The sequence below is a fragment of the Phaenicophaeus curvirostris genome, chromosome 5, assembly GCF_032191515.1.
Source record: "Phaenicophaeus curvirostris isolate KB17595 chromosome 5, BPBGC_Pcur_1.0, whole genome shotgun sequence".
Lineage (NCBI taxonomy): Eukaryota > Metazoa > Chordata > Aves > Cuculiformes > Cuculidae > Phaenicophaeus > Phaenicophaeus curvirostris.
Genome location: NC_091396.1, coordinates 29,081,963 through 29,152,696, shown reverse-complemented (window position 1 = coordinate 29,152,696; position 70,734 = coordinate 29,081,963). Strand labels below are relative to the sequence as shown.

Sequence of the window (70,734 nt, the reverse complement as noted above, 5' to 3'; positions counted from 1 at the left end):
CCCAGGAAGGTGGTGAATTCACCATCCCTAAGGTATTCCAAAAAAAGTGTAGCCGTGGCCCTTCAGGACATGGCTTAGGAGGCACCTTTAGAAAAAGTATTCTTTTAAATGCCTGTAAAGATATAAGCCAGAATGTTTTAATTTTTAAGCTGATGAACAAATAATTTGTCAAAATATTTGTGCTGACAATGGTGCTATTTCCTAAGGGAATTAATTTGCCTATGTATTTTGCTTTGTAATACCGAACCTCCTGCTCACAGGGATATCCCATGTTGCATCCCAGTCCAACGCTCACAGCCCCACATCTGCAGGAGGAAAATGCTGCATCTTTGGAAATTCTGGGTGAAATTTTAAGTGGCACAGCAGGAGTATAACCCAAAACCTTTGTAAGGATAAGTGGTATAAAATTGCCATTCTGTCTGGGAGGACGTTAGATGCATTTGCTCTCACTGTGTCTTGATGTGTGTGGCCGTATAGAAGTGTTGAAGTGACTCCTCTGATCTCTGTGACCTTCCAGTATGTGAGAGGCACTACAAGAAAGCTGGGGAAGGACTTTTTACAAAGGCTTGTAGTGGTAGGACTAAGAGCAATGGCTATGAACTGGAAAGGGACAGATTTAAAGTAGTCATAAGGAAGAAATTTTTCACTGTGAGAGTGGTGAGGCATTGGCACAGGTTGCCCAGGGAAGCTGTGGCTGACCAGTCCCTGGAGGTGTTCAAGGCAAGGGTGGATGGGGCCTTGGGCAGCCTGATCTAGTGGGATGTGTCCTTGTCCATGGCAGGGGGATAGGAACTAGGTGATCTTTGAGGTCCCTTCCAACCCAAACTATTCTATGATTCTGTGATTCTATGATTTTCAGCCTATTGTTGCAGTGGAAAAAAAATAACGCAGAAATATCATGTAACTGTTAAAAAAAAAAAAAGAGTGTGTTTTAAAAAAAAAAGTGTGGGTGTTTTTTTTCTTTTTTTTTAAAAGGCCTCCTGTTTCTCCTGTCACTGGTTGCAGTCCAGGAAACTTTGTGTTTATTAAGTAAGTGCTGTGTAAATTTGCAGCTCTCTATAAATGTAAAATCAATAGCAATGATAACAGCAGCAAAGTACTTAGCCCAGCTCTGCATTTTAGCAAGACTGCTAACTTCTTGATAAGGTCACTTGCTTTACACAGGCACCTCCTCACCATGTGAGAACATATGAGCAGAAGGTACTTGTGTTCCCTGGCAAGAAAGGAAACACTTAAAACGTGTAGTTTCCAGCAGGTGATGATGGCAGACACATACCTGAAGAACTCCCTTAAAATCTGTTGGGGGGACCTTAGCCCCTCCACTGAGGGCTGCAAACATGCACTTCCACATCTAGGAAATTAAAAACTTCACAAACCTCTCCTCATTAATGGTATCCTTTTTTTAATCTCTTCTCACAAGTACATGAGAAAGGGGGATCCCCAGTAACCTGGGAGTAAACTTGCATTTCTGGAAGATGAACAGAAGAGCAGTGAGCCAAAGGCTTGTGTGACTGACCCCTCTGAGCTCTGGCTTCCACCAGTGATGCCACCACTCAGGTGCTTTTAGCAGGGCACAGCCTGGGCAGTTTCTGGAGTTCACAGCAGGGGTCACGGAGTATGTGTTGGGACCATGCTTCCACCTCTGCCCAGGTATCCTGCAGCTTTACTCCCCGCTCTATCTTCCACTATGGCGATTCCCTTAAGGGTGGAATCACTACAGGCATCTGTGGTTGGCTCCATGCAGTCTGCTCCTCTTCCATCAGCTCCCCTTTAACCCTAGTTTAGGGTTCCCAGATGGTTTACTGCCATCTATCTGGCTGCTGTCATGACATTCTCAAGCAGTTCACTGATAGATGTGAGATCCCAGAAGTAATCAAGTCCCTCCTCCCTGCCCACCTTTGGAGGTAAGCCTGGCCTTGTCTTGCTCCCTGGTAGGTCCACGGTCACCGTTGGTCTTTTTCCTTACCATCTTCCTGTGGTAAATCATCTGAGCATCAGTTCCCTTCTGTTTTCTTCTTCCCTGACCTTTGCCTGCTAACCTGTCCCTGGATCTTCAGAACAGGAAGAATCCTCCTTAAGTGCCTGTCCCAAAGGCGGCACTCCCACTGTTTAATAATAATCATACAGTAATAATCACCAGAGGGCTGGCAGGGACTTCAGGAAGTCTCTGAAGCCACCACCCTCCCTCTCAGGTGGAGTCTCCCAAGAGAAGTGCCCGACGCATGCATGAAATGCTTCTAGTGACTGGGATGCCGCGGAGTCCCCAGCAGTCCTCTGCAGCCCGGGACACCATCCTGGGAAGAAAGCACTTTCTTGAGTGTGGCCCAAACCTTTCCTCCTGCAAATCAGGCTGATTATTTCTTATCCTTCTTCTGGTGGATCTGGAGAACTGATCACAGTATGTCTTATAGCAGCCTTTTATATAACAGCAAGATAGCTTTTAGAGTAACCAAAAAAGAGGCGTTTTCTCACTTGCAAAGTCAGGAAATTCCCTGCCAATGGACATTCTTTGTCAGGGATCCTTTGCCAGCATAGGCTGAATGCTAAGCCTCACAATCTGCATTTTCCTTTTGAATGACTCCCACAAAATAAACCAAATATCACATCCAAGGAGATTTATTACATGCCTTCCAAGGGCGAAACATTCCTCAGCTACATTCCACTTCTGTCTTTTGTGCTTAGGAAAGTGGAAAAAAATCTCTGTGATGCTTCTGGATCCCACCCCTGAGGGCTGCTGTCGTTAATAAGCCGAGCAGCTGAAGCCAGATTCGTCAGACTAGTCCTGAATGGCTGGCTCGCTCCTGCTGCAAGAGCAGCACCATCAAAGCAGCCCTAGGATTCCTGCCTCTGTTAGAAGATTAATAACTCGTGGCACCACGTTTTCTCAGTAAAAACCCCTTTTGTTGTTCCCAGTGACACCCTATCCCCGTGGCAGCAGCTGCCAAAGTGGATCTTCTCACTTCCTAGCCGCTCTGACTTCTCCTGCCTCTGCATGATGCAACAGTTTGCAATGCTTTTTGGGAGCTCAAACGTGCTCTTGGGGACTCTCTGCTTGAAGCAATTGCTCCCTCCAGGCTTTGCAGCAAAGCTTTTATCCAGATGTATAAAGGAGAATGTGTACAGAGGGATGGCAAGGGGTTGAAACCTGTGTTGTGGTATCTGAGCTTAATTAAGCTTCTCCCTAGGCAGCCGTTAATTGATTGACACCAGGACTGCAAAACAGAGCAAATTTACCAGACCTCATTAAAAGACCAGAGCTTGGAATCTGACTTTTTGTATTTCATAGATTAGTACCTTTGACTGATGTCTTGCTGACTGACACCAGTGAAACAAACACCACTGAGCAAGTGCTGGTAGGTGGATTTTGCTTTTTAAATCCAAATGAGAGAAGTGCTGAGTCCTCACATGCCTGCTTATCACCTGCGCCTTGCCACCATTTATAGATGTCACTGAATGGGACCACTGATGTTACTTTCTGCCTCAGCCTAGGTTGTGCTAACCAGCCTATGGTCTCTTCTGGTGAGTATCAAATCCATTTCAGTTTCACAGGCTTCAAAAGCACGTCACAAAATCGAATTAAAAACACTCCCCAAAACAAAAATCATTTCACCCACTGTAAAATGCAGCCACTGCAGGCATGGGTGAAGCCAGGTCTGCCACAGCACAGGGCAACACCCCAACACAACTGTGTAGAACATGGAGAAGGTGCTGTGTCCGTGGGGAGCTGCAGGAATGAAGGGAAGAGGACCATCCCCTCCCAGACACCTGGGACATTGACTTTACCAAAATGCAGAGATGATTTCCAGTCTGATAGTGTTCAGATCTGTCATACACAATTCAACCCCCACCCAGAGCCACATACAGCAGCAGAACAGGGGTTCAGGCTCATGCTGAGTGACAGGTACTGCCTTCTCCAATGCCTGCAGCTTGGGGCAATGTTTGCAGGTCTCCTGTGCAAGTACTGCTCTTGGTGACATTTGACATGATGAAAGCTCACCCTATCAGGACTGAGATATAGCCAGTATGCAGAAGAGGCTACTGGAAGCTAAAGTGTGCAGAACAGCATGGAAGATGAAGGAAACTGTCACAAGGACAAGGTGGCTGGAAGAGCAGCCCCTGACCAGGTGAGAAAAGGCTACTAAAGGGCCAGCTTTTACAACAAGCCCAGCCAAAGCTCTTTTTATCACATGGAGCTAATTCACTGTGGCTCCAATCCTTAAAGGCTCCAAGGCTTTAAAAAGGCTTAAAGGCTTAAGGCTCCAAGCCTTAAAACCATTTTGGCTGGACTTTAAAGTTATGTAGAGAAAGCCCTAGTGTGTAGCAAACTGACAAAATTGTGAGAACACCCTGAGTGTGAGATGTTGCAACACGTTTGAAGTTCTCCTGTCAGCCTGTGAGTTGCTTCCCTCTTTTTCCTTGCTAGGACAGACTGGTGTCCTGTTCCCTTCTATGCTCCATCCTTGAAGAAGATGCTCATCTCTTCTCTTCTGAAGAGGTTTCTGTGCATTCTGTGATATTTTGCAGGGATTTGCAGCAACACAGACAGGTGACACCTGTCCTACATGGTTTTCACTGTGAATGCATCTCTGCATTCATGTCTGTCTATTGCTGTCCTAGGCCTGTTCATCTTTAGACCCTTCAGAGCACTTCAGAGTTTCTTTTTTTGCCTCTTCTGTTTAGAAAGTGTTTAACAACAGGGAGCTTTTACAGGGAAGTCCTAATTTTCACACCATGTTTGAAGGACACTGGCTTGTTACATCTCTGGGTTTAGCTAGTGGATACGTGGATAAATCCATAGGTGTAGCTATGATGAAGAGGGACTGCCACTGTCACTGTGCTGGAATTTGAAGGCATTTGTCAGCAAGGAGAATTGAGCTTCCAGGAGAAGATGCTGCTGAGGAAAGAGGAAGCCAAGTGCCAGACCATATGGACTTCCCTGTCCTGAGGAGGACACTCCTGACCCTCACAACCCTCCCCCGTGCTGCTTGCTCTGTCTGCTTCTTTCTTTCTTCTTTTCCTCTCTCCTCAACCACACCCACTATTTAACCATTTAGGTATAAAAATAAAAAAAAAACCAAAAACACCCAACCCACTAGACAGAGGGTTTGCTGAAGAAGGGTAATTTTAGAAACAAGTCTTTGAGGTCAGCATGTAATTGTAACATTGGGACTATGTGAGCCAAGACAAAAATAATCCACTGGGTATCTGGTCAAGGAGAAGAGGATGGCAGCCTGCAGTGAAGGAAGAGTGACTAGATGAGATTGATCAGGCAGTAAGAGACAAGGCAAAACTACTTACTGGCACTGGGACTAATATTTGTGTAGGACAGTGCAAGATTTTATGTCTTGATGGGATCATAACAGAGCTGTTCAGGGTCACAGCCTCCCTTGGACAATAGTCCTGCCAATGCCAGGAGCCGGTGTTGGGCACTTCCTGGAAATTTAATGGTCTTCCAGAGAAATACAGGTACAATGTGAAATAGAGTTACACATTAACATGCTCACGAGGAACACTTCTGGTTTGGTCTGGAGTTTAGAGCGTTGAGGTTTCTTAATGTTTCTCCACTTTCAATCCCCTGCTTTGGATACTTTACGAAAACCTGTGTTCTTCAAAGGCTTCAGGGGACTACAAGCCATGCTGTTCCCTTGGGTAGTATAGTGGAGGTTGTTTTCCCCCTTGTAAAAGTCAGATCCTTTCCTCACAGTTCCTTCTCTGTTATGACTGATAGTAGTAAGTTATTTGGGGCAATCATACAATGTATTTTACCAGTAGTTACTCCAGCGCATTTTAAATGAAGAAGTGAGCCCAAATAAGTGCCCAAATATCTCTTCTGTTTGCTAGCCCTGAGAGTGCAATACAGAACGTACAAGGACCCATGGTGCTGGTTTTGTCTATCACTCTGGTGAGAGGCAGTGGCAGTCCCCATCACTTGGAAATAACACTGCTAATTCTTGTGCTGGAGCAAAGCACAAACTGTCCACAGAGGACCGTGATTTTCCTGGCTCCAGAGGTTGCATGGATTTGCTCATAGATGAAAGCACTATGAAAATTAGTTTTTCTGGGAAAGAGGTTAAATCTAAGTGGAGGGAGCATGCTTGCACATTGAGTGCAATGGCTGGAGATATAGAGCTGTACCCTAGTTGATGCCACTTGTGTTTCTATTCCAAGTGCCCAGCCATCAACTCTCCAAGCTTTCACCACAGTTCAGTTATTTCCCCTTCTCAAACCACTGTCTGCACATGAAAGGGATTTATATTTAATCAGAGGCCAGCACTGGTTGCAGGGGTCTTTACTTTGTGACCTTCAATTCTGTTTCTAGGAGGAGACAGTGGGTTTCAGCACCTTCTTGCTGTGGCTGTCTCTGGGTCAGCCCTTCTCAGAACAGATGCCACTGACTCAGGAGGGCTTTCTGCTGCCCATTTATTTAAGTACTGGTTACACAACTTAGCCAGGATCCATTGCAGTTGTAAACCATGCTCAAGGGATGAGCAATTTAGGGTTTGGAGTCATTATGGACTAGCCCTGGAGACCTCATGCAATTGTTTTTCATCTCTCTTACACTCACAGTTTTGCTAGATTAGAGTTACTGCAGAACCCAGAGCATTTCTGACTTGAATTTGAGTTGGGAAAAACACATGAAAGAAATAAATTTGTGTTGTAAATTAGATTTCTCAGATTTTATTGATTTGTCATGGAAATGTGGCTCAATCAAGGCAGTCATAAAAACATTTCACGTGTTCAAAATCTCTTCATGCTTTTAAGCTTCCTGATGTGACAGAGTAAAGTGACTATAGGAGGAAAGGTTAACTTCAAATCAGCTGTGATAGAAAAATTACTTATCACCCCAGCTGCGAAGCATTAAACCTACAAAATGAGGATTAACCTAGAAACCATTACCCAGTCCTAGTGATCTATGTGAGAAGTCTGGTTTCTTGGCTCAAGTTTTTTTCTGCCTCTTCCAAAGTGTCCTCTTGGTACAGCTCAGGTCCGTGGGAGAGCACCCAAGTACCTCCCTGCATGCCTTGTTCTCCCCCATGATCCAAAATGAAAACTGTAATTCAGAGCTCAGTCAATGGGGGTGGTCTAGAAATAATAGGATTGGTTTCTTAGGTTTGCCCGCTTGTGTCATAGCAATGGAGCATATTTGCAGCCCATTCCCTGCAACGATCAGAAGTCACCTAAGAAAAGAGCACAGAAGGTGATAATATTTCACATTCCCAGGGCTTCAGGTGCTCAGGCTTTTAGAAAACCACTAACTGCCCTGAGATTCCTAGAGAGAAAGATCTGGCAATGCTGTCAGCCCATTTGCCACAGAAACCAGAACCTCTAATTTCTTTGTACATCAGTGGATGTTAGAAATGTGCAGGCACAGTGCCATAGGTGGTGTGCACTTCAAAGAGCCTTTTCCTCAGTGCTGCTGCCTTTGGGCATATTTCGTGCTTCACCCTTTGGGCTGCTGCCATACTCAAGCTCTGGATGAATCAAAAGCTGTACCAGGACATGGCAGGATCAAAGAGACCATGCTCAGTAGGCCAAGAAAACAGGTACTATGGGACAGAGGAGCCAGGGACTCTACTGCCCTGTCTGACTTTGCCTGACTTACCTACTCCCGTGTAAACTGGAGAAACCACATATCTCTGCATCTATGCTACCCAGGAGGTCATTCTCTTCCCTTTTGCAGATCGAAAAAACCGCACCAAGGATTTTCAACCTGGAAATGCAGGTCAGGCAGGGAGATCTGCAAATGCTGCTTGCCAGGGCTTCCCCCTAAGCTGTTCTTTCTCAGCAAGAGGGCAGCTGGCTGGCTCAGATGAGCTCTCCTGAGGCTGGGAGAGCGGCAAGGCCAGCACCAGGCTGCTCCCAAAACCAGCTGCGTGGCCAAGCAGCATGGATAGTGCAAGCTCGATGCTTCCTTCCTGCTGCTGGCTCCAGCCGCATGCATCGCTTGGGCAGAGAGAGACGGGCAGTCGAGTTTGCTGTCGAGAGTGACATCGCTGTGTGTGCGCCTGACAGCAGCTGTTGCCATGGCAACATATACTTGAGCCTGAGCCAAGCTGCATCTTCCCCAAAGTTGTGAATTCAACTTAGCTTTATTTATTTAAAACTAACCCTAATGAGTGATAGAAACAGAAGAGGTACATCACAAATCCCCTTGCATAGGCCGTAGCCAAGTGAGTCAGAGGCACTGCAGGCTTTAATCAGCCCACCTGACGTCAAACCTCTCCATCAGAGGAAAGTGCCACCTGGAAAGGTCAACATGCCTAAATGGAAAGGCCAGAAGGTAAATCTTTTCCTGTGCTCACTCACTGAGTAGGAAAAAACAATTAAAATTCAGCCAGTTCCCCAGAAACATCTTAATAGCCATCTGATTGAATGAACACTTTCTTTCTCCCTGTCCTCTCCCATCCCTGTCATTAGCTGCCCGAGGACAAGGCCTCTAGGTTTACAGGATCTTTGTCTTTTAAAACATAGCATCAAACCCCAGATCCTGCAAGAACAAGGTGTTACCACCAGCAACATAAATGGGCCATGCAGGAAAACTCTCTGTCACTGCAATAATCTCTTCCACAAACAGTCCATTAACTGTGCCATAGCAGTTCCCAGATTCATGTGTGTGAATGCCCAAGGGTAAGAAGAGTAACTTAGCTTGGACCCATGTCGCTTGCCAACAGAAAGTAGGGATGAGGAAGAAAGCATTGGGAATGAGACTGCATTTGCCAGAGAAGGTGTCAGCCACCAGTAGGCAGGTCAAGGCCAACCCTAAGAGCTGGCCCCAGCAATGGGAAATGGGCATGTGTTGTAACAGAGGAGTGCCCTACTGGAAAGAAAAGCCCTCCTGCATCGTTCTTGCATCCTTTCTAAAAGAGCTCAAACTTTGGGCCCTGTGATGCCTATAAGGTGAGAAGGAGCTCACAGCTTTGGGTACAAGAAGCCCATTCTTTAACATATATTGTAACTAGGTGTGCGAAGGGGAGAGGGGTCGGTCCAGGACAGCTATGGTTTTAGCTGCCCCTTTGAGGAACATCAAGGTAGGAAGCCAAGGGAAACCATCCCTTCCTGGCCCACTGGTGTTTTCCAGGGATGACAAAAGGACACATGCAGACACTAGGAGACACAAGCACGCAGAAGAGAAGGAAGGAAGGAAGAATACAAGATGTAAACCACACCGCTTAAAACCAAGGCAGCTTTGCCGTTCCTCCAAAGCACTCCCCACACCCAGCGCTGTACAGCAGCCAACCTGCTGGGCTTCTGATCTTCCCATATCACTTAACACTTCTCTTTTGGTTTTGTCCTAAACATAATCATTTTGCTTGGATGGCTGATCATGGCAACATGCCCCAGACATCACACTGGGTCTGCTTTTGCTCTAGGAGATAAGTCTGTAATGAAGGTTTCCTCCACTGTGTCTCTTTCCCTCATAGTGAAAGTCTGTAATTACCAGTGAGGGGCGAGGCAGACAGCACTGAAACAATGTCATCTGAACAGGGGTGAGACATGCCTGAATTGCTGGGTTGTACTTTTCTCCTCAGCAGGACTGCTTGTGGATCAGGACCTCACTTTTAACCCTTGGCATGGCAGGGAATGCTGTTTTCCCCCCAAGCCAGCCTGCAAGGGGCTAAGTGGCACAAATCAGCAGGGATTTCCCTCTAGTCACCATGTGGGTAACTGGGGTTTTGGATTTGACGCTGTATGGCACACACAGTGTGATAAAGCAGAGCTATTGCCATCTCCTTGCTCTGACTCATCTAGCTCCCTCCTGCACCAAAGTCACCTGCTTCCTTCTTCTTGATGCAAGGTGTCTTCTTGTGGTAAAATTCAATCAAATGGAGTGTGCAGCTATACCCCTTATCCTTCCTGGCAAAAGAATCATAGAATCATAGAATAACCAGGTTGGAAGAGACCCACCGGATCATCGAGTCCAACCATTCCTATCAAACACTAAACCATTCCCCTTAGCACCTTGTCCACCCGTGCCTTAAACACCTCCAGGGAAGGTGACTCAACCACCTCCCTGGGCAGCCTGTTCCAGTTCCCAATGACCCTTTCTGTGAAGAATTTTTTCCTAATGTCCAGCATAAACCTCCCCTGGCGGAGCTTGAGGCCATTCCCTCTTGTCCTGTTCCGTGTCACTTGGGAGAAGAGGCCAGCCCCCTCCTCTCTACAACCTCCTTTCAGGTAGTTGTAGAGAGCAATGAGGTCTCCCCTCAGCCTCCTCTTCTCCAGGCTAAACAACCCCAGCTCTCTCAGCCGCTCCTCGTAAGACCTGCTCTCCAGCCCCCTCACCAGCTTTGTTGCTCTTCTCTGGACTTGCTCCAGAGCCTCAACATCCTTCTTGTGGTGAGGGGCACAGAACTGAACACAGTATTCGAGGAGCGGTCTCACCAGTGCTGAGTCCAGAGGGAGAATAACCTCCCTGGACCTGCTGGTCACGCCATTTCTGATACAAGCCAAGATGCCATTGGCCTTCTTGGCCACCTGGGCACACTGCTGGCTCATGTTCAGTCGGCTGTCAACCAACACCCCCAGGTCCCTCTCCTCCAGGCAGCTTTCTAGCCAGACTTCTCCTAGTCTGTAGCACTGCATAGGGTTGTTGTGCCCCAAGTGCAGGACCCGGCATTTGGCCTTGTTAAACCTCATGCCATTGGACTCAACCCAGTGGTCCAGCCTGTTCAGATCCCTTTGCAGAGCCTCCCTACCCTCCAGCAGATCAACACTTCCACCCAGCTTAGTGTCGTCCGCAAACTTGCTAAGGGTGCAAAAGGAAGTGGCTAAGAGAAATATGGCAATACAACCTCCCCAGAGTGACTCTTCAGGTTGGCTGCAGACCCATGAAGGCTGCCTGGACGCCCTTTGCAAGACAGGCTTACAACCGTGCAGGCTAGAAGCCTGTTAGTGTAAATAAAAAATAGTGTACGGGAATCATCCTCATCTGCTGTTCTGTAGCTTCCCATGCACCTGACTTTCCTGAAGTTATTTAGAGTGGCTTCAAATGCTAACAAACTCCTGGAAGGAGATGCACTTGCACTGAAGTCACTTTTCATTCAGTTAGTCACCCTCAAAGTTGTCTGGTTCTCCAGGGAGATTGCCAGGGGAAAAAAAAAAAGAGGCAGAGCTTCTGCTCTTGCCAAGGTATAGGAGCAAAGAGGGTAGGTCATGTGTGATAAGGCAAAGAAATGTTCTTAGCCCACCATGAAGAAGTGAAGGAGGTACAAGGTGTTCTTCTCCCGCTGTATTAGTTACTTTCAAAGTGATGAGTTTTCAGTTCTCATCTTCTGTTATGGTACCTATTTGGGGACTTTACTTTTCAATCCTGCCACAGGATGCTCAGCCACATTCCCAGGAAGCTGAAGGGGTTCCACAGGGGCCATTGCCATCATCTGGTGTTTTGTATTCGAGGCTTTCCTTTCCCTTGGTCTTGCATTCCCTGCTTCTCTGCCTGTCACGCACTGCTGTTGGCAAGGCTAATTTAAATCTATCCAATGGTCCTAAGTTCACCCCAGAAAGAATAATAATTGCAGCACTGAGCTGTGTGGCTTCCCTTTCATTCCCCACATAGCATTAGGGTGCTCACTGGAACCACGGCATTCATGGATCCTTGCCATATGCAAACATGCAATTAATTTGCTTTTCACTTTCCCTTCTAGTTTCCAAGCAAGAGGGGTAAAAAAGTACAAGTCATGGTGTACGTTACCTCAGCATGCGCAGATATGTGTGTGTCTGCACCTTGCTCAAGTACTCCAGCATGGCTCACATCTATCTGGACTCAGTGGTTATTGATGAAACATGTCTGCTTGCAGCATTTAATTTGATGCAGCGCCGGCTCTGGGCAGCTGCATGCAAAGCAACGTGCAGAACACAACCCATTCCCTCTTCGTGCTATGGCAGCAGATTTATGAAGATTTCACAGGGCTTCCACTCATTTCTCTGAGCTGGGATAGATATGATTTCCTTGCTGGCTCTCCTCCCTGTCCCACAGCTGCTCAGTGGTGGTGGGAGCAGGCACGCTGGGTACCTGGCTGAGAGGCAGCACCCAGGAGGAAGGAGGGAACGGAAAGCAGCTGAAGCTGGCTGGAGGGAAAAGAGCGTGTATAAGAGTTTAAGCCAGCTTCTGGAAGGAAGTCAAAAGGGAGCTGGGGCTGTGGAGCAGAGGACAGAGAAAAGCTCCAGTGTATGCAAGTCCTTCCTCGAAAGTTACCTTTAGCTAGAGGACATTTTACTGGATTCCTCCCCTCCTATTTTGACTTCTTCATGGGTTTTGAACTGCTTCCACGAAACCTAAATTAAGAAATCACAGCCTGAGTGTTGGATATGTAACTACCTGTGCTATCGCATACAGCCTGACTCCTAAGGGATTGCCTGGGAACTGCAGTGCCTCTTCTTTGACCTAGATTGAAAGTCTCATTTCCATCCTTTCCTTGTTCTCAGTGAGACCTCAGGAGCAGAGGGGACCTACAACGCATAAGTTGCTCACTCTCTCTGTGTTACATAGAACAGTGAGCAAGACCACCCCCAAGCTGAGAGGTAATCAAATCCAGAGAAAAGCCAAAGAGAAATAAAGGCAGGACTGCTATAAAGAGCTACTGAAGGGACAAAGTATGGAGGCTGCATGGCTCCAGAAAGCCTTTGTGGCTAGGAAGATGGTTTGTAGCAGAAACCAGCTATTCCATCCATATGAACAACAAAGCTGGGGAAGTAAACAAGAAAAGCAGTATCTTTTGTCAGATTGAAGTAAAAGCAGTGCTGTGGTGGCAGTCCTAAACAGCCAGCCTGACCCACAAGGCAAGCAGATCTAACAGCAGAAGTCATTTCCATACTGTCTTCCCAGGCTGCAAGTGAGGGCAAGCCCCAAGTAGATGACCCCTTCTGTAACAACGGAGCCTGCCTGCAGCAAACCTAAAATCACTGACATAGGCAATTTGCCCCACATTCCTCAAGAAACACTCATCCTTAATGTGTTTCTGAAACCTCCTGGTTTGGTCTTGGAGGAGGGAAAACAAAAAGCTTTGGCTTTTCAGGCTGCAAAATGTCCTGGATCGTTGTGCATGCGTTCAAAGGCTGCTTCCTGTCTTGCACATCTTGCTCACAATGGTGCAGGGTGAAGGCAAAGCAAATGCAAGGTGGCACAATGAAGGAATTTAGGTTCTCTCTCCATGGGTATAAAGGCAAGCGTTGGAAGCAAGACCAGGCCAGCTGGAGCACGGGAAAGTGGAATCCCTTTCCTGGGCTGATGATTCACTTCTCAGCACTGATAAAATGAGCTTGGTCATACATGTGCATTTGCAGTATCAAATGTTGTGAGGCCAGGAAGGCTTATCTCCTGTCAGTTTGAGACTTGTTTAATCTAAACATACTTGACTGCTGTTTCAGTCTCCTGCTGTGATCACTTTGCAAGTAAATCTAAACATAACATCAGAGAAAATAAGGCTGAAACAGGATTTGAGTGACCATGTGACTCAGTCCCTGTCAGAATGTTGCCTCTTGATTACTTGTAGCTGTGTCCAAAGAGGCAGCTGCAGAACTTGGTTTTAAAGTTACTCCAGTGAGAGCAACATTGCCACTTCCCAGGCACCTCATCTGGGTGCTTTTCCCCTCCAATATGGCAATGGAAAGTCCTTGCCTTCCTATTTCCTCCAGCTCCTTGAGTGCCTAAAGACCATTGGCATGAGGGCCAAAGAAGCCCAGTCCATTTCTAGGGTCCTTTTTTCCTCCAGTTATTCCCATTGCCCTCTGCTGTGCTCTGCTCGAAGAGTGGCACCCCAGATGGGCCTGATATTTGGATAACACCATATTCTGTACCGATCCTCTGCAGAACAGAAGGGGAAACTCATATTGTAAACACTTTCCTTGTCCTCAGGTCTCTTTTGGAGCACAAAACTACTCACCTGCAGAAATATCTCTCCTTTTTGGCTGCAAACACTTGCTGAGCCCAGAGGTAATGTTTAAACTGCTTGTAATAGACTGCACTTGTGTCTAACTTAGGGAAATGTCCGATTTAAAGCTTCGCACAAGTACTAGGATGAGAGTCCCCATCGAAGACCTCCAAGACAGGACAGAGTAGCTTGCAGTGCAATACTGAAAAGAGAGGTTTGTTATAATCCTTGCTTGCAGAGGTGCAGCAGCAGCAATAGACCAATAGACAGGGGAGCTGCATCTCTGCAGTTCTGCTCATTACTAGAAGTATTAAATAGAAGTAAGATCTCAGAGCAGGCAACTTCTTTATTTCTGAGATATTTTAAACTTCTGAATGGACTTCACAGTACCTCTCTGAACGTGACAAAGCATTTTTCCTTCAGAGTGCAGACAAACAAGAGAGGTTTACTTTGCTTGACCTTTTCAGATGACGCTGCCACACATGCTGTGCAAACAGTCACAGGAGCTGACACCCTCTCAGCTTCCTTGGTCCAGCGTTGAGGATAAATACAAACCATGTCCTGAGAAGAGGCTTCTTTGTGTTTACTTGGGTGACGCACTGAACTAGAAACTCCTGGTTTCATCAGAGAGTCTTCACAGTTAGGGAATTGATATCCATGTTTGGCTAGCAGTGGGAGCTGCCCCTGTTGTGGCTCTGCCTGTGCTCTGTCACCCTGGACTGTCACCCCATGGCTATCATAGGTCTCAGTCCTTCTGCTCGTTGCAGCTGAGAACCATGCTGAGTGGAAAAAGCACTAAAGGAAAAGTGTCTTTCCCCCTGCTTGGAGACAGATTTACTTCTTGCTGAAGAGTCCAGACATACTTCTCACCTGAGAGTGGCAAAGGTTTCAGTGTTCCTTCCTTTAAATCCACTGCATCCATACTGACAAAGACGTTTCTTTACCAAATACAGAAAGAGGAACAGCATTATTTTCTCAGCACAACTCCATCCTGGTTAGATTTATGTCTCTGAGACTTTTACCCAAAGGCTCTTTACACTTGACTGAAAGGTAAGGTAAAACTACATGTAATTGAAAGAGCCTATTGTTTGTGCAAGTATAAAGGCTTTTGTTTGCAGGAGGTAGCATGCAAGGAGTAGCCAAGGAATGTGTGAGGTTGTGCTGTTAGTTCTGAGGCCCATGGGGAGTGTGGAGTGAGAACTTGTGGTGGCCGTATGGATGGCAATCCACCGTTTGCTTCAAATGCAGGCTCCAGCCAGCCTCAAACCTGCATTTCCCCACCATGACCCTCACTGTGTGCAACTTTCATCCAGGTCTCTTCCAGGAGAGATGCACCACTGTCTTTTCTTTTTCTTCACATACCTGTGACCAAGAAAACCACTGCTGGGAGATGGGACTCTAGTCCATTCCCTGTGGAAACATGAAAGCAGTGACAGATTAATAAAATGTCAGGGCTACTTCAATAGGATTATTATAAGTGGTTTTCCTGAGTGTTGGTTGGAATAAGGATCAGAGAGGACAGGGATCCATAATCCTATTTATCTGAAGCCATATAATCTTCCTGAAGCTCTTTAACGGTGCCCAACTCTTTAATCACAGAGCAGCCACACAGGCTACTTTACCCAGGCCTCCCTGCAAGCCCACCATGGGGAGTGGTGGCAAGGAGACCTGCCTGTGGGCTTGCGATTCCCCCTTTGGACACCGGCCCCTCGGGACACCCATCTTTCCAGGCTCTGCATCCCAAGGGATGATTCCCAAGGATCACAGAATCACTAGGCTGGAAAAGACCTCTTAGATCGAGTCTAACCATTTCTACCAAACGCTAAACCATGTCCCTGAGCACCTCATCCATCCATCTTTTAAACACCTCCAGGGATGTTGACTCAACCACCTCCTTGGGCAGCCTGTGCCAGTGCCCAATGACCCTTTCTGTAAAAATTTTTTTCCTGATATGCAGTCTGAACCTCCTCTGGCACAACTTGAGGCCGTTCCCCCTTTTCCTATCACCTGTCACTTGGAAGAAGAGACCAGCAATCACCTCTCTACAAACCTCCTTTCAAGCAGTTGTAGAGAGCAGTAAGGTTTTCCTTCAGCCTCCTCTTCTCAAGGCCAAACAACCCCAGCTCTCTCAGCCGCTCCTCGTAAGACTTGTTCTCCAGCCCCTTCACCAGCTTTGTTGCTCTTCTCTGGACTCGCTCCAGAGCCTCAACATCCTTCTTGTAGTGAGGGGCCCAGAACTGAACACAGTATTCGAGGAGCGGTCTCACCAATGCTGAATACAGAGGGAGAATAACCTCCCTGGACCTGCTGGCCACACTGTTTCTGATACAAGCCAAGATGCCATTGGCCTTCTTGGCCACCTGGGCACACTGCTGGCTCATGTTCAGATGGCTGTTGACAAGCACCCCAGGTCATTCTCCTCTGGGCATCTCTCTAGCCACTCTTCCCCTAGTCTGTAGCACTGCACAGAGTTGTTGTACCCCAAGTGCACATCAACCAAGAATGCAGTGATCCCAATGATCCCAACAGATGAAGTGGTGGCAGGGGTGGGCTGGAGGCTGCTGCCTGCAGGGAGGGTTCTGGCTTTGCAGAAGGGAGGGTCTGCTTGGTTCAATGAACTACAGTCATGGAATCCTCATAGAATCATCAAGGGACATTCAGGCTTGACATCAGAAAAAAATTTCATGGAAAGGGTCATTGGGCATTGGAACAGGCTGCCCAGGGAGGCAGGTGAGTTATCTTCCCTGGAGGTATTTAAAAGACAGGTAGAAGAGGTGCTGAGGGGCATGGTTTAGTGATTGATAGAAATGGTTGGACTCGATGATCCTGTGGGTCTTTTCCAACCTAGTGATATTGTGATCATAGAATCATAGAATAGTTTGGGTTGGAAGGGGCCTTAAAGATCATCCGGGTCCAACCCCCCTGCCATGGGCAGGGACACCTCCCACCAGCCTAGGCTGCCCAAGGCCCCATCCAACCTGGCCTTGAACACCTCCAGGGATGAGGCAGCCACAGTTTCCCTGGGCAACCTGTGCCAGTGTCTCACCACTCTCATGGTGTAGAAATTCTTCTTAATGTCTAGTCTAAATCTGCCCCTCTCCAGTTTATACCCATTGCCCCTAGCCCTGTCACCACAAGGCTTTGTAAACACTCCATCCCCAGCCTTCCTGTAGCCCCTTTCAGGTACTTGAAGGTCACTATAAGGTCTCCTCGGAGCCTTCTCTTCTCCAGGCTGAACGACCCCAATTCTCTCAGCCTGTCCTCGTACGGGAGGTGCTCCAGCCCTTTGATCATCCTTGTAGCCCCTCTCTGGACCCAACAGCTCCATATCCTTCTCATGTTGAGGATTCCAGAACTGTACACAGTACTCCAGATGAGGTCTCGCAAGAGAATCCTCCTAGAGAATTCTCACAGCAGAATCCTCGTAGAATCCTCGAATCGCGGTTCGGTTTGGGTCGGCAGGGACGCTGAGGATCCCGCAGCTCCACCCCCGCGGGCAGGGACTCCTCGGCCGGGCTCCCCGCGGCTCTCCCGGCGCGGGGGTCGCGCTGCCTTAAGGGGGTGTGGGCGCAGGAGGTCCCGCCCCGCGGGTCCCGGTGTGCGGGTGGGGCCGGGCGGCGGCTCCCGGTCCGTGGGCAGCGGGGCTGACAGGCGTCCCGAGCAGCTCCGGCAGCGGGGCACCGGCCCGAGTAGCGCCCCATGGCCCGCGGTGGGGCGGCGCGGCCGCTCTGAGCGGAGCCGCGGGGCGCGGAGCCCCCTCCGCTGGCACTATGGACGGGATCTTGGAGCCCTTCCCCGCCGAGCGGCTCTTCCCCGGCACCGGCTTACTCGACCTCGGCGACTTCAGCGAGGCGGACTTTCTCAGCAATGTGGTAAGGCACCGCCGGCGGCGCCCCGGGAATGCGGGGACCCCCCGGGGATGCGGGGGCCGCCGAGGATGCGGGGACCCCCGGGGATGCAGGGAGCTTCGGGGATGCGGGGTCCCCCCGAGGATGCGGGGTTTCCTCGGAGATGCGGGGAGCCCCGGGGATGCAGGGAGCTTCGGGCATGCGGGACCCCCCGAGGCATGCGGAAACCCCCGGGGCATGCGCGGGCCCCCCCGGGGATGCAGGGCCCCCCCGGGGATGCGGGTACCCCCGGGGATGCGGAAACCCCCGGGGGATGCGCGGCCCCCCCGGGGATGCGGGGACCGGGTCGCCGCTCCCGGCCAGCCTCCCGCCCCCGGGGGCCGGGCAGCCTGAGGAGACCCCGCCGGGCAGCCGCAGGTTTTTCTTCCTGACGATGCGATCTTGTGAGGCTGAGTGAGAAGCTCGAAGGGGCCGAGCGGGAGCGCCTGCCTGGGGGCACGGCCGGGCTCGTCGGCAGAGCTGTGGGCTCAGCGCCTTCACACTCCTTTGCTTGGAACTTTATTCCTTAGAGTGACATTCAGGAGATGAGGCATCTACAGCTTGGCGTTAAGGCTGGGCTGGTTTGCTTTGGAGAGAAGGGTGAGGAGGAAGAGTGACTCGGGCAGAAAATGCGTTGCCAGTCCCATGAAACCAAAGGGGCATTGTTCACCTCTAGGGAAGCTGTCCAGTCTCTCCAAGGAGTCAGGCAAGTCAGTCTTCCTTTGGAAAGAATTTAGCAAATATCTATTATATCTACAAATCAACACGTCAAATTGCTAATGCATGAGGGATTTGTACGCCAAAGGTGAAGTCATTACTTCGTAACATCATTTTTGTTATATTTCACATTGATAATTAAACGTACCCCAGAATAACACTAATAATCTGATTTTGCACGGCATAGCACACTTGCAGACTTCTGAATGAGAATTAGCAACTATTGGAGATCAAGCAGTGCATGCGTGTCTCTTCCTCTGAATCACAGGGAGCACTCCAAGGTTCTTACCGCTACATTATTTATTTCTCTGCCTCTGGATTTTGTGCTAACGAGTCTGATCAGGCCAGTGAGGCTGATCTAGTTGTTTTTACAGAGTGCTGAAGGTAAAGAAATTGAGTCCAGCAGCTTTCCTCGAGCAGCTCATGCAGGCTGTCCTGTCTGAGCTTTCTGTGCAAGCCTATGCTGCAAATCCTGCAGCCCCTCTGCCAGGGAGGACCCAGCCCTGTGCAGAAGGGGGAAGGTCCCCACCTCAGAGGTGTTTTGGGGTGAAGGCATCTCTCGATGCCTGGCAGCATCTGTACTGCCTGCAATCAAGGCTCCACCAGCGTCTGAGCAGCTGCAGACACGGGATGGTGTCCCTTCTCAGGACAGAGAGGTTTTAGCCATGGTTTGTTACTCCCCTGTCACAAAACCAGCACCTCCTATGTTCTTGATGTAGCACTACGAGAGTCTCTGAAATGATGTGATGAAAGCAGGGGAGATGCTGGCATCACGACAGGGAAGCAGAGTACAGGGAGGGAGGACGGTAGTCATTAAACACCTGATGAATCCACTTCTGCTTTGCTACACAGAAGGTGTCCGAAGCTTTTTATGCTGCCTCCCTTGTGGAAGAGAAAATAGAGATGCAGAATTTGTGTATGTGATAAGTGCACCACACTTGGTGTGAGGAAATGCACCGGGTCTGGGAAAGAGATTATAGAATCATAGAATAACCAGGTTGGAAGAGACCCACCGGATCATCGAGTCCAACCATTCCTCTCAAACACTAAACCATTCCCCTTAGCACCTTGTCCACCCGTGCCTTAAACACCTCCAGGGAAGGTGACTCAACCACCTCCCTGGGCAGCCTGTTCCAGTTCCCAATGACCCTTTCTGTGAAGAATTTTTTCCTAATGTCCAGCCCAAACCTCCCCTGGCGGAGCTTGAGGCCATTCCCTCTTGTCCTGTCCCCTGTCACTTGGGAGAAGAGGCCAGCCCCCTCCTCTCTACAACCTCCTTTCAGGTAGTTGTAGAGAGCAATGAGGTCTCCCCTCAGCCTCCTCTTCTCCAGGCTAAACAACCCCAGCTCTCTCAGCTGCTCCTCATAATGCAGCAGCTCCTCGTTATGCAGCAGCACTGTGTCTCATCAATATCACCAGCTCCTAATTTCCAAGCTACTACAGTGCCTCAAGTTCTGACTGTGGTTGGGCTCTATAGGAGGCAGCAGAGTCCTGCTGTGCCCATCGCAGACCTTCCAATGGCACGTCACCCCAAGACTGAGTGCTCGTTCGCACTGCGAGACCTGTTGTTAGGAGTCTTGTGCCTTTCCTAACTCCATGTACATCCAGTATGGATGAAGATGTGTTGATACCAAGTACTTCCTGTCAGGACTGTTTGTTCCCTTACCAAAGTGAAATAGTACACATTGGCAGCCCTTTTACCTAGGTGTGACATGGGCTGCGGTCAGAAGTCAGGGAACCTCTAACTAATATAGGTTTTACCTCTTTGTAGCTTAAACACAACTTCTGCCTGCAAGCTGTGAAAAAGAAGCTTTTGTGTAAGAGTGCCATCTGGTGCCACCTGCCAGGACGGTGTGTTTAAAGTGTGCCGTGGCCATGTGCAGCCTGGCTCCATCCTACCTCATTTAAATGGCCTTTCTGCTTGGAAAGCTGCTTTTTGAAGTAGCCTCTCCTTGCCTTCGCAGTAACTAGGCTGTGGTGACTCAGGCATCGTTGTGCTTAGCTTACAAGTAGAAAAACAAATGCTTTGGTAGATTTTTTTTTTCCAAACTGCTAGCACCACAGACTTCAATACCTTCTCTTCCTGCAGAAGATAAATAGAAGAGATACTGTAGCCACTTCTCGCCTACCAAATCTGTTGGTGATATAAGAGCCAGAACATAATCACCCTCTTTGTTCTCACTCTGCATGACAGCATGGGGAGAAGGAATACACTTACATTCTCTTACTGAATCCAGCAAATCTCTTGGGATCTTGAGATGTGTTGAGAAGTTCTTTCTATGCAGAACTGTGCAAAGCATCACGGTGCACAATAGCTACAAAGTTGCCAGTGCCTTTGCTTTAAAGATGGGCAAACTTTTCCAGATATTGTTCAGCGAGCATTTTTCTTAGAGCGGATCAGGAATTTTGGCCATAAAATGCCAGTATTGAAACTTTTTCTGAGGATGATTTCTTCTGTTCAGAAAGGAAGCGGAAAGAAAAGATTGATGAACTTTACTGCAGAGGCTGTGCTCCTTTGGAGCAAGAATTGTGTATCTCTAAACCACACTCATTTCCTGAACCTTGGCACTCTTAAGGAATCATCTTGGTCTTTAAAAAATGATTCCCTGTGTTGTTCATCTAATGTTTTGACAAAGAAGTAATGATGGCACATCTGTAGATGCATCCTCAAAAAGGACCGCATGCTTGAAACAAAACAAACAAAAAAAGAGTAATTTGAACAAGTGTGGGGATTTCATTCAGAAAGACACAGACGTGGGAAGAATGGGTCACCAGAAACTTCATGCAATTCAGCAAGGCCAAATACTGTCTCCTGCCCCTGTGACGGATGGACTGACCCACCAGAGGCTTATGCCCCAGTAGCAAAGGTGGCTAGCAGCTAGCAATAGGAGGGTGATTGTAGATAGACAGAGGGATGCCCCCTCCCTGGAGGTGTTCAAGGCCAGGTTGTGTGGGGCCTTGAGCAGCCTGGTCAGGTGGGAGCTGTCCCTGCCCATGGCAGAGGAGTTGCAAATGGAAGATCTTTAAGGTCCAACCCAAACCATTCTGTGATTCTGTTTATCCCCCATTTCTTGACAGTCGTATAACCATGTCTGAAATACAGCATCCAATTTTGAACAGCCTGGTCCCAGAAAGGTTTTGATAAATCTGAGTGTTGTGGAGGGGGTGGTCATGAAGATAGCTAGGGGCTGGAGCACTTTTCCTAAGAGGAGAGGATAAGTGAGTTTGCTTGCTCAGCTGCAGGAGAGGTGGCTTCAGGGGTCCTAGCAGCAGCCTGCCTGCACTGGTGAGGAAGCTGCTGAGAAGATGGAGCCAGACTCTTCCATAAGCGCATGGCAGGAGGATGGGTGACCATAAATTGGAACGGGGAAGGTTTAGTCTAGGTATAAGGAAGCAATTTATCAATGTGAGGACAATGAGAGTGGATGAGGCTGCCCAGAGACACTGTGAAAGCTCCTTCCTTGGGGATTCCCAAGACCTATCTGGACAAAGCCCTGACTGACCCGTCTGCAATTAGTGTTGGCCTGCTCTGAGCAGGGGTCAGATTAGAGGTACTTGGAAGGGAAATCTCCAAGGGACTCAAAATGCTTCTTTTGACTTCATTTAGATTCTGCTAACCAAACTTACATATGATGAGTACTAACAGCATTATCAATCTCCTTTTGCTCAGGAGGCCACCTACTGCTCTTAAGCTCAGGCAACTTTGCTGGTCTTTTTTCTGCCAGAAGAACCTACTATAAATAAGCTAATCCTTCATGCAGTACCTGCTTATCAATTTTACCTGTCTGTCTCGTGTCCACTTCGGGATTTCTGGTCACTCCTGCGAGTAGCCATCTATTCACTTACAGTCTATTACTCAGAAAGCTCTTACTTTCTCTCTCAACTCTTATCAGTGCTGTGAAACTCTTCAAAAGCCTTATCTTATCTTTTGAGTCAGAGTCACCACTGTGCTTCACTGGGTTTGTAACACTCTGGTGTCAGAATGAAGCCAGAATTAACCAGCCAAACAGGAGACAGTAATTCTTTTTAACATAGTACACCAGTGGGTTTGTTTCTTTGATATGTTTCTGTATTTTAGTATGGAAAATACCTTCCAGGATGACTTTGGATGTTGATATAAAGACAGCTCTATCTTGACTTTTCTTCTCAAAGCATATTCTTTACCTCCTCCTAAAAGGGAGACATCAAGGCAAAAAAATAGCCTACATGGTAGTGGAGGTCTCCACTGTTAAAAGTTAAAAAATGCCAGTTCAGGCTGCCTAGGTGTTAAGCCAGGCCCTCTGGGGAATGCATGGTGACATGCTCTTTCACTGTGTGATCCTATATGTATGGGTGATGTGACAAGTAGCATCTTCTGGAGCCTGCTGAAGGGCAACAGAATGGGCAACTGCCTGCCTCTGTGGGTTGCTCCTTGAGCACATCATGAGTTTTGTGCCTATTGTGTGCTCTGTCCTTTAATATTGTCCTGGCCTGCAGAAAGGAGGAGAGTAGCAGGACTGTATATAGCATGTAGGCTGAGAGCGGTGCTGGTGCAACTGCTGAGGGGAGCTTCCCCTGAAGAATAAGAGACGCCGTTCACCATGGATGACCATCACTCTTGCAAGAAGCCTGTACACACTTCAATTGCTCTATGCATACTACAGGGGAAAAAACTGCACTTAAGTAGTGCTTAGGTCTTGGACTGACCTTCGATCTGAGTGAGCTCCCTACCACCATCTCCACACAGAGTGAGGATGAAGAGCTCGGTTAGATTTAGTCTTCTAATTCCTTCCAGTTGCTAGAGAGGAGAACTCTGCTGTATTGGCAGGCTGGGTCTCTGGGACTGATGATAGTCTCTTGTGGTGACACACATAGAAAGCATTTTGGCCCTGTTCCCATGCCTGGTAAAATTTGGTAAGTGACATATCCCTGGTTGGTAACCCAAGTACTGGGCAAGGCCAGACATTTTTTCTTTAAATTTTGCTTGGAACCTGTCAGTCAGGGATTCTTGTGGCATCTGGAGCACAGATACAGAAAGAATTGGTGGGGCCATCAGACCTGGCCTGATGAAAATGAATCTTAAAATAATAGTTTCTAGAATTTCGTATTTCATTAGTCTCTATGGATCCATCTTACGGTTCCTTCACTTCATGTCCGTGCTGCTCCTTATCATCTCACAGCAGGACTTAAACTTGCAGAAGTGCTAGCAGCAAGATGAGACCAGAGCTGAACACAGTACTTCATGGGTTTCTGAGCCTACAGCATCATCAACGCAGGATCATCACGAGGAAACATATTTCCATTTTGTAATGAAGAGGAAGAGAAGCTTGAGCTTCCTTTGGAAGACTCTAGGTCAACACTTTCTCCACAGAGACTGAGGATCATTTGTGTGTCTCTCCTAGCCACCAAGAAAACATTTGGGATTCTCATCTTAAATAGAAATGTTCATCTGTTGGACAACTGCCTTCATGTGCTAGGGATCCACTGACCTAAACACTCATCTCAGCCAAAGTGGGAGAACCCTTCGTCTGCACTGGTAGACTAGAGCTAGAGGAGAGGTTGCAATTCGGAGCAGGAGTGCAGGAAAGCATGGTTGAAAACAGAGTTAAACAATGGAGATAGGGCTATCATCTTGGTGGGGAGCAGCAGGAAGGACTTTGGTGAAGTGCTTGCAGAGTAAACAAAGGGAGGATTTGGCAAGGGGTGGAAGAACATCTATGCCTACAGTCCACTCCCACTGAGGAGGGGTGCCAGCAGCACCAGCTGGGAGACGCTCGAGTCATGTACAGCTCAGGCCATGTTTGCCAGGTGGTCCCCATCCCCTCCAGCATAAGGCATTCGTTCAACGCCATCACGGTTTCAGCGAGGAGTAAACCTAGGGGTCTCATCTGTACAGACCAGGGTGTAGAAAGGCTCTGAGTCTGTTCCATTGGACCTTCTCCTGGTATCAGCATGCATGCCTAAGCATGTTGTCTGGTGGCTTCTGAGTCCCATGGCAAGTGTTGGGTTCATCAGTCCCAGCTCATCTAAGAAATGGCCATGATTTGTCTGGGAGATCTCCCAGGGAAATTTCAGGTCTGTGCTGCAAGATCAGGTGCAGTTACCAAGGCTTCACAGGCAACCTGGTGGCCAGCATTGTTATTCTTCAGGGGCCTGTTGGAAGAGCCAAGTGTATTAGTCCTCACTTCCAGGCCAATCTCAGTCCTGTCGATCCCAGTTTTCTGCTGGGGACTGTGTTTATCCTCCTTTGCACATCTGAACTGCTTGGACTTCCTGTCTGCACACGGGGGGTGAAAAGAGAGAGCAAGGGTGGATCCAAAGCCATGTTTTTTGGCTGACCACCATGCTAGCACCGTGGCTGTCCTGCTGCAGCTGGTGACTTCTGAGCATGCAACTTTAATGTGGTTTTGGATCCTCTGGCTGAAATCATTGATTGTGTTTTCAGCCTGGCAATGGGACATGGTGGGTGCTTGCATGGAGCCCTTTTCTTATTCTTTCCTGTCTTTAGAGGTGAACTTGTGTTGTGAGATGTTAAGGTTTTTCTTGGATTGGTTTCTGGGTGTTTTGCATCGTCCCTCTGAGCAGAAATAGCTATCCCTTTCTGACTTCTTTACCAACCTTCTCTTTCTTTGCATCTTCCCTTTTATTCCTATTTTCTTAAATCTCTCCAGGCCATCTGCCTTTCAAATCATGTGGAGCTGCTCTGGTCAGTATCCAAGTGATGGATGCTTGACGCGTCGTTCTGCCATAACAAGGTCTCATGAAGGGTGGAACTGCAGCTATCCACACACTTTCACTCCTTTCTTTATCTTCCTATTTTATCTTCTCACTTTCTAAGATTGCTTCCAGCCTGTACAAGGGATTTCTGTAATGTGCATGGCTATTCTCCCTGAAACTGGCAGTTAATTTAAACCGGTACTGGAGTAATTAGTAGCATCTTTAAGGCTCAAAGGTGGTGCCTTTTGTGATGTCAGTCATTACTATCACTGTCCAGACCGTTCAGAGGAAACTTACCCTTTACTAGCTCAACAATGTTGCTTTTGGCTTCTTTATACTGTGACTTTGTCTTGATTAGGAAAAATGTTCATTCAGGTCAGTTTGGCTGACCCGATTAGCAAAGCCTGCTCAAAACACAGTTAACATTTTTCCCAGAATAGATGCAATGTAATGGGTTATGTTCAGCATCTGTGTCAGGAGCTCCCCTGCAACAGAATGTCAGGGCTCCCTTGGGAGGAACCTGGCAGCCAAAGCTGGAGGAGAAATACAGCTTGGGTGGACGTCAAGCATGTTACACAGGAGGGAGCTGGATACAACATTGGTTTTGGACAATTGTGCTGGATTGTCCGCATCCCTCCTGCAGGTGAACTTCCTTAGACAGATGCCCAAAGAACTCCTTTCCACAGTGTCCCGGGGACACTGTCTTCTCCTCCTGATGCCGTGGCATGTCCAGCTGGGAGCACTGCAGCTCAAGAATAACATGTCTCTGCTGGCTGAGGTGCAGGGGGTCTACCTTGCAAACCTGCTCCTGGCTCTACAGTATTTGCAAGCCTTCCTCTCCTGGGAGGAGAGCTTTTTCCTTGCAGAAGGGGTAGCTGAGGCAGAGGGAGGCCAGGGTGATGAAGAGGACCCAGGTCCAGAGCCTCAGTCGTTAATAATTGCATGTCAAGGCAGCTTGATGTTTAATTGTCCCATAAATTCACAACATTTGAAGGAAGGAGCTGGGGCAGGTGCTTCTGGCTGAGCTCACTGCTGCCCCAGGGGAAGTACTGCAAGCCAGGCAGCTCAGGGGGGAGAAAACCAGCTCTGACATTTGTAAAGACTGTTGATGGAAGGTTTCTTTCAAGGCCTTTTCAGTGTCTCAATCTGAGAGGTCTTTGCCCAGGGAATGCTGGAAATCTGGCTCTTCTTTCCAAGCAAATGTGGCAGACTCTGAGAGCTGATGAGGTGCTGTTGAGCCACAAATATTGAATTGCCAATTGAATGATGTTGGGGTTTTTTAGGTTTTTTTTTCCTCTCCTTCTGGACAGTAGTGCAGTGAGGTTGTCAGGAGTGGGAGAACTGTACTGTAGTCCCAGTTCTACCAGTTACTAGCATGTGAACTTAAGGGTGTCACTTGCAGAGATGCAGTTTTTGTTGTCTATAAAATCATGCATATCTTTTTTCTTCCTGGCATGGGGCAGTACCACCAATGGGTGAAGCAGATCAATGAAAAGTTAGGTTTTGCTAGTAGATACCTGCCAGGGAAGGTCCATAGGAACTATTACTTTGTTTCTCCAGTTAGAGTCTCTTTGAATTACTTTGCAGCTACAGATGATACTTGTACCATTTTCAGTCTGGCAGGCCCATCCTCCACAGATGCCCAGCTTTCCTTCGCCCCTGTCCTGTTGATTACCCCTAGGGACTGCATGTGTCTGATTCTGACCTCAGATACTTCAAGCTAATCCAGAGTAATCTTTCTGCGTCACTCAGAATGACTGTGCTGGTCAGCATCAGGATTTAAACTGAAGTACTTGGCCCATGCTGTTCCTGACCTGACCTCTTTGGGCCTTTCTGAAAACCAAACAATTTGTGCTTTATAAATTCAGTGAATGGGCTGTACTCATACCTCATCCTCCACTGCACAACCAGATTCTGGCTCAGTCGCAAAACCTAACTTCTCCCTGGGCTTGGTGCAACTTGCTGATAGCACCCCATTACGTTTCTGCCTGAAATTGCTGCGTGGTCAGGGCTGTACTGAGTTTCCAGGCTCCCGAAGTATGTGTCATCTGGTTTGTAACCAGAAGGAGGTAACAAGCTGAAAGTACCAGAGTGCCATGGCTTTACGAGTCCCCTAAGAGGACATTCAAAACCCATGTGAATCCCTCTTGCCACTCAGCAGATGGCTTTGTGCTTTCCCTTTCTCTCTGGAGTCTGAGGATGGCCATTATCTACTAGGAAGAGCAATGCAGAGGTTGCTTTCCCATTCTTTGACATCTCTCCTGCTCTTCAGGATTTTTCAAACAGAGTTGGCAGCAGTCCAGCAGCTGGACTAGCGTTAAATAGTAAGCAAATGGCCTGCAGCCCTTTTTCAGACCCATCAAAGCACACACCTTTCTTTCATTCTCTTCTTACATGTCTTTGAGACCTATTTTTATCACACAGGGAGAAAGCTGAGCTCAGGCCAATGCTGAGGACAGAGCAGAGGGTGCTACACTCCTTTCTTTGTCACTAATTAGTACCAGGGTGGTAGCCAGAGGCTGCTAGCTGTGAGAGAAGAACTGTTTTCTCCCTCTCCCTGCAGTCGGTGGCAGCTGTAAGCAGCTGCAGCAGAGCAGGAGCAATGCTCATTTCTTAATTTTCCTGCATGATTCAGCTGCCCTGGCAACCTCCTCCTGCAGCCAGGGGCTGGAGTTCCAGATTAGATGAAGGCATACATTACTATGTCTACCCCAGCAGCTATGCAGTGTGTTGAGATCACCCAGCAGCCTCAATATCTACATGTAAGTGCCAGAGACCCGTGTCTATGCTAGTGCCCTGTCCACTGGTCTCAGATGCCTTTCTGATATTCGATGAAATTGAATTACACAGATTTGCCAGAGGATTATTTGTTCTGGGAAAGGGAAGAGGGAAGGAGGCCAGGAAGGATGGAGAATAGGGGAAGAAAGAGGAAAGAAAAAGCAAAGACAAGAGGAAGGTAGCTATGTAGTTAGCGTTTCTGAGCCATCTGGACTTGTTGGCATGGCCCCAGCTGGATGGGCTCACAGGTTTATGCACACCATGATGTAATCTCCATTGTCCGGTATTTGATTTTTCTCTTTGCACTGGATGGTCTTGTATCTGGTGCACGTCTGAAGCAGGCATTTTGATTTCCTGTTGCTATTTGTGGACTTTTCCTGGCCAATCCTCAAGAGCAGCTTGGGCAGTTTGCATTCCTCAAGCTAAAGAAGCAGTGCCGCTCTGCCTGGCGCGAAGCAAGGGCCAACTGCGGCCAGCCTGCCAGCTGGGGAGGAACACCGCTGCATGAGGAACCAGCTGTGCTTCACACCATGCTGTGGCTGAAGAGAGGGTGACACCTTTGCCTGGGGCTTGTGCTGCTGCAGCTGAGCTCAGGAATTGGCTCAGCCTTCAACATCAACATAGAGAGGGCTGGCAGGACCCTGCTTCCCAGCCACTTGTGGGCTTCTGTGCCCTCCTGGGTCTCGCAGCAGATTCCTTTCTCTGGTAGGTGTGAGTAAAAAGCAAATGATGGGTTCAGTCCTTCTTCCTTGCTAATGCCAGCACCAGGGAGTACCAGGGGCTTTTGGCTGCCCTACGAAGCAGGTGGGCTTCACAGCACATGGGAAGAGGAGCTGGGGAGGCTGTGGGCCAGTGCTGCCAAGCATTCTGCCTTGCTAGGGGAAGGCCTGTTATCTCCTTCCCTTCATCACTCAGTGCCATTTCCAGGAGTCAGTGCAGTCTCATGGGAAGGATTCAGACTAACCTTCCCTCCAGTGTCTGTAGTGGACAGACACACCTCCCCAAGACCAACTGTCTCTTTCTCTTTATTCCTTCCCAGCACATGAAATGAAGAGGGTTTGTATGTCTGCCTTCATAAAAGCACACTGTTTGAACGTCCTTAAGTTACAGGAGGCACACGAGAGCAGTGATATTCTTCCCTACATAAATTCAATATTTTGATGGGCAAACAGTAGAGCCATAGGTCCCCTCCTGCCATCAGAAATAGAGCAACTCACACCCTCCCACATGGCTGGAAATGTCTGAGATGCCCAGAGGATGTGGATAGGATCTCTGTACAGCATACCACAGCTGCGAGCAAACTTCAAACACAGTGACAGAGGAGCCTACTTCAGAGTGCGCCATTCTCCGCTCTGACTCAGGAGTTGTGGGTAGCTGTGTGATGAGCCATTAGGCAACAGTTTGACGTGAGCACACCATGCTCCCTCCCTCATGATGCCTTATCCTACTCACATGCCTCACTTAGCTTTGTTTCCTCCGGGGGCTTGGGAATGGGAAAATGGAGTGCAGTGAACCCCCAGGGAGCAAAATTTTGTTTGGTGGAGAATCCTGCTGCATGGTTGAGAAGTTGTCCTTGTTGCACCCGCACGGAGCAGGACTCTGCTTTCATAATACCCTAGGGACAGCCCATCCACCAGGGATGGACTCACTGGAACCACAGGACTGAGCTTTTCCATCCGACTCAGTGAGAGAGTAGTTGAGGAAAACGATGGCCTCTTTATAAACCAACTGGCAAAACTCATGCGTCTCTCCTGGGAGTGGGCCAGGGATTCTGAGTCACTACTTAAGTGGGTTGTGGCCAAGGTAGTCTTACCCAAGACGTTAAGTGAGAGAGGAGAGATCCACCCAGGAATGCCAGCACAAAGAGAAATAGCCATGATCATAATTAATAATAATACAATGGTGAAAAGATTCAGAAACATGCTGCCCAGTCCAAAAATAAAGTTTGAGGACAATTCAAATGCTATAAAGAAAATAGAAGAGAGGAAAGAGTTGAGAAAGACTGCCAAATCCTGCATGTCAGCTGCAATGCAAAGAGTCCCATCCAGCTGGCCTGGGTTCAAAGAGCTCCTATTGTCCAACAGCATTTCCAAGACACCATTCAAAACTTTCAGAAAATGAACCCGAGATGCAGGGTGAGATTTATCACACAATAAAGGCAAGCCAGATGTGTGCACCCTTTCAGAGAGAGATGGGAGGAAGGCAATAGAGGAGTGAAGCAGGGGAGAATCAGGCGGCAGAGGCAGCAGGGAAAAAGGTGACATGAGAAGGTCTGGTGCTGTGAGCATCCAGGAAACAACAGGGGCTGTGTGTGTCTGTGCTGAGACACAAGGTGGGCACTTGTGGAGGATTTCATGTATATGGAGAACTCCATACTTGGGAAAATTCACTTGGCATCAGGATTAAGGAGTAGAAGGGGAAGATCTCACTGATGCTTTTTCTATTTTGTTGCACATAAAATCATGATGGATACTAAGAGGTTATTGTTGCTTCTGATCTTGGATTATTCACCTACAGAATAAAGCCATGTATGAAAGGATGCCCAGAAGCCAAGCCACTGTAGATGTTATCTTGATTTTCCAGGGCTTGCACAGCCTTCATTATGGCTTTGCAGCACTGGCCACCCTGGCAGGGCTGTAACTTCCTTTGCCACAGGAATCACTTCCACCTGTGATTTGATTATACTAAAATCTAGCAATTAATTATACAGAAACAAAATTTAATCTTTGAATCTGCTGCTAATGTGGAGTTACATAGTTACAACCTACAAAATTAAAGAAGTACTCAGGTTCTCCCTGCCTGCAACAAGAACAGTGTTGTTTCTGCTGTCTACAAAATAACCTGGTACAGTGGCCATGTGATACCACACTCCACAGATTATAAACTGACTTGATTTTGTTCTTAGGAAGATTTTTGGTAGTAAGAACTTGTCCATCTAAGAGCAAAAAGCCTAAGAAGACTTCAGAGGCTTAAGCTAGAGTCCCTCTTTGCAATGACTCATGTTCAATGACTGTCCTTAGATTCTAAAACAGGGGTTTTTTAGGAAGGGGTGGATTTATCTGAATCCTTTAAACTGAGATGAGATGTTTCTTTCTGTGAAGCTTAGTTGCAGATGATGCATTTGAAGCAGGAGGAATGAATACAGCTCCTGCACTCAGCTATGTAAGGAACCATGTTTCATTACCAGATTGGTTTCCCCAGGCCCTAAACCCCATAAAGTCATCCATCATCTACTTGTGCTGCTCCAGGAACATCCACAGAAAGGATTCCCAAATCCACCAGTTTCTGCAGACGCTCCTCCAAGGCTAAGGTACAGATGCGTGGTTGATTTCAGACACGGGAACTTTCAAGGCAGGTTTTGAGGGCGTAATGTGTTTCCAGTCTTCAAAGGAACATGGGATCTTCTCTTCCCAGAAACTTCTGACTTTACTTCAGCACACAATTCCATGCATATTCATGTTTCTACTTCTTTTCACCAGCTACAAGGTACTCAGCTGCTGGGCCTTGTTGTGGAAAAGTCCAGCTTAGAGAGGGGATAAATGGAGAGCCAGGTATTGAGAAAGGGGTTTCATAGACTGCCTTTCTTCTTCGGCCTTGATTTTCATCCCATGATTGAAGTGACCGTGTTATCTTTGACTAGTCAGATCTCCATCCTTGTCTTTGGAAACACAAGGCTTTGATCCCTTGTTCACCAACATCACACCATTGTTGTCCCCCAGGATGGTGTTAATCCAGACTGCTCCAGCAGTGATGAATAGTCTGAGAAGTATTACTGCCCTTTGCGGGCTAGGAAGGATTTCCCCATTCCCCAGAGACTCTGGTTTCTGCAGCTCCACCACTGAGGTGAAAATGATGCCCTCAGCATTGGAGCTGAAGTTTAATTTCCTATCTGCTGCTCAGGGCACAGATTTTCCACTGGAATATTGGCAGCAGGTCAGAAATCTGCATTCCAAGCTGAATTGCTTTGAAAACGGTCCTGCTGCAGGACCCTATTTAGTCTGCTTGTTGCAAAACCCAGCTCTTGCCCAGCCTGGCCACTGAAGAGTCCTAGCTCTTGCTCTCTCAAGATTTTGGGTAAAAAATCTCTCACATCCTTGAGTCACAGACCATCTGGTCCAGACTTAGTTGCTCTGTAATTGCCCTTCACAAAGGCCCAAGGAATGAAAGCCACTAGTAATGTTTGGTATTAGCTGCATGCCTCAGCTTTTGGACTTGAACAGAGTACAGCTATCTTCCTCTTCCAAGGCCTGCTTTTCTTTATGGGTCTCCAGGGACCTGCCAGGGGACAAAATGTGAATTATCTCAGATTTTGCTCTCTGAGCACTAAAAAGAAACAGTTTCAATGGGAAAAATTAAGCTGCTTGTAAAGATTATACAGACCTTTCCTCCTTCTCCAGTGTTCTCCCAAAGCAGATTTCTTCTGTCTCCCAGGGTGCCGTTCTCATTGTTTAGATTGCCTTTCTTGCAAGATGCAGAAAAAAATGCTCGTAATGGCATAGGAGTGATAAGCTTTGTAAGAGCAGAGATCTCCCAACTCTGGTGGGCCCAGCTTCATATTGGGCAGGGCCAGACTCTTCCAAGAAAGATGGAAAAAATGGTGGAGTGGCACTTATTCCAGTTTGTTTTGGTTATTAAATAAACTTTCCCATTCCACTGACTAGTGACTGGCTTGAGTAGTTGCACCTCTCTAATTTATTTTTAGTTGTATTAAGCATTCATGCTGTATTTCGTGTCTTTTGGCTATACTGTGACCCAGCTTCACTGCAGCATGGCAGCATGGTTCACAGAGTCACACAGAGTAGGCCAGTATTTTATTTTGTTTGCCATGCCTGCTGCCTTTCATGGTACTGTGCATCCCTTTCCATCAAGCAGAAATTTTCCCTAAACTGTCCAGGCAGACATGCCACAAACAATTAAATCCATATAGGCTTTTTCAGGGTAGACTTGCCTCTAGATCTGCAGGGCTGGGCTGGAGCTGCATCACTAGGTTATGCAGGAGCGCTGCAAGCTAACAGTCATGACTGTGGAAACCCAGTTGTGTTCTTGTGCCACTGTCTGTACTGAGAAGGGATGCGTGTGTTTGGGCTCCACAAAGGGCATGCCTGGGTAGAGGTAGAATGAGGGTAACGTGGCACATACGGTCTTCCCAAAGATGATGGATTATATTTTTACACATAAGGAGATAATTCACATGAACGCCTCTCTTCTGATGATACAGCAGCTGAAAGACTCTTGGTGCCTCATTATTATGTGGAGTTAGAGTGTCAATGGGAGCATGCTGCAAATGCAACTGAGTCTGCCAAGTTAGCATGAAGAGGTAAAGCGCCGATTCAGACAAGAGGACAGAGACCTGGGGACAGTGATGACAACACAGCTTCTTTCTCTCAGAGCTACAGCTTGTGTGAAGTCTCCGCCTGGACACTGTACTGACCTTGGCTTGGGAAGGAGCAAAGAACAGGAAGAGAGCCCTGCCAGCTTGCCCAGGGGTACCTGCATTCCCACAGAGAACACCTCCCACACATCTCTGTTCCAACACAGCCCAGCTGCCACCACAATTACTCAGAAATAAAGGCGGCTTTGTTTTGTAGCAAGCAAGTGTCTTTAGTTCTCTGAGAGCAAGAAAGTCCTTGAGGGACAAACTTTATTTACCTTTCATGGACTCCCAGAAATAGCCCCCAAATTTTCTGCCAAATGAGGATTAAGAGCAGCTGATCTAAATGTTTCATCCTGAGAGGGTTGTGTCCACTTCTATGTATGGTTTAAGTCCTCCTCTAATTTTTTTTTCAGAGTCGGCTGCAAGGGAGTTGTAAGCCAAAGGAAATTTGGGACACTTGTTGCATATGTAGCATACACGCAGCAAAAGCTTGCTGGAAAGCAGAAGCATTCCTGTCTGTCCTCCAGGATGATGCTGCTGGGAAGAGAGGTGCTCCTGCCTCTGCAGACTCAGCAAGTCTTGTGCAATAGGCAAACTGAGTAGTGTAGCTGCTTTCTGCCCTGCACCAGTGGAGCCTGGTTTGCTCTGGGGAAAACTGTCACGTTCTCCCTTCTCCCTAGCACACACATACCTACTCTGCACTCTGGCATCCACAGGTGATTTGGGGGCACATGGATGGCCACACCACTGTGGACACACTATGATATGCCACTTGTCTTTTGATAGGTCTTGCCCAGGGCTCTGCCCTGCTCCACTGTCATTCCCCCCATAGGGTACTTCCAGTCTCTCCCACGTCACCTCTGCCCATGCTGTCTGCTAATCCCATTTATGCTAAATCCAGGTGGGGGTACACCAGTGACCATAACTCCTCTGCCAGCGCAGCAGAAGGTGCCTTCCTTGGCTCCTTCATGGCTCCTGGGAAACCCAGTCACAGAGTGGCAGATTTCAGCTCTCCGTGTACCTTTTTCTCCTTTATTTTTTTTCCCTTTCAGGGGCAAAACTTTTGAGTCAAGACTTAACTCACTCTCTCCTCCAACACCTGGGTGCCTCCCAAGATTCCTCCCCAGTGAATGGCAGGCTCGCAAAGTCTGAGCTGGGTATTGCAATCACAGCCACAACATTTTGATGTGGTCTGCATTGTGTGTGTTTGTAGCAACATTGCCCCATCTGTCAGCTGACATTTCCCCACAGGGGCTGGGAGAACATGAAACCTTTCTGCCTGCCTCAGAGGTTAAGAGCAGCTGATCTAAAAGTTTCATCCAGAGAGGGTTGTGTCCACTTTTGCATGTGGTTTAAGTCCTGCTCTAATTTTTTAGAGCGATGTCTCTCGGAGAGGCTGGGACCATGTGCCTCTATACTCGGCACTGGTGAGACCGCACTTCAAATACTGTGTTCAGTTCTGGGCCCCTCACCACAAGAAGGATGTTGAGGCTCTGGAGTGTGTCCAGAGAAAAGCAAAGAAGCTGGTGAAGGGGCTGGAGAACAAGTCTTACGAGGAGCAGCTGAGAGAGCTGGGGTTGTTTAGCCTGGAGAAGAGGAGGCTGAGGGGAGACCTCATTGCTCTCTACAACTACCTGAAAGGAGGCTGTAGAGAGGAGGGTGCTGGCCTCTTCTCCCAAGTGGCAGGGGACAGGACAAGAGGGAATGGCCTCAAGCTCCGCCAGGGGAGGTTCAGATTGGACATCAGGAAATAATTTTTCACAGAAAGGGTCATTGGGCACTGGCGCAGGCTGCCCAGGGAGGTGGTTGAGTCAACATCCCTGGAGGTATTTAAAAGATGGGTAGGCAAGGTGCTCAGGGACATAGTTCAGTGGCAGATAGGAATGATTGGACTTAATGATCTAAGAGGTCTTTTCCAACCTAGTGATTCTATGACTCTACGATGTCCTCTAAGGCGCTCATTAAGACATCCCAGGATGAGAAAGAGCCGTGAAAGAACAAAGAATCAGAATCACAGAGTAGTTTGGGTTGGAAGGGACCTTCGACATCATCCAGTTCCACCTGCCAAAGGCAGGGACACCTCCCACCGGATCAGGTTGCTCCAAGCCCCATCCAACACCTTGAACAACTGCGGCATGGGGCATCCATGGCTTCTCCGGGCAACCAGTGACAGTGGGGGGAAAGGAAAAACCTCCCGGATCCCCATTCTCCACCGGCGCGGCGCGGACCGCTCCGTCCTAACCCTGCACTCCCCCCGCCCGCCCCGCGCCGCCCGCCGCCAGCGCCTCCCATTGGCCACCGCCCCGCCCGCCCCGCCGGCCAATGGCCGCGCCTGCCCGCGCCTTCCCCCGGTCGCGCCTCCGCGGTCCTCTCCTAGGTCTGGTGGCGCCTGGTGCTGGAAATTGGAAATCCAGGCCCTTTGGCGCGGTGGAAGGTGGTTAGCGCAGCGAGAACCGCGCGAGTCTCGCTGGGATCTCGCAGGGCGAGGCTGCTGCCGCCGAAGGGCAGCGTCCTCTGGCACCTCTGGGCCAAAGGGCACCTTCCCCTGGCAACTCTGGGCCAAAGGGCACCTTCCACTGGCAACTCTGGGCCAAAGGGCAGCAACCCCTGGCACCTCTAGTCTGAGAGGCAGTGTCCCCTGACATCTCTAGTCTGAGAGGTAGCGTCCCAGAGGTAGCGTCCCCTGGCACCCCTGGTCTGAGAGGGAGCGTCCCCTGGCACCTCTGGTGCGAGAGGCAGTGTCCCCTGGCACCTCTGGTCCAAGGGGCTGCAGTCCCCACACGGAGGGAGCTTGTGGCACAGCTCCCACTGGGGATACTGGCCCCTGCCTGGCTTGCAGCTGCCCCAACCCCCCCCTCTTTCTGCCCATCTGCGTCATTCTACAGACCCAACTTCAGACCAGGTTCAATCAAGTCCCTGAGTGTCACAAAAGCATCCTGTTCACCGTACAGTCCAGGCCTGTGATGCTGAAAATAACCACCCATGACTTGGGCATTGCCCAAGGGAAAGTCTGCGGGGTGCTGCTGGTCCGGGCGGTGTGTTGCTGCTAGAGGGAAAGAGCAGGGTCTGCAGGTGGTTTGGCCTGAGGTGGTTGAGCTGCACCAGGCAGAGAAGCAGGAGCAGCAAGGGGACAGCGGGTCAGCGGCAACCGACCCAGGCAGAGCAGGGGCCTGGGCAGACCGTGGAGCAGCAGGGAGCTGCAGTATGTGAGAGGAAAAGTCAAGAGTGATACAGGTCAGGGTGGGTGGGCACAAGAGGGGTTTGAGAGAGACGAGAAGCAGTTGGATAATCACTTGTGCCCCTTGGGGTGCAGATGCACTCACTAGACTGTAAGAAGTGCGTGCAGCATCTGTCCATCCTGCCTGGATCTTGTTAATGCTGTTGAAGACCTTTGCTTTTGTAAGGCTTAAAATTCATTGCATTTTAAAGAGAGCAGAAGGACTGTCTGGAGTGTATGGACTCTTCTTTCCTGGAATGTAAAGGAAACCTCATTTGTGAAGCTGGAGTGCAGGGGGCTTCATTCCTTAGTGAAAGCAGAGAAGGGAAATGCAGATGTCACAGCTGGGACAGGAGATTTATCTTGGCAAGCAAAGAGGAAAAATACTTTCAAAAAGCAAAGAGAAAACCCAGAAGATTCTCCTCCCCATCGGCACTGCCTGCCAGCACGAGCAGAACCTCCAACCTGCAAAGGCCCTTCGTCTCCTGGGCCTGGACTGCTGCCCAGCTGGATCAGCCCCTTGCTGCTTTCTCTTTGGAGCGATACCATTGTGGTAGGAGCAGGGATACTGTGAGAACCAGGCTGATCCTAAAGAGAATTTGTCTCCAAACAACTTAGCTGAAGTTGGGAAGCAGAAAGTCACACTTGAAGGATGGAAGTGTGAAAAAGGGAAAAGGAGGGGCATATGCAGCCAGGGTGACCATAGAGAAGTGGATCCAGGGAGAGGAAACCACTCCCTCCTCACCCATGCATGGTGCCCCTGGGCTACAGGAGTGGCATCTTAAGGCATTACCATGTGCAGCTGGGCAAGGGAAGAGCCTTATTGCCCCAGTCTTTGCTTCGGGCCCCTAGAGGTCTAACACCAGCTCTGGGTGGGGGGAAATAGAGAGCTTGCATTTGGATGTCTGGTTGCCTTACATTAGTTCCCAAGATAGCTGTTGTACAACAGGAAAGAGTGTTCAAATGAGAAGTGCACGCACGCACATACAGTGTGCTATTTAGACAACCCTAATCATGAGGTCAGGATGAAAACATGTGGTGGAAATATGTTTGGAAGAATCAGTGCCGATGTTGGTCATCAGGAGTGGGAGGGAGCAGGAGCCAGCAGCTGACAGATTCACACTCCTTCCCTGTGGCTGAGGTGGCCTCAGCCCGAGCAGATTCTCCAGTGGTACCAGGGCAGCTTAAGTATCTCTGTTGGGCCTGGAGATGCAGTGGTCATCGCCTCCCCTGTACCTGTGCATACTGGCTCGTGCCCTTCAAATGCTGCCTCCCTGTCCTCCCAGAACTGCAGTGGGGGGACGGGCAGCCAGAAATCGGGCTTGGATCAGGAAATCCAGCACATCCTCGCCATTGTGTTTCTGTCCCTTGGCTGCCCCCTCCCTGACCGCTCACTGGTAATACAGCTTTGGAAACACATCTCGTGCTATTTCTTGGCTTTGGAGCGTAGTTAGAAGGAGAAGGAAGGAGAGTGTGAAAGAGGGGGGGAGATAGCAGGAGCAAATAATGCAAAATGAAACTGTGCTGTGAGGTTTGTATCTCATCTGGAAGCTGTTTTCCCCCAGTATGCTTCTCACCCGCACCCTCTGGGCCAGGATGATAAGGATCATGTTTTCTAGTTGACTGGTCCTCCTTGCTCAAGCCAGGCCCTTCTGCATGAAAGCTTCTTGAGATATCTTAAAGGAGAAACTCAGCAGAGCTGCAAAGTCCTTCATTGTCACAAGTAGAAACTCTTGGCCAATTCCCTGAGGAGCAAGAGCTGGCTGATCTTAGCCTGGCTGGAAGGTGCTCTCGAGGAGACAGTCTATGACTTGAAGAGGCTGTGAGAGGATGAGCCTGCTCTGCTTGTGCATCTCTGTACATCCCACCTCCATTCATATCTGAGTCCTGTGGACTGTTTGTGGGACCTACCACCAGCATATGCCTCTTGTCTGCTGAGATCTTCATTGACATGGCATCAGCAAAAATCTCTCCAAAGTCCAGCACAATCATTTCATTTAGTGGAAGCACATAGAATTATAGAGTCACCAGGTTGGGAAAGACCTCTTGGATCATCGAGTCCGACATGTAAGCTTTCAGTTGTGCTGGCCCCAGTCTGGGTGCTAAGTGAGGGCCTGTGGTTGCCCAGCAACTCTGTTGGCATATGACCTTCCAGCTGGGCTAAAAGCTACCATCCAGTTATCACCAGTCAGGTGATAAACCTGCTTCTCTTTATTGCTCAGAAGCTCAGAGCACTGACCCTGCCTTGTTCTGCCATGACCCACACAGCCCTCAGATACTACACCCTGGAACCTGCAGCTCCCTATGGAAACTGGTCTCTCACACACATTAAGGAAGAATATGGCTGGAGCCTTCTCTGAGTTTTGCCAGATGTGTACAGCTCCCACAGTGAGGCTGGGTGGGACACAGTTTGCATGTTCTGGGTTAGCAGTCTTGATATAAACTAATGAGCAGTGGTTTGGGTGACATCTATCCAAACTAGGTTCTGGGCTGCTCCTCACTATGCCCATCACAGGTGAATCTGGACAGGACATTTTTCCTGTTACCATGTGGTTGCATGCATGGCTATCTTTACTAATCTGAAGTGTGCCCTGAAGATAACAGTACCTGTTGGCATCAGGAGAGAACAGAGCCAGCCCAAGAGACACAGCAGTCTTTCTGGGACATGGTGATTTAGCTTCCTGCTTTTCCTGTAGTCTGTTGTGGATATAGCCAGCTACAAAGCCACATCATTATCTTTGTTTGCTTTACCCTACTTCTGCTTTCCTCTCCCTCTTGCTGTAGCCTTTGAGTAAAACAGCAGTCTCCAGCTCTGTAATTGGTCTGGGGTGCTCTTCCTCTTTGAAGGTGTCTGATCTTTGGTGCCTCCTTGATAATAATCACAGTTATTCCCAATCTCATAGTCTAGTTCCCTTCTCTCATCATCTGTGTCTGGAGCTGTTAGATTGGTATGTGCTTGACTGGCAAGAGCTGAAAGGGGGCTGCTTTAATGAGAAGGCTTTGCCAGTATTTAGTTGTGCTGGAAGATAAGACCCAGGAGCCCAGAGAGGGATAGATGTCCTAGCATTTTGGGATTCCCAGGGAAAGTGTGAGTTTCACTCACCACTTACCACCCAGGTTTTTCCCATACTGTGCAGTAGGTCTCTATCTCTTGGGAGAGAATGGGCTCTTGGAGATCTGAACTTCTGCATCTCTGGGAGAACAGCGTTGCCTTCATCCTCCTTTCCAAGCCCAGATGTCTTCCAGCATGCCTGCTGTGCAATGCCTAAAAGAACCAGAAGTCTGCAATTACTCGTGCCAGTGGTGGTGACCATGTTAAGGCTCTGATACTCAATCCCTTACACTCGTTACTCATCTCATCCCTTAGCCACTGCTGGGGAGATTTTTTGGTTTCAGAATAAAACCAGAGGCACATCCCTGCCTCTTCCCTTCAGGTAGGTTTGCCCTACAATGGGAAGACTGTTGACTGACCAAGATATTCTAAACCAAGATGTTCTAAATGTGTGTGGGACACTCCTTAAAGATAGTGTGGATAACTACTGCATAACTGCATCTTCTTGACTCTCCTCACTCCCACCTCTGCCTCTGTGCATAACAGAGTTGCAGACGGCTCTCCCTGCAGCCCAGTCCATCCAGCCTTGCTTCTCTTCCAGTGTTATATGGTGCTTCTAGTTTTTATCTTTACAACCTTATATATTATTTGGGTACCCCTTGTTGGGTCCCAGCTCTGCAGTGCTGTCCTGGTGCATTGGCAGCCAGAACTCTGAATGCCTTCACTTTTCTGCGGTTTTGTTCTCACCCTTACCATAAGGCTATCGTGTTCATATCCTGTGTTTGCTTGTGTTGTTTAGAGAAAGCAAGACAAAGAACAGCTGTTATGTGAACAGGCATTCCCTGGCGTTACTGAACAGGACTCCAAACTCTTTACCCCTCCATGCTGTAGGATAGGACAAAGCCTGGTTTTCCAGTGCTTTTTAGATAAATATCTAACTCAGTTCTCTGTTCCATCTGCTGAGTCAGCTTCCTCTGAAGAATGCTTATGCTCTGCACAGATGGGAGGTGTTTTCTGTCGCTTAATTCAAGTGCAGAAATGCTTCTAGGCCACTTGGAAATGGCTGGGTAGGTTTTACCAAGCTACCCTGCCAACTCAGCTTCTGCTATGGGAACTAGGTGGAGAAAACTTCAGGCCAGACATTCCAAGGAGGGCCTCAACACTGAGATTCAGCATAAGTGTGCCTTCTCTGCCCTACCTGCACATGCAGTGCCTGCCCTCCCAGGGGATCCTCTAATGGTTGTATTTCAGGCTGTCACTCTAGACAGGACAAGTGGGAAAGAAGTAAAGAGACAGAAACTTTGTGTCAGATAGAATGTAGGTAGCAGGGAATCTACCCGACTTCCAGCATGCTGTGTGGGTGTCTGGGTTTTAAATCGAGTGGCTGAGGGTTAATGTTGGAGGGTGAAGACATGGGCACGTTAGAGATTGCTGCAGTTCACCCTCTCCCTCCCCAACTTGGTGGAAAGCATGTGTTTGTTCAGTTGGAGCCTAATTCACTCTCCAGCCTCACCCCAACCCTCTGACGGGCAGCATAATGTTGACAGAGCGATATTGTGCTCAGATAAAATAAATAAACCTTCCTGTAGGAACAGGAACCTGCAGGCTCCAGCATCCGGGGTCCTCTGGCCAGCTCCTCCCTCAGTCTTAGGGCTGGGGAGAGAAAGAACTGCATCCACCCCATGCTCCTCTAGGAGACAGAATTTACTGAGCTGAGCTTTCACACTGGAATTCATTGGCATTGATGTGTCTCCTCTAGGATCTGCATGCTCTCTCCCACTCTCTCTCACTCATACCCTGTTGCTCTTGATATTTCAATATGCTGCTTTTAATGCTTTTCTGCCCACCCAGATGCTTTCCTAGGCAAGGGGGGGGAGCACTCTGACTCTGCTGAGCTTGCTCCAGTTCTTTTAAGGTACACAGTTCCATCTGTGTAATACAGTCATTTGAACGTATCTGTCTTTTCTTTCCTCTCTCTAAGCCAGAAGCCTCAATCTGCCAACAAATGGGATTATTTTTCAGCTGGCGTTTGGCAATCATAATTTTTCTCCCTGCCCAACCAATGCTTTGTTGTAACAAATGGAAAAGTTAGTGATTTGACTTCTGAATAGGAGGATATGCCTCAAAGGAAACAGGTTCCCATAGCATCAGGAGCCGACAGTTATTGACCGTTAGTGGAATGATTAGTGGAATGATTGTTTGTTAACAGCCCATATGTAGTGCTTAAACTTCATCTAGGAGCTGAATTTCACAGGCATTATCTGGCTAGAAGAAAGCCTCATATGGTCCACAGAGGGTCTGTGAAATCCCAGAGGAAATTAAATACAACAGGGGGCCTTCCTGTTATGTTCATCCAACTGATCTTTTTTTTCTCTGATAGAAATCAACAGCTGGGTTGATGTTCTCTAGGGCATCAGAGTGCCTCTTGCTGCTGGCAGAGAACATGAGGAATTGTCTGTCACCAAGGACATGTGCTGAAGACCGTGATTTTCCACCACACTTGTATTTTGTCATCACAGGGATTTCTTGCCTTGTGCTCTATTTTACTCGTTGTCACAGTGAGGATGATGCTAGGAAGCTGAAAATACGTGCCCACAGAGGAAGGGGAAGGTGTGAGAATGTATAAGAGTTTCATGACTGTTTTTGACATAGATAAACAGGCTGAGAAGATGTACAGCACGATGGCCCTTTCTGTCTAATCTATTTTTTCTGTTTTATCAAACTGATGCAGGCAAAGGATAGGAACTGTTTTTTCCCATTCAAAGAGGGCTGTTGATGAGGTTTGGCTCTCAAAGCAGGGGAAGGCTCTCACATCCTTCTTGGAGTAGACACTAATGCTCTCTCTCTTTTTTTCCCCCTCAGCATTTCTCAGAGAACCTGGATCACTTCTCTGACAACATGGAGGATTTCTCCAATGACCTCTTCAGCAGTTTCTTCGATGACCCAGTACTGGCTGAGAAGAACCCGCTGCTGGACGTGGACCTGGATCCACCCACTCCAGGCATCCAGGCAGAGCATAGCTATTCGCTCAGTGGAGACTCTGCTCCCCAGAGCCCCCTTGTGCCTGTCAAGACTGAAGATAATGCTAACGGTGAGCATGAGACATGGACACTGCACGGCTTTGAGCACATCTGTTAGCAGGCTTCCATATATATAGGGACAAACTGGCTATTCCTTTGGCTTGCACATGGCTATTCCAGGGAAGGATCTGATCTGCTCTTGCAAATACAGCCCACATTTTTTCCTTCAGTTTGTGCATTACTCCTTTGCGGGGCTAACTGTTATTTACAAGGATGATAATTGGTTGTGGTTCGGTGTGCTGCTGGCTTCTGGCAAGCAACAGGCAATGTCTTTTTAGGACCCTGCAAACCTGGATGTGGATGCCCTAGATCCAGGTCTATTTTGGCATCAGGCATCAGGGTTTTGGCTTGTGTATCGGAAGCATGAGTCGCTGGCTGCAACCAGTGCTGGTACATGTGGTATGCAAAGTGGCCTCTTTACCAGCAGATCTTTTAGCAGGAGACAGAGAGGAATAGTCATTTCAAAACTTATTTTTTAAACAATTCATTTCAAGATAGTTTATGATGGCTGGATATTTTTAGAGTCGTCCTTGCAGAGAGTCCTGTAATTTGTGGGACTGTTGACAGCTGACAGACACCAGGCTGCCTGAAAAAGCAGTGTCACAGTCTCAGTAAACACAGAAGAAAGCCATTCCTTTGAGTGAGACCTGGGACAGAGGCTTTCCTCTCATGGCCAGGCATGATCCCAGCTCTCTCGTACAAATGGCCGGGCAGGAGGAGAGGAGGTGGCCTCTGCTGTCTCTTTGGTCCCTGCAAAGGGTGCATGTTCATTAGGAGCCACTCGGAGAGGTGTTGGGAGAGAGGCTTATGGCAGGCCAAGCAAGCTCTACCTTAGTATCAAAAAGCTTTCCATTTACATTTCTTTTTCATTAGCCCCACCACAGACTTGGAGGACACTCATCCCAAAGAGGTGACTGGGTGACTAACATAAAACAAACCAGCATGAGCACACACACATCTTTATTTTGCCCCTGCAAATGAATGATGAGGATTGGGAATAAGAGAAGCAAAAAGCATGGGTTTGTAGAAAGCAGTGAAATGAAGTCTGCCTGCATGAAGCTACGTCACAAACTACTCTCTGAGACACTTGTCACTGCTTCACCTCCTCTCCTCATTGTCTAGACATGCCCCTGCATCAGGTGCAGTGTTTCCAAGGCAAGACCATGGCTTTTCTGAATGGACTGTGACACTGATCCCTGGGCAGAGTCCAGCATAGGCTGCACAGTGTGTAATCCAGGAGAGCTTGAGAAGTACCTGGCACTTGCTCTCTGAGAGTGCAGATCAGATCTTTACAGGGAGTAAGGCCTAGAATTAACGTGGCAGGTGCTGGGATATCTATGCACCCAATCCTGCAGTGAGTGCGATAATTTACCCTATTTTTCCAGGGCTATCTTGGCTTATACTTGGATGTGAGTCATATTCTAGTGTAGCCCTGAGTCAGGTCCAGTATTTGCAACACTGTGTAGTCCTTCTGGCCCAGCTCCATGCACTCTCAGTCCTTTTAGACATTCATTTTAAATTAATTACCCAGGAAAGACTTTTCTTTAACACATTAAGCAAGCTCTGCTTGGTCTGCAAAGCTCCTCAGGAATGCCTAGGCTCTGTCTAGGCTTGGAGCTGGCTGAAGCTTGCTTTTTATCAGCTTTCTCCCAGCTTTTCTGCAGATATCCAAAACACTTCCAAATCCTGCCCCTTTCCACATGGTTCCCACTAACATGGGTCAGGTAGGGCAAGCCACTAGGTGCATTGTGACCTTACTTATCAGTGGAGTCTGCTTTCCAGATGGTTTGTGCATACAGACTGGCTGTTTCGGTTGTCAGTATCAGCCCTCAGTTCTGCAGGGCGTGATTTGATGCCAGAAGCAGAGGGAGCCAGGGCTGTGCAGAACAGTGGGTGCTGGACAAGCCTTGGGCTAGTTCTCACACTCTTGTACAAGTCCTTCTTCCTCACTGCTTTTTGCCTCACCTCCTCAACCCAGGGCAGCTATGGATATCTCTTAGCTGTACTTCTTCCTATTACATATGGAGTATCTTGAGCAGAGGATGAGCTTCCTAGCATGCCTCACCCAGCAACATACTGTGAAACCTGCAGTGGTTACAGACTGGCCATACCTCTGAAATATCCTCTCAGGCAGCAGAATATAGACGTGTCCATACAAAATGCCTCCTCCTCACTCCTCATTGACCCTCTGATGCCTTGTGTGTTTCTGATTCTGTAACCCAATCACTCCCCAGATAAATCTCTGAGGGTGGGAAAGAGAGCAGGGTCAGAATGTAGACATGAAATGGGAGGACAGTGTATACTTCACAGAATCACAGAATAACCAGGTTGGAAGAGACCCACCGGATCATCGAGCCCAACCGTTCCCATCAAACACTAAACCATATCCCTCAGCACCTCATCCACCCATGCCTTAAACACCTCCAGGGAAGGTGACTCAACCACCTCCCTGGGCAGCCTGTTCCAGTGCCCAATGATCCTTTCTGTAAAGAATTTTTTCCTAACGTCTAGCCTAAACCTCCCCTGGCGGAGCTTGAGGCCATTCCCTCTTGTCCTGTCCCCTGTCACTTGGGAGAAGAGGCCAGCCCCCTCCTCTCTACAACCTCCTTTCAGGTAGTTGTAGAGAACAATGAGGTCACCGCTCATACTTATTTGGATGTCTGCTCCTTGGACCGTCTAGACTGAGAGCACTGGGGGCTGTTATCTCACTGAGTGAAGTCTGAACAGGGAGAGTACTTGGTGGTCTGTTCTCCCTTCCTGGTAACTTGCTTCAGGAGCAGCCTTCCCAGACAGAGGATTCCCCAGGCCTCTGAGAAAAAGAGAACTGCAGAGCATTTGCAGCAGAAAGGGAGGATGAGGAAGATGGGGGTTAGAATCACAGTGAGGGTACTTCAGAGTAGCCAGAAGGCAAAGCCTTCCTGTAGAAACTGTAGACACATTCAATGTGGAAAGCCACGGATTCTTCATCACTTTGCAGAGGGGTAAGATCAAGTCAGACAACAATATACCAGGACTGATATAAGTTTAGTTGAACTTGCCTAAAGCAGCAGGGTGGACAGAAGCAACTCTCAAGGTCCCTCATCTCTGCAACCGGCTGTGTTTGGTCAGAAGAATTCAGTCCAAGTTTTCTGGCTGTAGACACTTGTGGCTGTCATAGCACCTTGCCTCCTTCCATAAGAAAGGGCTTGTTTGCATATCAGAGGTAACTGGGACTTAACTACCAGGTGTGGGTTTGGTGTCCTGAGCAGGACAGAGAAAATGGAATTCAACCTGTGTCTGCTCAGCAGCCTCTCTGTTGTCACGGCTGTGCAGTGCACCCCTGCCTGAGACCCTGCCTGACAATATTTGCCCTGCTGCATTGCGGGAAGCACACAGAAAAGCCACAACAACTTGTGTGTATGCTTGAAGTCGTCCAGTCACACAGGGAGCCGGAAGGAATGAGCGTCTACTAGAATGACCTACCTAGGCAGCAAAATAAGAGACGCTACACCAAAGACAGGAAGACAATATATTCCACTGGCAAGGGCAACACTGTGTTAACTAAGTTCTTGCCTATGCTTTACCACTGTGTCCAAGCAAAAGTCAGAGGCAGCATTCTGCCCTGTCCTCTCCTGACAACAACGGAGCCTGAGTTGGGCAAAGATGATGTTAAGCTACCTTTAAGTTTAGTTCAGATGGCAGCTCCCAACATGAACAGCTGCTTGCTTATACTATCCTTTGTGCAGGCTTTTCTGGCACTGAGAAGGGCCTTTCTCCCTCTTTCCTTTTCCCAGGACACCTTCTAGGCTGAGATCTGTACTACAGACCAGCTTTGAGCAGCAGACAGCAGAGCAACACTCCTGGGTCGGCGAGTGCTGCGTGCAGAGAGCAGTGCAGAGGGGTTGGGAAGTGAGCCCAACAGTGACCTTGTGTTGAGCCAACTGGGGCACTGTCTGGTGACACACATAGCAAGTCTATCCTGACAGACAAATGTGTTTCTAGTTGTCAGGTAAAAAGGGTAAAGATTAGGGAGAAGGATGCATGTTTCAAGCCAGCTGGGAGTAGCTTTTTGGCAGGCTGAACTGTTTGGAGAGCAATGAGGAGACCAAAACTTCAGAGTGGAACCCAGGCAGCTCTCCTGCCTAGCAGGCTTTTTCCTTATTCGAGCTGCAGCTTGTCCATCACTGCCTGAATCCCAGCTCCTGGGACAAGTGACAAGCCAGGCTCATGCCACAGACATGCATGGGACAGGAAGGGGACAAGGAGAGCGTCCCCACACAGCTCAATTCAGTTCTCTTCAGATACTTCCTTTCCCTCACTGCTGCTTCTGTCCCTGCCAGCAATGGTAACAGGGCGCAGCTGTAGACAACAGTCCCTCTGAGCAGTGCAGAGTGGAGGAAGGAGCTCAGAGGTAAGAATGAGGGGAGCAGCCTTGGGAACAGCATCACAAGTAGGTGCCACAGTGGACTTCCTTCCACAGAAATGGACCTTCCTCCTCTCCTGTTATGCAATGAAGCTCTGGTACTAGGCACAACATCCGCGGGAGGGCAAGCAGCACATACAGCTGTGTGTCAGCCTTTCACTGTCACTGTACTTGCCCTCTCACCAGCTCTCTAGCACAGAAGATGGTGCTATTCTTCGTAACACATCTAGCAGCTCTGTGATGCCGGCCATGCTGCCTAAGGAGCAACAGCTCAGCATCCTCCTTGCACTGATTTCTAAACATAAATAAGCTCCAGAGGATGAGGCCGAGACTAAGACATCACTGCGGAAGAAACCACGCAGCTGCCCTCTAGCACTTGGGCTACATAGTGAGAGCAGAGCTCCCCACATGCTGGGGGTTTGTTCCCTTTTGTACTCTATGTTGCGGGCCTGCACATGCCTGTGTGGTGACAGTGCGAAACTTGGAAAGGCACCCTCCCCAGATGGGGGGAAGCTGTCTGCATGTTTTGGGAATTTTTTGTCCTGTTCTTGCTGGCGTTTGACTCTCAACGTTGTGCATGTTCTAGAGCTGGAGAATGGAGTGTGGTCACTGGGGCCCAAGCTCTGCTCCATCATGGTGAAACAGGAACAGAACCTGGCTCTAGACCTGCCTGAGTCCCAGCTAGCTGCCAGCTCCATACCAATGCTGAACCTCAACCCTCTACAGAGACTGCCAGTCCCCGAGGAGGTGAGCCCATCTAAGATATATTGGGAACTTGGGCTCTTATGCAGCGGTGCCCCTGCTGATGCACACCCAGCTATGTGACTTCAGGGTCCTGCTAGGTGATTTAGCTGCTGGACAGACAGAGGAAGGTGATACAAAAGCCAAATATTGCATTATTTGTCATTCCCCTCTTGAAATGGCCATCAGAGCAACAGTACACCTGATGCTAGCTAGAACTGCGTTCTTGATTTCTACAGTGAAGCTACAAGACAGATTATCCTTCCAGAGAAAACAACAAAAGGAGAGTTTTCTCCACAACAGGAGGCTTCACAATCTTCGTTAAATACAAATGTGTTTCCTCCGCACAAATTCCAAAGGCTTTTAATCTTGCACGTACTGGAGACCTGCCCCCTCCAAACTGCCAGTATTTCTATAGTCACTCTTGGCTTATTTTCATTTCTCAGAGAACAGTGTCAATTAAGGTGACCCCACTATCCTAGACCATAGACGCCTGCTCTGCCACTGTCTTTTCATGGCCTCGGGCTTATCATATGGCCCTTCACTTTTCTCATCTTCTTACTGGAAATGGAGGTCTCACTCTGGTTCCTGCTTGCTTTTTCCTCTGAAGCAGCAGGAATTATTATTTCTAAAAAGCAAGGGGTCATGTCTTTTAGTCATATCGAAATTCTTAAGAAGTCTGTTTGTCTGAAGGAGGCTCACTTATGCCACTGGTACATGGGTGTTACACCCACGTTGAGTCCTCAGTTTTGCTGGCCATGAATCCAGTCGTATTGGATGGGAAGGTCTGACCAGTCTTGTGCAGACTTTGGCTGTCTTGTAGCAGCTCAGTAGATAACAGCAGAGGGGGTTACTTTTTTTCACTGATACTGAGCATCTTCCCATTTAAACGACCATCCAAAACAGATGGGTACTTTCAGTGAAAACTTTGCAAACTCGCTCCATTATTTACAGAGCTTGAACTTACTGTACCCCCCATGCTCTGCTGTGTGTGCTCAGCAGCCAAACCATGGTGCTCTCTCAGCTGTGTTTACAGTCTGGAGAAGTTTGCAATTCCTCTGTTTAGTGTAACAACTCCCCCAGCCTATGATGGAGCTGAGGGGCAGCATAGCCCAGATGGGAATAAATCTACTCTATTGAACTCTCAGTCCCCTCCAATTTGAAACAACTACCCAGTGACCCTGGTGAAAATCATGTGAGCAGGACATGGGGGGATTTGTTCTGTTTCTGCACAACCCCTATACTCCCATTTCTAATGAAGGCAGATCAGAGAGGGACTTCCCATGGTAATGCAGAAGTTGGTTTAAATTGCACTGTATGGGTCTAGTAAGGCAAGAATTGCCTAAAAGTAATCTCCCCTTTGGGGATATTCAGTGCACTGCTTGGTGTCATATATCTCTGCCACTGCCTCTTCTTCTGCCAATGTGTTTGCACTGTGTGCCCAGAGTTCAGGGGGATCATATTTGGACTCTTGGTTTCTGTTATCTGTAGTGACAGGCTGCTTTGGGGCAGAGCTGGGAGATGAGGCAGTACAGAGAGCAGGGGAACAGCAGCTATGAACTGGTGGGAGCTCTCTGGGCAGGGGAGGTTACAGCGTCCAAGACTCTTTCTGCTTCTTTTCAACAGACCCCCATAGAAATGACTCCAGCACCTGTGATCAAAGCTGAACCCAAAGAAGTGAACCAGTTTCTAAACGTACCTGCAGGTAAGAAGATAGAATTTTCTGCTTGGTTTACATCCCTCTATTTACTCAGACAGAGATCAGTACTGCGCAGGGAGGAAAGACAACACCTGAGAGGCATGCATTCAAGGTAGCACTGGGGCACAGACCAATAGAGGAGTGTGTGCTGCACTGTTCCAACTCAATCAGTGTCTGAACCAGCAGCCACACACAGCATTGTTCAGACAGGGACTCCCAGGCAAAACAGGCTATTTCAGAGTTGAAAATATGCAAGAGTGCCTTTAAAATCCTCAGAGGGACGGTACTGTTATCCAAAACCAACCATCTGAAAGTCAGCAAATTCAGGATGCAGTTTAATTTGAAAGAAACCCAAGCATCTGAAAATCTGCCGATGCACAAATGAAAGCCCTATAGGAACTCCCACTGCCCCACAGAGACATTCCTTAGGCATATTCCTACCTCCATTAAAGCCACCAGGCCCCTCCAGTACAAAGTGGGTAGAGTTTTCAAGTGCTTGGCAACCAACAAAGTGACCAGAGCCCCTTTGGATCAAGTGTGCTGGCAAATGTGTGAGCCCTGTGGCGAGTTTGGAAGCACTCTTCTCTTGCTGAGATTCCTGTACTTGTGAATAAGCTATGGAGCAAAATGTCATGGGCTTTGTACTCCATTTTGGTTGACACTGGAGTACCTTACTGCTTTGTAAATACCTTTGGTGTCTTGGCAAAGCCCTTGCCAGCTCTATGACTCCTGGAGTTCCTAGTTTAGCACATTTAACATAAGCCTCATCTCGGTTTTGGGCAGTGCTCAGTCCAGCGTTGTTCTCGGGTTCACTCCCTCTTGTGAGACTCACCACCCTCTTCTTTCAGTCCTGTGTTATGGCAGTGTCTTTTCCTGTTGCTGCCTGGGGCCCTATGCCTGTACCCACATGCTGACATGGGAGCCATTAACTTGATCTCCTCATTTTTCAGTAGATGATATGGTGCAGATGCCTCCAACTCCACCCAGCAGCCATGGCAGTGACAGCGACGGATCTCAGAGCCCCCGATCTCTGCCTCCCTCCAGTCCAGTCCGACCTGCTGCTCGCTCTTCTACTGCCATCTCCTCCTCACCTCTCCTCACAGCACCACATGTAAGTGGGCAGCAGGTTGTCACTGGGATACAGAGCTCCTTGCTGCTCAGAAGGGGTTGGAGGCTTCTGGGGCTCATGTAGGGAATCCTGCCCTTGTTAAAGTCTCCAAGTTGAAATGCTCTGGCAAAGAAATATGATGTCTAGCACAGAGAGGGACAGGATGGTGCTCGCAGGAATGAGGAGAGGTGCAATGAGTCCTGCACAATGCCTACCAGCAGCTACCTTGTTTTAGCAAGTGTTGTCTTTCACCCCATACTTTGGGAAGTGGCCTGTGCACTGGAGGACTTTCTGAGGAGGTTAAAGGAAGAGCAAGGAATAACTGAGAATTCCCAAAACTAGGCTATGTTTTAACCATCACCCAAAAGTTTTTTGGTGGGGTCATGCAGTGCTAGTGTGTAGCCAGCCTCACTGTGAAGGAGCAGATGTCCTCCCAAGTAAAAGGGGAAGGCATCTGCTGAACTGCGGCCTCAGGATCAGGTTGAGAGCAGGAAAGAGCACTCTCCTGCACCTATTTGTACTGAGCACCTAGCTGTTCTGCAAGGCTTTAATGAGGACCACTCAGATAGGAATCCTTGCTGATGCTGATAGCTGCTATCTGTGTGTTTCAGAAATTACAAGGGACCTCTGGCCCACTGCTCTTGACTGAAGAGGAGAAACGCACTTTGATTGCCGAGGGCTACCCCATTCCTACCAAGCTGCCCCTCACCAAAGCAGAGGAGAAAGCACTGAAGAGGGTCAGGAGGAAAATCAAGAACAAGGTGACTGAAAATATGCAACCATGCAGTTCTCATCATTCCAGAGTATCCTCACGTGACCAGTGCTATAGTTACCCTTGCCTCCTCAGCTGCAGCACAGCTCAGAAAAGGTGGGAACCTACCTTTGGTGCACTGGCATGAGACTCTCAACTCACAGAAACGGTGCCACAGGGCATCTCTGCGTGCATGCCATGCATGCAGCAGTATCTGTAAAGTGTGGCTTCCAGCCCAGCTCCTGGGAGTGTGTGGCCTGGGATGTGGCCCACAGGCTAAGGCAGCACAGATCAGACAAAGGTCAGGCCTGGCTCTGGGAGCCGGGAAACAAGAGCCACTGCATGGTGAAGGATGGGTGACACACAGAGCTCATTAGCCAGGCAGAAGCTGTGAGACTTTACATTGTGATTAGAAAGCATCCCATGGAAGAAATAAAGAGACGCTGAATTAGTCACCCAATGATTCAGAAGTGGTCTGGGCAGAATCTGCCCAGACGGCCGCAGGATGTACCCATGTGAGTCAGAGGAGTTCAAAGCAACCCTAAGGCTGCTCTCAGCAGCGAGGGGTCAGTACTGCAGCAAATGGTTGTGGCCTACAGGCCAAAGAAGGTTGCATTCCTGCAGCGCCTATCCCTCCCAGTTTTAGTCTGGAGACCAGTAGGAATGCTAGACTGGAATGTGACTTTCCCATTTACCTTTAGGGTACTGTGTGTGTAGGGAACTGACAAGATGAGGGAGCCACAAAGAAAGGTCTAGAGACTTACGATACTGACTCCTCTCCAATGGCTCCCCCCACTCACAGATATCTGCCCAGGAGAGTCGGAGGAAGAAGAAAGAATATGTGGAGTGCCTAGAGAAAAAGTAAGTTTCTTCTTCTCAGTCTTACCTTTGAAAAAGGAGCCCTGTCCATCACAGCTCCTCTTTCTATTGCTTTTGTCTCTGAATTGCTCAAAGAGTACAATTGCTTGTGAAGCTGGCTGCACGTAAATTTGGTTTGGGATACTGCCCCTACTCCCCTCCCTCTAGAAATCCTCTTGCAGGATAAAGGTTACTCTAAAAACCTTGTGTTTCCAACTGCTTGGTTTGGCTGGTCCCCTACAGAACACATTTTGGCTGTGAACAAGATGGGATTTGGGGCAAGAATCATATTTCCTCACGAGAAGTTGCCTCTATTTCCTCTGTTCCATAAACAGCAGGCCCTCTGAGGGCACCGACCAGAGCTTTTCATCCTCTCTTCTCCTGAGGGTGGACAAAAAAACATTTGATAGGAAGAAAGATCTTGTGCTAGTTATTCCCCACACTTCTGCCACTGTTCACTGCATGAGTTTTGCTTTTCTTTCTCCTTGCAAACCCAAGGACCTGCATTTAAGGACCTACGGTGACATCACATGGTACTGATAGGGTAGAAAATAACCTATCAGGGCCTGATCCTGTGATTCCCTCTGTACTATCAGTCCTCAATGGGCATTCCTAGGCAAAGAAGAGTGCTGGGTTCTAGGTACAAGTTCACATTTCTGTTTAAGTACCATCTTCTTCCTTGTTAGTACACCACCTGAGATCAGCAAATTGGAAAAAAACAACCCCCAAAACCAAACTTAACTCTTCTCCCTCATGCTATTTCTTTATGGTTTTTAAGCCTGTAGAAATGCTGTATGAAAACAGATGACTCAAGGCACCTTTAAGTTCTCATGCCCTTCCATAAGAAGCATCTCAGCATGCATGTGTATATCTGGGCATCAGAACATATCTACTCCAGCTAATGTCCCACATTGACACCCAGATCCTTCAAGCTGGGGCTGGAGATCTGTCTGGTCTCGCTTGAGTGTCAGGTCCAAGGCTTTCTGTTCTGGGGCCTCTTCCCCAGACGTAGCTGTGGTGCCTGGACATACTCAGTGGTTTGTTACGTTAGTGCATTGCTGTGACAGATGGCTTTCAAGCAATGCCAAGTTTAAATGTGAACCAAAAGCAGCTTTCAGTGAATTTTTTTAAATGCAACAAGTCTTTGGTCAACTTGGCTTTCTGTAACAGATGGTTTGTCAAAACCTGTACTTGAGCCCTTCACCGTTCAGTTTGTCACCTTTGCTATAAGCCCAGTTTTTACACGGAACGTCTGGCTCAAAGGCTTTGCTGGAAACCTCCAGCAGGATCGGGCTGTGCCTCTGGTCTGCCTTCCTCCGGGTCTGGAGACATTCCCCTTCCCCCGTCCCAAGTGCCGCCCAAACGCTTTCTCTTCCGAAGCTGTGGGAGGGAGCCTGCAGGTTCTCTGCTGCCCTCAAGTGCCTGCAGTCGGAGCTGGCTCGGCTTTTGCACAGAACTGCCTGGTTTTCTTATGCAATGCGTGCAGCCGGGGCAGGTTCTCACTCTGAGTGGGAGAGGTTTGAATTTGTCCCCTTGTTTCTTTTCCATGCTCCTTAGGAGGGGTTAGAAGTGATGGACATGCCTGCATAACTTTGGGTTTTTCCTGACTTGACCTGCCTGTAACCAGGTGCTACTGGCTCTCCCAGCCCTTGGGAAAGCCCGAACTGGGAAACATCACCTAACTGTCCACCTACAGTCGTATCCCTGATCCTTTGGGGCTGGCTGCAGCCAGAAAGGCGAGGAACATCTGGCTCTAGGACCAAATCTGCGGATGACGGATGGTGCCACTGAGCCTCCACAACCCAAGAGAGGCAAGAACTATATTTGCATTATGTCTGGCCTTTGTAACTAACTGGCTGTGGGTTTTATTCCTGCAGGGTTGAGACATACACAACAGAAAACAATGAACTCTGGAAAAAAGTGGAGACCTTAGAAAATGCAAACAGGTGAGAGGGGCTAGCCCTGACCCTCTGTGGGCAGGGTGGGGTGGACAGGAAGGGAATCTTGGAGACTGCTGGGGAAGGGGGACAAGAAGAGAGATGCAGGTTCCCCCAGCTCCTGGCAGGATGGACTCTGGTTTTCAGCCCGTGGCAGCTGAATTTGGTTAGCGAGTGCTGAGACGGCCAGGCTGCGCCACAGTGAGGGGAGGGAAGGCAAGTTTCTCACATCTTTTCCTCCTTATCCCTGGAGCCCTTTGAGCTCATACTGCCCTCCTCATTGACCTCCAGGCCTCTGGCTGTCTCCAGGGCAGCTGCACTGAGGGAAGCCCCTTACAGTAGCCTCTCAAACCCACCGTCCCTGCTCTTGGGCTTGGAGGAATACAATGCCCTGGACATAACGTGGATGCTTCAGCTTTCTCTTGGGAAAGAGCAGAACAGACAGCAAATATAGGGAAAGCCCTTTCCTGTAATAGAAGTGGAGATCCCAACTGCCACCAAACCCAGGGCAACTCCCTCTGCATGTGGTACCCCAGCCCTTGATCTGCCTCTTGCCCTTGCAAAGCAAGCCTGAAAGGTCTCCTTCCCATCTACTGCCACCCACCCGAAAGAAGCAAACTGCTCCAACAGCCTCAAAGCAGGTCCCTATCTCTCTTGCCCAAGTAGGAGCACTTCTGCTCCTACTACACAGAGCTGGCCAACTTAACACCAGGGAAATTTGCTTCCTTGGAAGCAAATAATGAAGACTCCCACCCCTGCAGTGGGGCTGGGCTGCAGGAGCTGGAGCCCTATCCTGCTCCTTCTTACTGGATGCAATAAGGTGTGATCATGGGCAGGGTCAGCTGCAGAGCTGGCGAAGGGGAACCTCATTTCTATAGCCCTGTTTCTACTACCCCCAGGTCAAACTGAAAAAAGAGAACCTCAGCCAGAGACTCAGTACCCCTACCCACCCCTCTGCTGCCACTACAGGTCATGGAGTAATTCTCGAGGCTCTGCCGCCCTCCTTCATCCTGACCATGACACAAGTGGTGTGGCCACAGCTTCCAGGCCAGCCCCTGGTGCCACGATCAGGGACTGTCAAGCATGTAGTGGCTGAGGTGTGCAGGTAGGGAGAGCCTCCCATCTGCTGAAGACACAGCTGCCCAGCTCTTTTCATCCACTGGACACAGCCCGCCACCCAGCCTCGCTGGAGATGCAGGCAGCCCCTGCTGCTGCAAGTGCATGAGCCCCACCCTGTAAAATCAGGAGATTGGCCTAGAAGCCAGGAGGGCTTTTTTGAAAATACACATTGTGTTCTTACTAATTGGGTTTGGTTTTTGAGCACTGCCAGTGGGACACTCCGTGCTTCTCTCCACATGTACAAGGAACAGAACGGGATTTGGAAAGATAAATCTGGGATTGTCCTGCAATCTCCTGGCTCTAGGACTTGCAGTTTTATAAAAGATCAAATACATTTGTGTAAAACAGTCAGTGCTCCCACAGGAAACACTCAATAGTCTGCACTTCAGTAATTTCCAGTACTAGGAAACAATGTGCTCTGAAGTCTCCCTCATTGCGGATTTCTTCACTAGACCAGTGAAAGGTTTGGTGTCTTATTAATTCACCTACCACTGTTCTGTGCTCACGTGTGCCAATGCCCATGTTCAGTTAAATGGGGCAGAGAGACCTTAGCACATGTTCTAGCTGGGGCAGCCAGAGAATTAATAAATTGTTGAACTCAAGATTTGGCTTCGTCCATATCCCTCTGCAGAGACTGTCAAGACCAAAGAAACTGGAGAGAATCAAAACTGTATTTTGTTTCTCTCTCCACCATATGGTTCGCGGCACAGGTCGAGCTGCAGTGCGTGTGTCTCTGAGTGAAGTGGGAGCAGGTGGACTTGTGCTCAATGTCTGACTGGACTACAAGGTTTCGTCTCTGTCCCAGAGCTTGGTTTTCATGGTAGACCACCTCTCCTGATCTAGTGGGAGGTGTCCCTGCCCACTGCAGGGTCATTGGAACTAGATGATATATAAGGTCCCTTCCAACCCAAACTATTCTGTGATTCTGTGATTAATTCTATTATTTGGGAGATGACTGTGCTTTGAGGTACCCAGGACTCTAAATAAAATGGGACATTCATAATGGTGGGTAGTTGCAGTGAAGGTTGTGGTGGATTTGCTAGTGAAGAGGCTGAGGGAAGGTGCTGCAGGGGGTTACCACAGCATAATGGCACCTTGGTGCCATACTTTCCACAGTTCCTGTATACTATATATCTCAAACTCACCCTTTTTGGTGTCATACTTCCCAGGCCTGTTTGGTCAGAGAACTTGGGCAAGATACAGTAAGAGGGAGATATTTGTTTTCACAGGAAGGGAAAATCAGGGTAAAATATGAAAGGTGTAGTGGTATTCTTGCATCGCTTACTGGCTGTTACCTCCTTATCAAGTTTTGATTTGGGTTGTTTGCTATGCTAGGACTCTGCTCCAGCAGTTACAGAAGCTGCAGTCTCTGGTAGCTGGGAAAGTCTCCAGACCTTACAAAATGGCTTCCACGCAGACCGGGACCTGCCTAATGGTATGAGCTTCATTTCCATCTTCTTTAATCAGCCATGCTTCCCCAGACAGCTTTGTCAATGCCTGTTTCTTCCCTCTTCACCACTGCCCAGCTCTGTTGCCAGTCACATCTGCCTTCTCCTTTTGTGTTGCTCACCAGTGTCGTGCATATGCTTGTTTATGCTCCAGCATTAGAATAATTCCTGCATTTTGACTGTCTTGTTCTTTGGGCAAAACAGTGCTTTGTTTGCTTCTCATTAGCTATAAGCCACTGAGCAAAAATCTTCAATGAGCTTCCATTGTAACGGGTAGAGTTTTCTTTTGCTGAGTTAGTAACGCTTAATATTTAACTCATCTAGGCAGATGAGCTGTTCAAGTATTCCTTCCAGTGGGCATTACCTTGTGTTTATCAGCAAGAAGTAGTTTCTATTCTTGCTATGCCTGCACATCAGGCTTTGTAAAATCCAGCTGGAATTCTCTTTGTTTGCCCATTTGATAAACCAAAATGCTTCAGGGTTGCCTATTGGTCTTGGCAATCCCCGTTTGCCTCCCATTTCTCGTAGTGGAGGATCATCGTTAAGCAATATTGGTTTCAATGTGGAGCTTTGGGGCATGCCAGTGTGTGGCCATAAATAGAATCAATTGCTTATTCTTCATCTCATTTTTCATGAGGGGGAAAATTTATGATCCATGACAAAACTATTTTATAATCTTCAATCCCGTGATGTCTTTGCAGGACTGTCATAGTAGCTGCTTGTGACAAATTTGTCAAAGCTAGTTATCTCTATCTAGTTATCACTTCTGTATTGGTAACAGTCATGAAATACAAATAGGTGATGTGGTGCTTGCCCCTCTTTCTCAGCACCTTCAGTATCCTGAAGGGTTGTTTCTTGTTCATGGTTCAGTTTCCTTTTTTCCGGAGCCTCTGCTCTGTAATTCTCAACACTTTCTCATTTCAAAATCTCCTTTTGCTACTCTTTGCTGCGCCCGTGTCAGATCTGATTTTAATGACTGTCTGTCTTTTCTGTTGGCTGCTCTGTGGCTTAATTCACAAGTTCTTTCCACATTTTTGGGTGTGACCCAGCTGGGCCCAGTGACTCATTGCTCCTTAATGCAGCAGCTCATCAGAGCACCCCTGACTCTGGCAATTCTTCATCATTACTACCTGGGATGAGTGAGTTCAGGAGAGGTGCTTTCCAGACATCCCCTCTGCTGTCAGCTGATGAAATACCTGATTTAGTTTTCCATCAATGTCTTATCTCTCCTTGCTGTTTTCTTTGTTCTATGGCATCCCAGCCCACACACCAACTCTTTCAGGCTTCCAAGCTTTGAATTATTTCAGGAATTCATAATTTGCTTTTCTATCTTTGGCCAGTTCCTCTCATAGGACTCCAAGTTCCCATTTTCCATTTTCAAATACAGCTCTCCTTATAACTACAGATATGCAGAATCATCATGCCTTCCAGGATGGGAGTGGAGCAGAGAACCTTTCTTCTTTATTCCTGTGTCATTGCTGCTGGATATTTATCCAGCCAGTTCTTGAAGGCCTCCCGTGATGAGCTGTCCTCAGCCTCCTCATACAAACCATTACAGTGTTTCATTATCTTTCCCAGATAAAGCTTTCTTTCTATCTCATCTCAATCTAATTTTGCAACAAGCTTAAGCCTTTTACAACTTCCTCTGCCTACTGTAAGCAAGATCAAATTATCCTCCCTTTGTGCAGCTGCATTTTATATATTGTAAAACTATTGTTTTAAAGCAAATTCCTTCAGTTTGCTCTGATAAATCACCATAATTTCTGCAGTCTAGGTTACTGAATCATTGCTTGTTCCCAGAGCTCTCTTCCAGACTTTCTCCGGTTGTCCTGCATTGTTTTGGAAGCATGGGGCCCAAAGCTGGACACAGTGTTCCACCTGAAGGCCAGTACAGCGCCAGCCAGCCAGAAAGCCTATTGATACTACCCAGGCTGAGATTTGCCCTTTGCAAAGTGACATTGAATTGTGCCTACCTTGTGTGCCATTTTAGCTGCTGAATTCTCTTCTGTAGAACTGCCTGGCTGATGTGTTTCCTCTGTTAATCAGTCCTGTCACCTTGCAGGTCTCAATAGGTCTCAGCATTTGTCTGTATGGATCTGCCCACTGTTCTCTCGCACTGCTACTCCCTGTGGTCAAGATTATTCTGAATTTGAATGCTGACCAAAAGCTAGTCTGCTTGTAGTCTCTTCCATTTGCAGATTTGATACAGGCCATCATTCAAGTCAGGCTTAAAAATGTTGAATCTTGCCAGAGCCATAACGGATCTCTCTGATATTCCATCTGCTACTTTCTTCCAGTTTGACAGTGAACCATTTCAAAACTGCACTTGAAGGATGTCTTTTTTGATTCATTTTGCATCCACCTTTTCAGCTGGTTTTGCAGTAGTTTCCTCTAGCTTAGTTTCCCTTGCTTCTTAAGTGGTCAAAATCATGAGATGGTCAAAAGCTGTGAGATGAATTCAGAGCCAAAACAAGAGTTACAGTTACGAAATGTTCTGGAGTTTGAACTGGAAACAAATCAGCATCACTCAGAGTTAACCTGCAAGAAAATAGGGTAAAAACAATGCTGGTTTGCAAAGCCACAGTTGAAAGCTGTGTTAAAGCAAGATGTTAAGTATACCGCTCTTTCCCAGCCCATAAACCCTGTTCTGTTTTAGAAGAGAAGAAAAGGCTTCACAGGGCTGGCTCCCCTTTGTGGAAGTTGTGTGTTTGGATGAGATAATTCCAAGCAACGTCTATTCAGAAATTATTTTTTCCCCTGTTTTTGTGCAATAAGGTTTCTAAATGCCTTATGTGCCTGATGTGATGTGCTTAGACAGCATCTATGCTGTCCACATTTAATTTTCTTACCTTAAAAAAACAGCCATGAAAGATCTGGAAAATTAAACTCCCTCTTTACATAGTGTAGTATCCCCATGCTATTATTATTTCACATCTCCTGGAACCCACTAGTGGTCAAAATTACCTTGATGTACCAGTTTCTGTGCATTACTTAGGCGTGGCTATTCCAAAATAGGTGGCTATTCTGAAAAGCAGTCAAGCAATTGCTGACTGTCCCCACAGGTGAAACTTAGCTAGTTTATTCATAGGTAGTAAAAATCACCAACAGATGCAGTGCCTCTTTGATGTGCTCTGTCTGATTTGGTGGTAGCTAGTTATTTACCACCACAGCATGAGTATTCAGGTAATAAGGATTTGGCTTTGTATCACTTAACCATGTGCCCCCTCTTGCTCTATACCGTTAGTTCCCTAAACTCTACAGAGTCGCTCACTATCAGTGCTGGCATCTGACTGAAGCTTTCTTATTATGGCAGAATTTACAGAAAGGTATAGACCTACCAGAGGGGCATTTCTAGGAAGCTTTCATCTGCCTTTCTCCTTTTATCACTGCCCAGTAGTTCTGACTTTGCCTGCCTGACAGCAGAAGGCACAGACATATGGTCCTGCATATATGCATGCCAAGCATAAATTTAACCCTTTCCTTGGATTCTCCATCCTGGCTATCAGGTATTAGGCGGCTGCAATTCTGCTGTTATTTCTGACCTTGTATGAACAGTAGCCTCACTTTGCTATGTGCTATGGGACCTCACAGATTTCTTCCAGTGAGCATGTTTTCTTACGTTCCACTACAGCTGCAACTGAGCCAATGGTCATGTTCCCTTTGGTCAAGGCAAAGTTCATTCCTTCTGTTGAGTGTCCCTCTTTCTCCACTTGTTCCCTAGGTATGTCTTCCACCATCTCTTATCAACCAGATAGACAAGTTCTCACCATTGAACCAGAAATACTTCAAATAAAGCAACGTGAGGAAGCTTCTGACTTCCCTTCTTAGATTTGCAGCAGAGATTAGCAGAGCAAACCCTTTCCCTCCCTGAGGGACCACAGTGACCCAATTGCCAGCCTGACCACATGTTCTCACACAGCCTCATGTTTGTGTGCTGTGGGGGCAATGTTTCCGCATGGCTAGCAGCACTAACTCTGTGCTGATGTCCTTTCTAGGTGCTGGCACTTTGCTTTGTTCTTATCCTGGGATCCTTGATGCCCTGTCTTCCTGAGTTCTCATCAGTGTCACAGACAGTGAAAGCAACACCAGCACCAGACTTGTACACAACTAGTAAAAGTAAGTCAAACATGGTTCCTCCATTTTGCCCTGTCTAACTATTTCCAGCACTTCTCTAGACATTCCTTGTTCAGGATATCATCCTCCCCTCAATGCCCACCCCATGCTGGGGCACTGGCAAGGGGAGATTCCAGTACAAACTGATATCAGCACCTTGTTTGCACCTGTTGTTGTTTTCTGCTAGCCATTCTCCCAAAATAGGACAAGTATCAAAGGAAGGAAGATGAGGGAAAAGTCTCAGGGAGGACTGATTGTCTTCCAAAGAGGCTGTGTGTCCAGGGGTGTCTTTGCCTCCTGAAGCTGGGGGAAGGCAGGTACCCTGCAGAGCAAGCTTTCTGCACAGTTGGACATGGACAAGGCCATAGCTGGGTGAACGTGTGCTGAAATCACCACCATGACCCACCCATTGCAAGAGACTTTTTCCTCATTATTAACCAGTTCTCTCCTTTTTTCCAGTTCAGTCACGGAGCCTCCTTTTCTATGACGAGGGTGCTGGCTCCTTAGAAGAGAGCTATAGTTCCTTCCTAATGGTGGACCATCCTGAGGGGTGGGAGGTTGAAAAAGGGCAGTCTGAGGAGGGGAGGCCTCATCTGGCCAGGACGCATGAGACAGCCAAATATCTGAGCAAATCCCACTTGGAGGATCCTGACCAGAACCAAACTGACCCAACTCTCACCCACCTCAAAGAACAATTCCACGAGAGGTAAGCAGGTGGGCACCACCCTCTGAGCCCCAAAACACAGCATGGTGTCTGGGAGGGAGCAGCAGTTAATGTCCCCTCTGCTGCAAGCTCAAGACGGCTGAGCTGCCTGGGACAAGCAATTAGCTAAAGACCAGTGCTGGAGGAGGCCAGGGGCTGTAAGACCAAGTTTATTTTCTAGAGCAATATTTTGGGATTCCACAAAGCGGTATCCCACTGGCACTAAGCTGAGGAGGACCGGGCAAGTCAAGTTGGTCCCAGGCGGGAAGGGCTCCATCCTGGTCAGAGCAAACTAGCTGGGCAGACAGAGAGGTGAATTTGCATAGGAGGTTGTAATGAACTTGACTGATACCTTGTCTTTTCTTTTCCTCAGGGAGACAAGCTCCAGTGAGACAGCTGAATACTTGTAGCAGCTGCTGGACCTCAAGGCCTCATCTGTCTGATTGCAGGATTCCCTCCTCACTGAGTAAATGAGGGGACTTGGCAGGAGAGGACACTGCATTCAGACACTCCTAAACTGGCCTTGGGTTCAGTTCCATCCCTTTCCCATGCCCCCCTCACCCCGGTAGTACTGATCTCTCTGAGGGGAGTCACAGGAGTGCCAGAACCAGCAATCAATGCCTGGTGAAGCCCTGAGACCCCCCTCTTCTTCTAGCCTTACCTCCTGCTAAAAATGAGCACTACCCTATGGGTATGGCCTCACCTTGGAGTGGAGGGAGATCAGGGGAAGCCCCTAAACTATTCAGCTCACTTCCCAAAGCCTCTAGACCAAGGGGGCTGTCCCCAAGCTACCCCTTGGCTACATCAGATGCATCTGAAGGAGAGTGTGCTGGATTTACTGTCCTGCCTGGCAGGGTTAGAAGTGGGTGATACTGGTGCTGGAGAGATGGCTCTGGAGAGTTTGCGCTCATTCCTTCCCCTCCATCTGTTAGTATACTTCTGCTTCCGTTGAGAGAAGACCTAGTTCTTCCTTGCTCTAGTTTTCTCTTGATGGACATGCGTACATAACTTCCACACCAACTATCTGCAAAGATCTGCACACAAAGGGAGTTGGGGAGACAGATCCCAGACAGATAAACCACCATAACAATTAACCAGCAGCTTCTGGGCAACCAGAGCTCTGAAACAGAGAACAATTTTCCCCACAACCCACTTCTCCCCACCCTCAGCACCCTTACTTTGATTGGGGTGGCATTTCCCTTTCTGTTCCCTGCTTGGGCCCTATAGTACAGTGCTAACCAGGTCAGTGGTCTTCTCACTTTTCATTATGTAGGCCTCCCCATTTGAGACTGGGTGAGAGAAACCCGCTCCCATAATTTGATCCCCAGCCCAGCTCTCCATCCCCAATCCTACTTCATGCCAAATGGAATCTTTCTAGGAACCACCAAGGAGAGCTCTGCAGCCCGTTGGAGGGCTGTTGGGTAGCTATCATTCCCCTCACATCCTCCATGTGCACAGCAGTGTTGTGAAAGCCACTGAGGACATACTGGCATCTCTGGTGACAAGTCTGTCAGGAAAGAAGTGGCATGTTGTAACTGGCCAGGGTCACCAAAGACTGTTTTAGACCTCTTCTTTCTAAGTGTTGGCACCAAAGGTAGCAAACTGTTGCTACAACCTGACCCTTCAGGCCAGACTTGCCAAGTTTGGTGCTGAAACCTCATCTCAAGCCTATGCCATCCTCTTTAGCACACAGACACCCATTTCTGACCCTTCCTCCTCCCTGGCAGAAGCCCTGCTGAAAGGCTCAGGTGTCTCTTTGCTCTGTTCCCTCAGCTGCCATTTGATGGAAGGACAATGTAGGACATGAGTGTCAGTGATCTGGGATGTTGCACATTGCCTCGTGTTTGTACATGGGAGTTCCCGTGCACTCTGCCAGATCTCATAGCAGGCTCCTGCTTGACTTTCTCTTCAAGCACCCTGGACTCACTGTACACTGCCCCAGCCTCTCCTCTCCTCCCAGGCTGGGAGTGGAGAGGACTCTCTGGAGAGGAAGAATGGAATGGCTCTTGCTCAAGGACTGGAATAAGTGAGGGAAGGGCCCTCACTCCCTCTTTTCTCCCTTTCGGAAACTGATTTTGCCCCCTGAATCCATTTAGGACAAATTTGAACGCAACTAGCTGCAACCATACGTGCATGGCCAATGGAGTGAGGAAAAGGAAGGTCTTCAGCATAGCTCTGCTCTTCTTGAAGTTCACATAGGACCTACTCGTCACCAGAAACCACTGCATTCTCCATCCTCTGCCTCCATCTCAGCACAAAGAACCACTGCCGGGTCCAAGCACGACTTCCTCCACCCCAACACTTCCACTGAGCATGTCCCCGTGCCTCCCACTCCACTGTTGTACAGAGACCAAAAGCAGAACTCGTTTGTACATAATGAACCTTATTTTGTATTATTGCCGATCCCTTAAGATATTGTATTTTGGAAACTCTCAGATCCTATTTTCAGTATTGTATTTTATTAAGAATTAGTGCGGGCTTGGCATCTATGACTTCTTTCTCTTTAGCAGCTCACTTTCCCCTTATACTCCAGAAGCTGCCTCTTCCCTCCTGTTTGTTTTTTTTTTTAAGTTTTGTTTGTTTTGTTTTGTTTTGTTTTTCCAAGCCCCTTCTTCCCCTCTTCCTATCACTCGCTCTGCATTTGCTTAGAAGCAAAATAAAAATAAAATAAAAAGATGCAGCATCACCCTTGGGTTGACAGGTCCTTTCATTGAGGCACGGTTGTCACACCAGCCCACATGCACAGATTCTCACCTCCTGCTCCCCAGCTGTCCCGTTTCCTGGCCATGTGCAGAACTGGTTCAGTGCTGGACCTCATGTTCAGTGTTGGAGGCTAGAAGCAGACTTGCATGTTCTATTTTCTGCAGCACTGTGATTTCTTCTGCAGTTCTGAGCATGTAAGAACTGTTCTGCCTCAGTTTCTTCTCTCCCTCTGAAGTACCACTAACATCATCCTCTTGGAAGGATGAAGACTATAGAAGAAAGTTTGAGGTGCAATGGACTCCTTTGATGAAGGGTCGTGAGGGTCTGTACAACAAAGACATTGCTAGTAGCACCGTGGCTCTGGTCCCATCCATCTGAAAAAATACTTAAATCCTTCAGTTTGATTAACTGTAAAAGCAGAGCCGTTCCACTTAGATCAGTAATGACTTAGGACTGTGTCAGCCTTTACCTCTGACCGTCCATTTACATCTGCGAAACTGATAGGTTTTGTCCTGAGTTTGTGCGAAACACAAGGCAACAGGGGGTCTAGGAAACAAATCTTCATTTTCTAGAAAGCTCCAAGCGGGTTCATTATAATTTGGCCATTGAAACAATGACTTTTTGCAATCAGGCCCTGCTGTAAGGCAGTCCAAGGAGAAGCCCCTCTAAGAGGTACTGAAAAGTGGCTCCGTCTCCTGCCTGTGGCTGGGCTGATGCAGCAGAGCTCTGTCTTTGCCACATGAAGAGAATATGAGACTCAGGTCTAGTGAAGATCTCTTTCTGTGGATTACAATTTCTTGTGGAGAGGTGTAAAGCACTGAGATGTTACCACCCTGTTGTGACAGGGTTGGTCTTCAAACAGTGACTGGGAGAGAAGAACTCTCTTTCCTTGGCTGGGTCTGTACTGTCAAAAGGGGGCTTGAGGAGGGGTCCATAGTGGGTTAGTCTGACATAGGTTTCAGAGACTCCTGCAGAGGTCCCTTCCTCTACACACACCCACAAATACAGGGCAATGCCTAACCTTGCCCCGAAGTGTGTGTTCTGGACCAGAACTAATTTTAAGTCAACGGTCTGACATTTTCCCTGTAGCACCTTGTCCAAAAGCAGTCTCCTACCCCTGCGTCAGTGTGATATACTTTCCCCCACTACAACGAAGCTTCCCTCTACTCCCACCAGATTTCATTTGAGGGAAGGGCTCCTACTTTGCTTTCCCCTGTGCAACATCATTCAGCTCTTCGGGCATTGCCTTCCCAGGAGATTCTAGCATGTCCCCTTCATCCATGCTCCAAAACATGAAGGGAAATCAGTGAAAGAGGGGAATTCCTAGAAGGATGATTTCTCAGGCTTTGGCCCCTTTAACATCAATGCAATTGGAGCAACCAGAAACTCCATCCACTCAGAATAAATTCTCTTTCATCTTGACAAACTCTCCTAATCCTGCAGTCTACTGGATAACTCTGAGCTGCTCAAAACAGGCACATTAGGATCTTTTGATCCCCGCTATGCCCCCCAACACACAGCCAGCCAATGCCACCGACCAATTTGGCTACACTGACTAATTAGAGCAGAACAAGAAAATTAGCAAAGCAAGAGGGCACCTTCTTTACAAGTCACCTTCAGCCTCACTCAATTACACAGAGTCTGCTCCAAATGCCCCCAGCCAAGCTCTGCCATATCAAACCGGGCTTTTCCCCATTTAGGGTCACATTTCTAACATGGCTGTGCACACCTGGCATGTACAAGCCTTGAACAAAAGAACACTGACAGAACACAGGCTTGGTTTTTTAGACAAATTATTCCCAACTGTTCTCTGTTACCACGCCAACTTGGAGAAAAAAAAAAAAAGAAAATAATTGGCTTTTGCAGCTTGCAGCTGCGAAGTGGACAACTGGTGGTGTGTGGCAGCAGCTTGGCAGGTACATGGGGTTTGTTACAGAAGGATATGTGCTATTAGAGCTCTCAGGAGAGTATCTCTGCTCTCCAAGTCCAGCACAGTCCCTCTTACTGACAGTGTTTGGGACTATGCTAGCAGTTCTCGCGTGGATCCATCACTGAATTGACAGGCTTTGGTCCTGCTGTCTGGCAAGGAGCCCAGGTTTTTGGACACTTTTTGGGGACAATGGGGTGATCACACCTCCTGACATCCCCTAGGTGCTGAGGGCTTGTTAATAGTGACGGCATCTGGCTGAACCCTGATCCAGCCCACCTCAGCCTCAACAACTCCGTGCTGATTTTCCTATCCTGGCGGCTGAGACAGAAACAGTGCTTATGGGTGAGCAGGGTGGAAGTTCCTCTTCTTGTGCCCAGGAAAGAGGCTGTATGCTCCCAAAGCTTTACTTGCTAGAAATGCTGCTTCCTAGAAGGCCCATGTGCTGTCTGTGACTGCAAAAGGGAGGAGAGGGTGTGTATGGCAAGATCAAGCTGCACTCACACCATCCTGAATGCCTGTACAGAAGGAAATCCCTACCCAGGGCACAGGAGAGGTCCTCAGGGAGCTCTGACAGCATCCTCCAAGGTGAAGGTGACCCCATTAGTGACAAACACATGAAACACAGAAGGGTTGGCAGAGAAAGATGCAAAAGCCTGAGCAATCCTTTATCTCCCTTCACATGGGCATATCCTGTGATGTCTCCTCTTCTCCAGACACACAAAATCTGGATGTGCTGCCTGTGTAACAGCTGTACAGTTGGCACATGGCTAGAAAGAGGCAAAATCCTCTGCTGGTTGGAGGATGGCAGGAGGATGGCAGGAGGCACCCACTGTCCTGCCCTTCTCTCTGCCTCAGCCAGAGGCATGGCGACCCTGGGGCTCTCCTGTGCCTGGCTCCTGGGAATTTTCCTGCAATAAGGATCTCTGCTCCCTTTCTGAATCTCCTTTCCTATGGCACAAATGCATCCATCAGTGAGAAATACCCACCAGGGGCTCACCCCTCCTTCCTGCGCCCAGACCTGGTGCTTCCCTAGCCTCCAACTCACATCCACCCCAGCCTGGCCATTCCTTTCCTCAGCATGGCAGCCACTGACTCATTCAATCATGAGGACAAGACAGATGTTTGCCAAAATCTCCTGGGAGCACGCATGGACCTGCATCCTGTATCCTCCACAGCTGCTCAGGGCAGCCAAGCTCTGCCCTGCCCTGGCAGCCCAGCCAGCACTGGGGAAGGTGGCACTCATAGACTTAGAGCATGTGTCCAATGGGGACCTTTCCCAGCAGGTAGGGAGAAGCAGCGAGGGGACACAGGTCGCTCTGCACCAGCTGGGCACCCGCTGCTTCTCCCTTCCCATAGCTTGCTCCTGACCTCTGCCATACAGAAGGACATGGAGCAGGGCTTCGTGTCAGTGCAGGGAGGGCAGACAAGCTCCTGAGCAAGTCTCATTCTCAGCAAATAAGGGTGAAGGCACTTTCCTGGAGCCAACTCTGCCCATGAGGAGAGCTTGCCCAGCAGCATACCTGCTTCAAAGGGGAACAAAAACCCTGTGGGGGTTGGAGGGGATGAGTCACACACCAAGGAGGGTGTAGAGCTCCCTGCAAGTCACGACTGTGTGGAGAAGTGGGCCTGGGGGCTGCTGTGCCCCTGGGAGGCACACTTCCCCCAGCAGGTGCAGGAAGGGGGGAGATGTCACCGTGACATGGGGCCAGACGAGGGTTCGGTAACTTGAAGTGGAGGTGCTGGTGGGCTGTGGTTCCCAGGGAAAGGTATAACCCTTCTCCAGCCCTTGCTGCTTCCCAGTTTGGGGTCAGAAGAGGGATGGGAATACTGCCACACTACCCTTCAGCAGAGGTGCCACAGGGCTGCACAGAGATGATGGGGACCACTGGCAAGAGAGATGAGCTGCTCCTGATGACACCCAAGGTAATAAAACAGTCAGAGCAGGCTGAGGACACATTCCAGCTTTCACTGTGCCAGCCCTTCATGGGAAGACACTGGGATCAGGTGTGATGGCAATGTGTTCTGGATGTAACAAACGACTGTAGGACCTTGCCATGGGCAATTGATGCAGAGGGTACTTCTCATCGATCTGGAGCTCCAAGATCCCAATGCCCAGCAGGCAAAGCATCAGTGTGTGAATCTGGGGCAGAACAAATCCAAAACAAGCAGACAAGGACATATGGGAATTTTGCGAAGAATCTGTTGTCCTTGCTGGCACCTGCAGCACCAAGACGGGCAAGGCTGAGGCAGGAAAGAGCAGAGACCAGGGCCATGAAGTCCAGTTCCAGCCCAGGACAGACAGGTGATGCAAAGTTCCTGACAGGTGTGGGCAGAGGACAGAAGGGCCTTTCTACCTTTGGATGCTAGGAGAAAAATTGCCTTGGATTTCTAAAAAGCAGGGATATTGTGGTCCCACAAGTGGGAAGTTGCTCAGTGAGCTTGCTGGGAGGAGGAAAGCTTGGCTACAGCCATCCACCTCTACCTCTCCTTGGGTCCCATTACCATGCTATCGTCTCCTTGAGTCCCACTGCCCAGAGCTGGGGACACCATCCCCAGACAGATTTCATCCCTGTTAGACCATCAGCCAGAGCAGCAAGTACTTTGCTCTGTTGGGGCTGTTGTCATACAATTTTTCAGCGTCACTTTACCTGACTGTGCTCCCAGTTAAGACGAGTGCTTGAGACCCAGCTCCCCACGCAACCCCTGCAGGCAGGCAGACACCAGCTGGGCTGTGAGCAGCGAGGGGCAGCCGAGTTGTCCTCTGCCTCCCCATACGCCAAAGGGTTAAGCTCCAGTTTCGAAGTGTCTCTAAGGTGACACCAGGCTGCCTCGCTGGTGCAGCTCTCCGCAGCCCCCCTCCCCACGCACACACTCACGCTCTCTTTCTGCTTTGTCTTTTCGAGGGCTGCTGCAGGATCAGAGCACAGGCACCTTCTTCGCTGCCTACCTACCTCTGCCAGCCTTTCCCACTCGGCTGCTGCTGCTGCTGGAGACACTAAGGGACGTGCCTGGCCCGGGGGGTACCTCCCAGAAGGCACCCTGGGCTCTCCTTCGCCTGCTGGGAGCATCACCATCCCTGGATGTGCTCTCCTAAGACCTGTCCTCCTGCAAGCTGAGAAGCAGCATCAACGTCTCTGGATTCCTGTCAACTGTTTTGCCTCTTTGCCATGACAGCGCAGTGGAGACAGAGGGAGGCTGAGCTGTAGTGCCTGAGCTGCTTAAACTGCTGTCAAGAGGACGATAAATACCACTGCAAGAAGTTGGACGCTGTTTTTTTCTCTATGCTTGTGCTCCTCCAAGTAGCTAAACCTCGCCAAGATTGTCCTAGGGACAATTGTCCTAGGGAGGTGAAGCAGAGCAGCACTGTGGGATCCCGAGGGGCTGGACTGAGCCGCCCAAGAGATTTGTGGGCAGACTGCAGGACTCTCCGCCTGGAAAGGGACCTCACCTCAGCATGGCTGAAGGTCCTGTGAACTGGAGAGATTTCACCCCGGCCGGGTGTGACAATGAGGAGGCCAGGGGGGCCGCAGCAAGCCTCCTGGGAGCAGCAGACACAGAGACTGCTGGGCAAGAGCAACATTCAGGTCTCCACGGTGTGGATCCAGCTTGGGATGAGATGAGAGAGGCAATGGTGGTGGCGGAGGTGGAGCAGCAGTTCCTGCACTTGGCCATCAGAAAGCAGGTCTCCTACAGGTAGGAGCTCCTGGGTCCCATAGCACTGAGGCTGGGCTGGAGTGGTGGAGTGGCCTGTCCCAGGGGCATCTCCCTCTGTTGAGAAAGGGCTGGCTGTTCCTGGTGGCCACTGGTGCCTTCCACCAGAAACCATCTGAGCACAGGGACAAGTGGACTGTTTAGCCCTTTTCCTCCCCACCCATACAACAGCCCACTCTTGTAACATTGATTCTCCTCTTCCTCCTCTGCCCCAAAGCAAATATCCCTTTGCTTGACTCCTAGGTCCAGAAACCTTGCTCCCACCTGGGGAAGAATGAAAAGTGATCCAAAGATGAAAGGGCTGAGACTGGGGCTTAAGCTATAAATGTGCCCTTTGGGGATACTTTGCAGCAAAAGGAGTACCTGTCCCAGCCCTTGGTGTGACATTTTTGCTGGTACTGCTCTTCTTAGGTTACACCTACCCCTACGATAACCAAGCAAAACCAGTGGAGGCATAGAGTGATTTTCATAGCTCCCATGGGGCTTTTGTGGGAGCCATTGCCTGGTGAAGCTTAGGTGAGCTCCTATTACTAACTCCAGCCACACTGTCCGAAATCCTGCTTGGATCAGTGCCTTCTGTCTTTCTCTCACAGTGAGTAAGGTCTGATGTCTCACCCTCCCCTCTTTTTCACTGTTTAAGTCCTTCTACCATTTAGTACCCCAAGCTTTGAAGAGCGGCTCTCAGGTGCAAGTGAGGAGAAATTCTTCAATGCCAAGCACTTGCAGGGCTGACCCAGATCTGCTGTGAGGATCTGGAACCGAGCAGAGGGAAGAAGGCAGGAGCTACCTCCTTACCCTTCTCGTGAGCTGGCTTGGCCCAGGGATGTGTCTGTGTCTTC

The 70,734-nt window shown here is 48.6% G+C and overlaps 1 protein-coding gene across 2 annotated transcripts; it reads left to right on the top strand.

Annotated features, from left to right (window-relative positions):
* Positions 1-17,543: 17,543 nt before the first annotated feature.
* On the top strand, positions 17,544-64,180 carry CREB3L1 (cAMP responsive element binding protein 3 like 1). Of its 2 annotated transcripts, none has more exons than XM_069858102.1 (12): positions 17,544-17,743; positions 42,455-42,683; positions 47,661-47,821; positions 49,442-49,520; positions 50,468-50,625; positions 51,234-51,383; positions 52,176-52,234; positions 54,109-54,177; positions 56,623-56,722; positions 60,731-60,851; positions 61,308-61,554; positions 61,925-64,180. In XM_069858102.1, the coding sequence occupies exons 1-12, from the start codon at positions 17,642-17,644 to the stop codon at positions 61,959-61,961; spliced, it is 1,512 nt and encodes a 503-aa protein (XP_069714203.1). In that variant the 5' UTR covers positions 17,544-17,641; the 3' UTR covers positions 61,962-64,180. The 2 variants fall into 2 exon arrangements, with proteins under 2 accessions (XP_069714203.1, XP_069714202.1); XM_069858101.1 differs by having other exon boundaries at positions 50,465-50,625.
* The last annotated feature ends 6,554 nt before the right edge of the window (positions 64,181-70,734 follow it).

Excerpts from the sequence above, each read along its gene's own strand:
- CREB3L1 (XM_069858101.1), top strand. The coding sequence starts at position 17,642 with ATGGACGGGATCTTGGAGCCCTTCCCCGCCGAGCGGCTCTTCCCCGGC. Across the intron at positions 17,744-42,454 it reads CGGACTTTCTCAGCAATGTG|CATTTCTCAGAGAACCTGGA; the intron begins GTAAGGCACCGC and ends TTTCCCCCTCAG. Across the intron at positions 56,723-60,730 it reads AGACCGGGACCTGCCTAATG|GTGCTGGCACTTTGCTTTGT; the intron begins GTATGAGCTTCA and ends TGTCCTTTCTAG.